Raw genomic sequence first — 72,089 nt, forward strand, 5'->3', positions numbered from 1 at the left:
CGGCTGGCCTCGCCAACAGAGAGGGGGCTCGCTCCACCGAGTCCGACAAACAACTTCCGCACGCCGCGAGGCCTACGCTCCGCGCGCGCAACTCGCAGACAGCCAGGCCTAATCAGCCCAGACGTAGCCGTCCGGCGGGTGCTGGGCGCAGACGCGGAGGATGAGTCAGTTACCGACGACAGGAGGTACGTGCCAGTCGCCCGACTCCGGCAGCCTACGTTCCGCCTCGGCCGCGCACTGTGCCGCGTCTCCATCTCGAGAGACGCCTGCGACGCGAGAGGGAAACCGTGCCACCACTGAACTGTCTCCGAACATTAAACTCGATAGTCGATCGAAGCAAGCACAACCATCGTGGCATATCGCGAGAGGAATCGATCTCGACAGAATGATCTAGGCAGAAACCTCCAACGCCGGCGAGGCTCATCGCCACCGACGCCAAGAATCGGCCAAGCGTGCGTGCGGGGTGCTGGCCAAGGGGAAGAGGCCGTGAGCATCGTGCCAGGGCACACTGTGGCCGCGTGACCGAAGTCTGACGAAGGAAAAACGACACTGAACTCTGAACTTAACTGAAGATGAACAGAAACAGTGCATGCAAGGTGTTCGACAGAATGATCTAGGCATGTAGGGATTTTTCCTTGAGTTGAAACTTGGTGGGGTGGCCTCTCATTGCACCAGGAGGCTGCCTGAATTTTGGTAGAATTTTTGGAGAATAGGAGATATGAGTTTCACCAAATTTGGCAAATCTGGTCCAAACTTGCAGAGAGTGAAATTTGAAAATTTTGAAAAGAAGAAGAGTGGATCAAGATGGTTCTAGGTTGTGGGTACTAAGGACTATCCAGGGGAGTTGGTTTGGGATAAAAACTCAAAGGCAATGAGGTACTTGCTTTGAAAATCACTCAGGCTTAAAATAATTGGCAGAAATGATTTGGGAGGTAAAAATAATTGAAATAAGATCCAAAACTTGTTTGGACTTGTTGAGACAGAGAATTTAGATTGTTCAAAGGTGGAGGGAGGGATTTTCAGAAGATTTACTATAGGAGACATGGTAAAACCATGGGTGGTTTTCAAGATAAGAAAAACCTCAAAATTCACAGAGTTCTTTTTATAAGAAAAAGAATAATTTCCAAAAATATACTTTGAGAAGGGAACCATCAAAGAAAGAGTTTTAAATGATCAAACACCATAGTTTGAAGAGGATACAAAAATAAAAATCCTTGCCAAAGAAGTTTTTAAGAGGAAGGTTTTCTGGAAAAAATTTAAATGGCCTCTTTTCAAAAACCAAAAAAGTTTTTGCTGAAAACCAAATAAAAATTTTGGAGTGTCACAATGGGATCACAAGAATCCCTACTACGGTTGCGGGGCGCGGGGTCGTGAGAAGAGCGGATCGAACAGATAGCCCACGGTTCGTTTATCCAGGTTCGGGCCGCGATGATGCGTAAAACCCTACTCCTGCTTTGGTGGATTGTATATTTGTGTTCTCGAGCTAGCTATGGGGCGTGAGGAGCTCCAAAAAGCCGAATCCTCCTCCTGGTTGCCTCGGGCCTCCTTTTATAGGAAAGGGGTTTCCACAGTGGCACACAGGACGTGGAAAGGGTACAGTGATGTGAGGTTATCCCTCGCATTGCATGACAAGGCACATTTAATGTGTCTTGCCCAGGTGTCCTTGCTTTATCGGGGATGGGGGAGAGCCTTGTCTCGTCCGTCGCCGCTCCCTCTCGTGTGGACAAGCGCCTTGGCCAGCGGAGCCCGCGGTGCCATGTAGGCAGGCAGACAACTGAGGTGGCGTAGTGGTGGGTCTCCACGAAGATCCGCATGCCGCCACGCAGGTGCCTGCCCAGCTGGTTGGGTCGGCAGCTGCGTGCGAACGGCGGTGGAGGTTTGACTGGTGTGGGCCTGATGGTGGCCCTATGGGTGTTCTTGGCATGGGCCTTGCCGGGGCCCCGGCAAGGGTCTTGCCGTGGCGCCTGCTGTCATCCCCGGCAAGGCTCTTGCCGGGGGCCTTGTGGTCCTCCTTGGCTGGGATCCCGCCAAGGATCATCATCTTCTAAAGGGTGTATCTGATCTTGAATGTCTTCAGAAAGATCCGCATGCCACCACGGGGATGTCTCCCGAATCCTTGCCCCATGGGGGAAGTGGACTCAAGGGTGACTCACTCCGTAGGTGTGGGGCGAGCTGCCATGGCAAGGGTCTTGCCGGGTTTGCTAAAACTGCCTCCCGGCAAGGATCTTGCCGGGGGGGTCCGCTTCATCCCCTTTGCTCTTTGTGGTCTTGGTCTTGGCATTGTTCTGCTTCTCCTAAGCTTCGGCCTTACCTTGGCTCACCTCCCTTGCCTTGCTCAGTGTGGTGGTGCCCGTGGCTCAGACTGCCCATGCACAGTTATAGGGGTACAAAAAGCGTACCCCTCTTTTTGTACACCGACAGCAAGCAACATGATACAAAACATGGCATGATATGCGGGATGTGATATGCAATGCATATGCAAGCTCCGGAAGGAAAAGATTGAACCAGGCCTCAACTTGGCAAACCAAGAGTGCCACTGGAAAGATGAGTTGATCTCGGTCGAAATCGATATAAGGATCACCGGAAACGGATGCACGGTTTGCAAATAGCAAGAAAAACAATAATGGCACTAATCTGCGATTAACAGCACGATGCCATCTAAAATGCAACAAGAAAATAAGCTACAACACTCTAACATAACAACAAAGCACATGACAGTGATCCACTCAAGATGCTTGACAAAATATGAACACTGAGCTATGGCTAAATCACACAATAGCAGGTTCAAACAAGCATGGCAAAAGTGCAAGAGATATCAGGTTCACAGACTTAGTGAAAATAACATGTCAGGATTTAACATCAGGAAGCAATGTTGAGAGCAAGAAAACAACATGCTACAGGAACATAACATGGCAAAGCAAGGGATGGCATGAAACTGCTCAAAGCATATAACAAAAGTCCTTTACTGACCATAAGCCAAAAAGGATCAGAAGAAACAATGGCAACCATGTGAACATAGCAAGTTTCGTTAACAGATTAAGACTTAGTAGAAAACTGGACATGGCATGAACAGAATTACATAGGCATGTTTGTGAGCTCGATGCACTCACCACAAGGCATTGCATGACAAGCTAAGCATACACCCAGCAAGAAGACATGTTCAAGAAGCTAACCATGGCAAGAACAACCTCATAGCATGCATGGATCAACTACAACAACCTTGGCACAATTGAATAACATGTAAACAATTTGCCACGAACATTTTATAGCAAAAGTAGAGCAAGATTGAGTCATGCTAGGGTGCTCCATAATGCAAACAAAGACATGGATGGATAGAGCATAAAAATATCTCAAAATCATCCTTACTGAACATGCCCAAAAGAGGCATGGATCACTCTGTAGCAACATGAATATATGGCATTAAAAATATCATCAGGGAAATGACTTGGAAGAATTCTAAGTCCCTGAAATCAGCAACATCACGAGAGCTACTTTGCATGCTATTGCTAGTCACCAGATTGATCACAAAAATACATGGCATACACCCCTGTAAAGATGGCATGGCATAGCCCAAAACACAAGTAGGGCTCAAGTTAATAGGAGGCACACATCAATCATGGCAAAAATGACAAATGTCCATAATCTGTTAAGGAACAGAAAGTAACATTACATAGCACTCTTGCAACAACATTTAGGGCATCAAGATGAAATCAAATGAACATGGTGCAATGGAATGAAATGAAGAGCACATACAGAAAAATAATTTGATATATCATGCGCACGAAACGGAGCCACGATGATGAAGTTATGATGCGATGAATAGAGCATGAAAATGTCACAGATCTGGGACTTAGCCAAAATATCACCTCCGCGAAAAGTCAACGTGGGACGGAGCGGTTCCGGGATGAGCTGATCCGGGCATGGGGGAGGACGTTTTGATCGGTGAGGTGGTGGATCTGATCCATTCATGGTGGATCCGGCCGGTGCGGGCTCCGGCTAGGAGGGCGGCGAACTCTGGCGATGTGAGGTGGCGGCTCCGGCGGCTGCGCCGGCGAGCCGAGGCCAGGAGGCGGCGGCGAAGGGAGCGGGTGGCGCGCACGGAAGAGGCGGCATGCTGCCGGCGTCGCATGGCGGACGGCGGCGCATGGTGCGGCGAGCGGCGAACGGGAGCGGCGGTTGGAGGTGGTGCGCAGCGAGCGGGCGCGTCGGGCGCGGGAGGCCAGGAGCCGGGCGGCGACGGAATGGGCCCCGCTGGCCCGATCCGGGCCGCGCGGGCCTGCGGCGGCGCGCGGTGACCAGGGACACGTGGTGCCATGCCACTGGCCAGGAGCGGCAGCGGGATTTCGTCCGGCGGGCGCGGACATGCCTGTTGGCGTGCGGGCGGGGGGAGGGGATTTTTAGGGTTTCATCTGCGGAAACTTCGGGGGTGAGGACATATATATAGGTAGAGGGAGCTAGGAGAGTCCAAATGAGTTGCGGTTTTCGGCCACGCGATCGTGATCGAACGACCAAGAGGATAGAGGGTGTTTGGATGGGTTTTGGGCCACTTTGGAGAGGTGTTGGGCTGCAACACACACGAGGCCTTTACGGTTCCTCGGTTAACCGTTGGAGTATCAAACGAAGTCCGAATGGCACGAAACTTGACAGGCGGTCTACCGGTAGTACACAAAAGCCGCTTGGCAAATCTTGGTCCAATCCGAGAACGTTTAAAACCCGCACATGAAAAGAGGCAAAAGGGGACACCGGATGACATAGGAGCGCCAGATTGCAAAACGGACAACGGGGAAAATGCTCGGATGCATGAGATGAACATGTATGCAAATGTGATGCACATGAGACATGATATGAAATGCATGACACGAAAACAAAATACAAGGCAACACACACGAATAACTGGAAGATACCTGGCACAATGATCTCGGGGCATTACAACACTCCACCACTACGAGAGCATCTCGTCCCGAGATCTAGCATGGCACCGGAGGGAAAAGGAAGAGGAAGATGAGAGGTAAAACTAAGTTGCTTCTTTGACAAATGAGTGAAACCAAAGAACCTTGAGATGTTGAACAAATAGAAAGGAAGAAAGCCTCGGAGATGAAAAAAGTTGTAAACACTTTGTTAGGAAAAAGGAACAAGGAAGAACAAATTTGGGCAGCACTCTGGTTAAAAAGTGATATGAAACTTGATAAGATGAAAAGAACTTGAGCAGAGGGAACAACACTCCGGTTAAATGGATAAGAAAAGGAAAAGAACATGATCTTGACAAAACAATATGATGGGTCGAAGAGAGCACCATCCTAGTGCCTCCGGAAGAAATGAGAGAATGGAAAGGAATGAACGGAGGAGAAAACAACATGTTCTACCTCAAATGAGCTTGAAAAGCATCTTTAGGAGAAAGGTCGAACGGAGTTGTTGAAAAACCAACAATGAAAGGATAAGCTTTATGTGGCCTTATGGAAGACATCTCAAAACTATGAGGTGAAATTCCGCCACTAACGGGAATGATATATTGTATTGATATGAACAAGGAGACGAGGAGTTTATTTCACCGGGAGGATAGATGAAGAACTTGGGTCATTTATGAGCACCATAAATAGCAACAATCCTTAGGGAAGGCTTTAGGTGAAACATGACACAAGATAACTCCAACGAAGAGGTTGATATATTTACAATACCTCATTCTTAACAACATGTGAATCATGAAACATGAACTCAAATTGTCAAGAATGACATAATACCACCTCCAATGATACGGAAGAAAGAATTGCACTCCGGATTGCAAGATGAAGAATGCTTGAGCTCCTCTGAAAATAATCTTGATGAACACTTCAAGAAGGAATTTAAGTCCTTGATGAACCAACATGTAGAGCCTACATGAAGAAACTCCAGTAACAAAAGGATAACAAAAAGAAAGAGAAGTTGAAAACACAAGGTGAAACCTTGTAATGATTTAGATGGATCTCCGTGATAATTAGAGCTTGGAACTCCAAGAAAGAAAAGATGAACAAAAGAAAATCAAGAATTTATTTATCATGAAGAAACTCGGAACGAAGGAATTTATCACTTGGATGAAACAAGAATAAGAATTATGTTATGCGTATCCTTCACCAATTTAAATTGATGACAAACAATGGATTTGACACACTACATATTCTCATAGAAAGGATTAAGAGAGATATAGCGCAAACTTGAGAAGGTCTTGCACGAATCACCGGTCGGATTGAAACAACAAATAAATTGATATGTCATCGAAGGAAGAAAAAAATCTTGGAAGAACCACCGTAAGAATTGAAAAATGAACGAAGTAAAGCGATGAATCATTGGTAAGAATTAGAGAACGAATGAAGATACTTGAGATAATTTAGATGCAAGTGAACAAAGAGATCCCAAACTGATTAGAGAAAACTTGAATGATGCACCGGTAAGATTTGGAGAATGATAGCTGAAGGCTGAGAATGAATAAACCCGAAATGATGATCTTCGGAGAATCAAACTGGAAAGACTACTGAATTGCTCCAGATGGTTGAAAAGAATTCTCATAATAAAAAACAATTATGCGAGGATGGCAACAAGCTACAATCACGAATCTTGAAGAGAATGGAGCAAGATTTAAGAGAATATCTTCTTCGGTCTTCAAATGTTGATAATGGCGATGAGAAACACCACTTTGAATTGTTGAGGCACTCCGGAATGAAGAATAGAAAGGTTGAGCCAACGGTGATAAGAATTTGACCGATCTTGGAGAAATACATTTGACTAATGATAATTCATTCTTATGTCAAACTTTGAAATGAATTTTCGAATAGCTCCGGAAAATTAGAAGAGTCAGGTAAGATCCTGGGAAAAGACCTGTGGGTTAGGGCCCACTCAAAATAAACACCGTTGCGGGATTGCTTGAAAACAGAGATTACACCGGTTCACTTAAATGGCTTGAATTTGATAACAACCTTGACATAGGTTGAACGGATCTTGGATGACAAGACGAGCCTTGTGAGATATCTTCAGCACTCCGGAACAATAGAATAGCAAGAGTGGATGATTAAGAGGCGCATCGGCATGAGAACACATTTGAAACGAGGAAAAAGGATAAGATTGACAAAGCTTGACTTGAATCCATCGGAGAAGAAAAAAAAGGAAGAATACAATACTTGAAGCTCAGTTAAAATCTTCCTGAGAATCACTGGATAAGAACATTGACGGAAACGGATGGAGAGACTTCACATCCATAAGATGGATACTTGAATAAGAAATCTGAGTCCTCGAGGAAAAAGGGTGGGAGGGCGGGAAAAACAAAGACAACTTGGAGACGGATGAAACAAACACCGTTGACGAAAACTGAGATTGGATCTTGCGAATGGGAAAAATGATAGGATCATCTTGAAGAGAAACACACCAGTTGAAAAGAAATTGAAGTGACAAACTAGATGATCGAGAAGGATTAGTATTCACATAGGAACATGGGAACACCGCTTAGGAAAAAGGTATCGAATCAACACTTGACATGGAAGCAAATCGAATACCACGACTGAAAACAAAACAAAGGATTGGCTTGCAAAATAAGCCGGAAACAAACATATGATAGAGATTTCGTCCGAAGTTTTCGTGGTGGGGCCCACACGGGCTCGATCGTACGACACCATCATGTACAAGGCAGTGCACATGACATACGAAGCGTCCCCGAGTCAACATAGCCAAGGACTCTTTAAGACACAATGAGACCACTGTAAAACCAACCATAGGAGCTACTTGAATTCCCACTTATAAACTCCCGAAACTTTCCGGTTATGCAATCAGGTGTTGGGGATAAAGGAGAAGCATAATATCTCACCCAAGGCTAGCAAATCCTACATCCAGCTGTATCCATCCTTCAACACATAACCAAGAAACCTTCGGAAATCATTTACCTCAACCTTCGAAAAGCATCCGTTATACGAGTTATGGCAATACTCCCGAACTCCCACCCCAGTACTGGGTGGTGTCGAGGTTATCTCACCAACAACTGCATAAAAGAGATTTTTGATGTCAGCGAAACTCAGGTATTCCAGAACTGCAACGATAAAATTGTGACGACAACACCTCGGAGCTCAACTCCCCGGGACACTGCCACAACCCCTAAATGTCAGGAGGCACCAAGAACAATGTTCTCGTCACAAAACCATCAGAACGGTTCCAAGATACCCGCGTGATCCTAAAAAAAGATTTAGTGAAATTTGAGGAGAGAAGAGTCAAAATTCTACGTCAGGATGCCTCAATAGAGCGACGAAGGGACTGAGGAGTACAAAGAATCCTACTCTCCAATATATATAATCCTAAAAGACTCAAAACATTTTTCTAGACTCAACAATGCCAGCGATTCGATCAAGCAGGGGGCTCCTAAGTCGGGGAAGGCTCTAATTACCAACTTGTAACACCCATGATGCGGCATAACCGCATTGTCGGCATGTCGCAAGAGGGGTAATCTTTACACATCCCATGTACTGAAATAGAAAGAGGTACATAGTTGGCTTACAATCGCCACTTCACACAATTCATAAATATAACATTACAATCATCCAGATACAATCAAGGTCCGACTACGGAACCAAAATAAAGACAACCCCAAATGCATAAGATCCCCGATCATCCCAACTAGGCTCCACTACTGATCGTCTGGAAAAGAAACATAGTATCGTCCTGAGTCCTCATCGAACTCCCACTTGAGCTCAGTCGTATCTCCTGGAATGGTATCATCGGCACCTGCATCTGGTTTTGGAAGTAGTCTATGAGTCACGGGGACTCAGCAATCTCACACCCTCGCGATCAAGACTATTTAAGCTTATTGGTAGGTAAAAGGTATGAGGTGGAGCTGCAGCAAGCACTAGCATATATAGTGGCTACCTTACGCAGATGAGAGCAAGAAGAGAAGGCAAAGCACGTTCGAGAATCTATGTTCAAGAAGTGATCCTAGACTACTTACGTTCAATCATAACCCGAGACCGTGTTCTCTTCCCGGAGTCCGCCGAAAATAGACCATCACGGCTACACACGCGGTTGATGCATTTTAATTAAGTTAAGTGTCAAGTTCTCTACAACCGGACATTAACAAATTCCCATCTACCCATAACCGCGGGCACAACTTTCGAAAGTTCAAAACCCTGCAGAGGTGTCCCAACTTAGCCCATCACAAGCTCTCACGGTCAACGAAGGATATTCCTTCTCCTAGGAAGACCCGATCAGGCTCGGAATCCCGGTTACAAGACATTTCTACAATGGTAAAACAAGACCAGCAAAACCACCCAAATGTGCCGGCAAATCCCGATAGGAGCTGCACATATCTCGTTCTCAGGGCACAATGGATGGGCAAGGCGTTGGGTTGGCATAGACCCTGGTTGCCCAGGGGGCGACGGACATCGCCCAGTTTGGACCAACACTTAGAGAAGCATTGGCCCAGGGGCGTTAAATTAAAGATGACCCTTTAGTCTGCGAAACCCAAGGGAAAAAGGCTAGGTGGCAAATGGTAAAACCAAGGTTGGGACTTGCTGGAGGAGTTTTATTCAAGGCGAACTGTCAAGGGTGTCGTGGAGTTGTCACGGCAGATGTCCTAGAGCAAGGACTTAGTCGTAGGGCCATCGCACTAGGAAGCTTAAAGGGGTTAATCGTGACAAAGGACGCGAAAGAGTTTTCATACTAGTTCGGCCCCTTACGGTGAAGCTAAAGCCTACGTCTAGTTGGGATTGGTATTGCTAAAGTTTCGATCTCCAAGGGACTCAACTCACCGGCTTGGTTATTGATTTGGTTGTTTCTTGCCCTAAGCCGCCACCGGGTCATCCCCTTACATACATGGGTTGACGCCTGGTGGCCTACATAGTCCCGGCCGGCTCATAATCGTGTCCGGCTCGGTGACTTCCTTTACATGCCTTTTTTTACAAGTCTTTCCTTATATACGACGGTTTACAATATCGGGCCTTAAGCCGGCCCCGGGCCTTTGGGCCTTCTATATGTTTAATAAACTATCATCTTGAATGTATATTGGGCTTCTTATGTAACCCGCCATTAGGGCTGACCCGGCCCCTCCTGGGCGGGTCATACTGGTAATAATATCCCCAACATTAGGCCCTAGTTTGACTTTGAACTTTGTTCTTTGTCAATCTTCAATACTTAGATGAAATCCATATTCTGTCTGAAAAACTCTGGAACCCGCCGTGATGTCATATTTTGAAAACACAAAAAACTTTCATGATGTCATCTTCCAACGGACCTTTTATCTTTAATGCTTCCTGAGAATAGAGGCGTCTATATAGCTGGATAACCATTATTTGGTTCCTCCTTGATTTTCGTAGCCGTCTATTCGCATCTGCCCTTATAAATAGGCACGCGGCCGGTTTTTCTCATTCTCCCCTCTTCTTCATCTTCTTCCTCTCAGAATCTCCGCTGCTTCTCGAGCTCCGCCGCCGCCGCGACGCTCATCATCGTCCTCGAGCTTGGTTGCTGCATCACCCTGAACTGTCCAGATAAACAGCGACGACCCTCCGCAACAAATCCGCATCCGTAAGTCTTGCCTTCTCAAACTTTTTAGATCTGCATTAGGGCTTGCGAGTTCATCGGTGTTCTTCACTGTTCCTCATGAACTTTTCTGGTAATTCTTCCTCCGCAGCCTCTCTTGATCCAAAAAGGAGCTATAACTCGCGCGGTAGTTGTTTTGCGTCCATTTTTGACAGCAGTAGATCCTTTTTTCCTGTATAGATGCTTCCTTATAGCTGACGAACTCATGTGTACTAGATTTTTAGGTCTAGAATATTTTCTTTTTGGGACAAGCATTTGATCCAAAATAATAATGATAGTTTGGTGAAACTTGTTTACGCCAAGACTTAGCTGGATTCACTTTTCTGAAAGAATCTGTCGTCATGGCGGCTGACCACTTCGGCTTTCTTTTCCTTATATGTCATTAGCCCTTAGTTAAGCCGTCGTTACTTGTTTTACGTCTTCAACCTTTAACTATTAATTTTGCCGTAAACTGAACCATAACTGAGGATCATTTAAAAGAGTTCTTTCTCATTGGGTTTCTTCCCTCAAAAAGCATCATGTCTTACCGTGCTCCTGACCTGGAAGAAGAACAACCCAATCCAAAAGATGGCGAAGTGATCGTCTTTACTGACCACATGAACCGTGGCTTCTCACTGCCCGGTTCAATGTTTTTTAGAGAAGTTCTTCACTTTTTCAAACTCCATCCTCAGGACATTGGGCCCAATTCCATATCCAATATTTGTAACTTCCAAGTGCTCTGTGAGGTATATCTTCAGCAAGAGCCGACTATGGAACTATTTAGAGAATACTTCTATCTGAACCGGCAGAACGAGTGCACCAATGGCCTTAGCTTAGAGCTTGGAGGCATCTCAATTCAGCGCCGGCAGGGTGCTGTCTTCCCTCTCATAGTTTTACCAAGTCACCCAAAGGACTGGAACCAAACTTGGTTTACTTTCAGGACATTTCACCCGCCAACGAGAAGCCACTGCCGGGTTACTGCCCCGATCGTCTTGACTCCAAGTTCGCACTGCCAGATAAACTTACCATTGCGGAACACAAGAAGATGCTTCCATCTATCAGAAGAATCAACGCTTTGTTGGGGAACGGTTTAACCGGAGTTGATCTGACCCGCTGCTGGATCTCATGGCGGGTTATTCCATTAAGTCATCGTTCAAAATTGATGTATGAATATGCTGGATGCCTAGACGACTCTCTTCGTCATACCCCGGTTCAACTAACCAAGGAAGACATTGTCTCAATGTCAAACCTTTTGGTGAATGGGAAGTATGAAGATTGCAGTATTGTTATGTTAAATCCCTTCTGTAAAATTAACCCGGTACCAGAAGTAAGGATATTCTGATCTTTTTTCCTTTGTATTTTGTCCAGCCGTATTGTTTATCACTGATCCTTCCTCTTGTCTTTGTAGGCCAATTATGATTTTTGGAAAGTTAAATATGATCACGAAGCTGCCAAGAAGGAGAAACTCGCCGCCATGAACGCCAAGAAAATGACCAGGAGATCAAAGAAGAAAAAGAAGACCACTGCTGAAGATTTAATGAAACTTGATGACACGTCTGACTCGGAGGTAGCCCTTGATTTCCTTGGCCAATTTTTTAACAATCTTATTGACACTAATCCTTACCAGGATGATACTGGGGCCAGTCAGGCTGGGGAAGCAGAGGTAACTATCATTTCCTCCGACTCAGAGCCCTTAGCAAGACATAAAGTTCAACGAGTGATCCATAAAGTAAGGTTTTCTAACCCCTTAGCTTACTTGGATCCCAACTTTCATTTGAAAAAGCAGCAACATGAAAGCCGTAGCGAAGTTGGGATTGAAGATGAACCGGTTGTCGTCCTTCAACAGACCCCCCGGAAACGCCCGAACGAGGTTTACTTATTGTTGTTTTTAACTCATTTTAATGAATCCTGCTCCTTGTATTTCTTTTAACTCTTTCTTTTATCCTTTCAGGAGCTGTCTCGTTCCTCAGGTGACTCATCACAAACACAATTTCCGGCTTTCAAGACTGCTCCTGGGTTATCAGAAATCCTCCTTTCTTCTGGGTTGCTCAATTGTCTCTTTATGCTGACAATCCTGCAATATTTTTCCTTAGCGGCCAGGCTAAATCCAAGAAGGCAAAAGCAGCAAAACCGGCAGGAGACCCGCCAGTGTTGGCATCTGACCCTGCTAGGCCGCCTGCTCCATTAACTGATGCTCCAGAAGACCCGCCTATTATCAATGAAGCAAATCCTCTGGACCGTCTTTTAATGAAGACACTATGAATCCTTCTACAGCTGGACCGTCAAGCTCAACCGACCCGCCGTCTCCACCTGCTCAAGATGTTCAAATTACTGGGAGACGCTTTGTTGAGCCGGGGAACCCAACGGTGCTAGCTCGGTGCACAACAAAGCAAGAGGCATTGGAGAGGCAGAAGGTTCGCTTTGACGTTGCCAACTATGATCGTCTCAATGCCAGTGACATTTTATCCGCCTATCTCAGTCATGTACACTCCAGTCGCGAGTCTGAGATCGAGATGGTTAAGCAGCTTCAGATGAAGTATGAGGTACATTGTTTCCGTTTTACTAGTATTCCTTCAGCCCCCAAGTCTTCAGATTACGAGAGAAACGGGATAACCTGTAGACTTAAAACATAGGCCAAGACTTTTACCTCTGAATCTTTGCCTGACATTGATAGAACAAAACTTCACCTATAGTCCCCAAGGACCGGTTCAGTTTGATCATTAATGAACCGGTACTTTAGAAATTAAAACCGTCTTCAAAGTACTTAACACTCGGCTTAACCTTGATAAACTCGCTGAACTGCATACATTAGCCCCCAAGGCCAAGTGTTGTTAGTTTGTAAGGGACTTGGGGACTTTAAATATGTTTGTAGAGTCGTAAAAATTTGATTTGGCATACATTAGCCCCCAAGTGTCAAGTGGTTTATTCGTAAAGTACTTGAGACTTGAATCTTGAATTTGGATATTTGAATTTGAAACCAAGTCTTGACTCATCTGAACATTTCACAGAATGCCTTGTCTAACTTGAACTCTCAATTTACTGACGCAAAGACCCGGCTAGCGAGTCAGGAGTCAGAAATCAAATCTTCCACCTTCAAACTGCAAATAAGCCTTTCTACAACGGAAAATTTGAAGACCAGCTTTGCTGCCAAGGAGAAGACTTGGGTAAATGAGAAAAACCTTCTGACCCAACGAGCTGAGATAGCCAAAACAGCTCTGAAAGAAATTTCAACAGAACTGTTTAAAGGGCCGGGTGTCTCAGATGGTCGCTGCTATCTTTGGTAAGCTGCCTGATTTGACCTTTCGTATATTTTTTGCCAAACTGGAGTATAATCCGCCAACTGACTCTGTAAAAAATTTATGCAGGTCCGCGGAGTAAGAATCTGAGCTAAGACCCGTCGATTAAGCTGAAGGCAGTATACACTTTGGTTGAACAATTGTATATCGGTGCACAACGGGCTCTCGCTGCCATCTCTCCTGCTAATCAAGGACCCAACCGGCTCAGCGACGTCCTGAAGAAGTTGTCCATCCTTCCTGCCAGGTTCCAACAAGTAAAATGCTCCTGTGCGCGAGCCAGAGCTTTGACTGCCCTAAGCCGCTCCAAGGCTTGGGTGCCAGACCTAGACCTGGCGGATGTAGCAAGGGGCTTTCCTACCGTGAAGGAGGACGGGTCTCCTTTTGATCAGGATGACTTCATAGCCTGCGTCCGCGAAGTCCGGCCTCAGGCGACTAGTCTTGGAGATGACACCAATGTGGACAAGTACCAGCTGGGTTTTGATAGTGAGAATAAGAAGATGGCCCCTCCCTCATATAAAGTAATAGACTGGATCCCACCAGTGAGAGAAGATACATTTGCCCCAGAGATTGACCCGGTCGGACGGATTGACGACGAAGCTGAATTTGTCACCGTGAACGGCTTTTATTGGTTAAAACCCAACTTCCAGCAGATTCAAGATGGTGAACCCGCGAGGGAGGGACAATGATCATCTTCATGGGCTTATAAAGCCTTGTAATAACTTAGTTGTTAAAACACCGCATGTTTTCTTATGCCATCGTGCATAAAATACTTATATGTGAATCTGTGTTTCCAGAGGCCAATGTTTAATGCTTGTTTATGCATCATTTAATGCTTGCCTCTGCAATGTTTGAACTCTGTTCCTGTAAATACAAAGAAAAGACTAGCATGACGGTTTAGAACCAAACGGGTTTAAACACCTAATGTAGAGCCAATATACTTACCTCGATAAGAGCAGAGACAAATATAAATAAAGGATAAGGGCTAATACGAACTCTTTTAGTTAACGCAGCAGGTAAGCGTGTATAAGTAATGATCATAACTTATCCCTTTTGATCCTTAGATCGCCGGTTTAAATAATCCGAGTGATTGAATTTGATAACTCAATATTTATGAAAAGTTAATGTTTCTTGAATACTCAATGATCATTATACCATAGTAGCTCATACCTTTTGATCCTTCAGCCGCCGGCTTGAATGACCCGGGCGGCTGTGTTGTCCAACAATTGAGCCGGTGAAGAAGACCAGGCTAATTTATTTGTAATATTGAAACAACAACAAACTAAAAGGCAAGCGACAGATAACAAGCATAATTTTAATCTTGTATTCAAAAGGTTAGGGGTTTCTGATTCGAATACGACCAGTAAACCGGACCAGAGGGGTTAAGCTAAGGTTTGAATACGACCATATAGCCCCCAGTGGCTTTGGCATTGCGCTGATCAAGAGGGTACCGACAACTATGTTCTCTTTGGTTCGAATACGACCTATGTTTGAACAGGAAACCCCCAAATGACCTTGAGAGGTTTTTAACGACCCTGATTTGAATACGATCCAAGTCGGACTCAAAGGGGTTAAGCTATGATTCGGATACGATCAAGAAGCACCCAGTGAGTTTTTTCCTTGAGCCGATCAAGAGGGTTACGACAGCTATGTTCTCTTTGGTTCGAATACGACCTATGTTTGAACAGGAAGCCCCCAAGTGACCATGAGATTTGTAGCTAGATTCGGATACGATCATAAGCTGGACCAAAAAGGTTAAACTTGATTCAAATATGATCAGCTCCTTAATATTCATTTGTAAATAAGAAATAATAAAGATGCATAGTCTTTGAAAAAAAGAGACCGACCGTCTTACTTTATTGCTTATCATAGTATATACAACGTGAACGTATGTACATGGTGAGAGCCGGTGGCTCAGGTGTAATATGGCCAAAGTTGAGCAATGTTCCATGGCCGGCGGGTCTCCTCTTCCGACATACGTGAGTCTGCATGCTCTCGAATGTCAATGAGGTAATATGACCCGTTGTTTAAATTTTTACTGACCACAAAGGGTCCTTCCCAAGGTGGGGATAACTTGTGTGCATCTGAGAGATCCAGGATGAGCCGGAGCACCAAGTCGCCTTCCTGAAAAGTCCTGGATTTAACCCGGCGGATGTAATAATGACGCAAGTCCTCTTGATAAATTGTTGACCGGGCCGCTGCTAAGTCTCTTTCTTCATCCAACAAGTCAAGTGCATCTTTTCTGGCTTTTTCATTGTTAGCCTCAATATAAGCCGCCACACGGGGCGAGTCATGACGGATGTCACTAGGCAACACTGCTTCTGCTCCATAAACCATGAAGAAAGGTGTGTAACCTGTAGACCTATTGGGTGTAGTATTAATACTCCATAACACTGAAGGTAATTCCTCTACCCAACAACCCGGCGTTCGTTGTAAAGGAACCATAAGCCGGGGTTTGAGCTCTTTCAAAATTTCCTGATTGGCTCTCTCAGCTTGACCATTGGATTGAGGGCGAGCTACAGAAGAAATATCGAGCCGGATGTGTTCTCGTTGACAAAATTCTTCCATAGCTCCTTGGGACAGATTAGTGCCATTGTCAGCGATAATACTGTGTGGAAAACTGAAACGGAAAATCACTTTTTTCATGAACTGAACCGCCGTGGCTGCATCACATTTACTCAGAGGCTCCGCCTCAACCCACTTGGTGAATTTATCAACTGCCACTAGGAGATGTGTCTTTTTAACCTTAGACCTTTTGAAAGGTCCTACCATGTCAAGTACCCAAACCGCAAACGGCCAAGTGATTGGAATCATCCGGAGCTCTTGAGCCGGCACATGCGCTCGTCATGCAAATTTCTGACATCCATCACATCTACTGACCAGATCTTCTTCATCAGCGTGAGCCGTCAACTAGTAAAAGCCGTGACGAAACGCCTTGGCCACTAAAGATTTTGACCCGGCGTGATGACCACAATAGCCTTCATGGATCTCACGAAGGATTTCTTGACCTTCTTCGGGGGAAACACACCGCTGAAATGCTCCGAAAACACTGCGATGATATAACTCTCCATCTGAAATCGTCATGGACTTGGATGGCCGGGTTATCTGTCGATCCAGGGTCTCATCCGCTGGCAACTCTCCCCGGGTCATGTAATCCAAGAATGGCACCGTCCAATCTGGGATGACATGAAGAGCTTCTACCAACTGCGCCTCCGGGTCAGGAACAGCTAAATCTTCTTCTGTGGGCAGCTTGACAGAAGGGTTATGCAAAACATCCAAAAAGTTGCTAGGTGGCACCGGCTTACGCTGAGACCCCAGTCGGCTTAAAGCATTAGCTGCTTCATTCTTTCGATGGTCAATGTGCTCCACCTGATAACCTTTAAAATGTCCTGCAACGACATCAACCTCTCGGCGATAAGCCACCATGAGAGGGTCCTTGGAATCCCACTTGCCAGACACCTGTTGAGCCACTAGATCCGAGTCGCCAAGACATCTGACCTGGCTCAAGCTCATCTCTTTTGCCACTCGAAGACCATGGAGCAAGGATTCATACTCTGCTGCGTTGTTAGTGCAAGGAAACATCAACCGTAACACATAACAAAATATGTCACCTCGTGGGGAAGTTAGCACGACTCCAGCCCCCGAGCCTTCCAACTGCCTGGAGCCATCAAAATGAATAGTCCAATATGTGTTGTCTGGCTTCTCTTCTGGCATCTGCATCTCTGTCCAGTCATTGATGAAGTCAACCAGGGCTTGAGACTTAATTGTAGTATGTGGAACATACATCAACCCATGAGACCCAAGCTCAATCGCCCACTTGGCGACTCGCCCAGTGGCTTCTCTGTTTTGAATAATGTCTCCCAAAGGAGCAGAGCTAACCACAGTGATTGGATGTCCCTGAAAGTAATGCTTAAGCTTCCGGCTCGCCATGAACACCCCATAAAAAAGCTTCTGCCAATGTGGATATCGTTGCTTAGACTCAATTAGCACTTCACTAACATAATAAACCGGCCATTGAACTGGATGCTCTTTGCCAGCCTCCTTGTGCTTGTCAGGACTCTGATTCCAAGTCACATCGATCTAGCATGTAACACCACATATCGCTTTGTGGCCTCACACACGGTATTCCCACGGGTGTCGCCTTACTATGGCCCGGGACCGTTTGCGTCTTTTGGCTCACGTATATGATAGTGTCGCTAGCATCCATATGACAGAGAAACCGGGCCGACATGGCTAGTCGTGAACCCAAAGCGGCACCAACCTATGGGGACAGGCATACATGTATCACATCGAGCATGTCGGTCAGCAGTGTGTGAATCCGGGCTATAGCACTGGGCTAACAGGACTCCGGGAATCTGGGCTGTAGCAGGCTAGGCAGGACTCCAGATGTCACCGCATGACATTTCCCCGAAGGGACAGACACAGGAACGAAGTGAAACACATGCCGGCCAGTCAAGTGTCCTGAGCAGTAGTGCTGGGCTAGCAGGACTCTGGTGAACCGGGCTGTAGCGGACTACTATGGCTCATGGAAGCACAAGACTACATTTCCCCATAAGAGAGGCTACCGAGGATAAACAACTAGGTTGTCGGATCCCACACATACCAAGCATTTCAATCATACACACAATATGCTCGATATGTGTAAATACAACATGGCATCACAACATAACTCTACAACTCAAGTATTTATTCATTAGGCTCCGAAGAGCGAGATATTACAAACATGGGTCTCATGACCCAACATTCAGAGCATACAAGTCAAAGCACATGCGGAAGCTTAACATGTCTGAGTACAGACATCTACAAATGAAAAAGGCTGAGAAGCCTGACTGTCTACAAGACCCTCCCAAGGTACAAGATCGTAGTTGAGGTAACAAGCTAAACGTCGAAGTCCAAGTGGAACTACAAGCGGGACTGAAGTCTCTCTGCAAAACATAAAATAAGAAAATGTGAGTACAAATGTACCCAGCAAGACTTACATCAGAACTAACTACATATGCATCGGTATCAACAAAGCGGGTGGTGGAATTTAACTGCAGCAGGCCAGCTTTGACCCAGTGGCTATCCTGAACTAAGACTGCAAGTAACTCTTTGAGGTGGCGCACACGAGTCCACAAATTCATCATACCAATACACCACTATGGATCCGCTCCCGTCTCCCTGCGAGAATGCCATCCATAGCACTCACACTTATCTTGCGCATTTTAGAGTATCCACTTTCTCTTGTCTATGAACTATGCAAGGGGTCCAAGTTTCCATATCCGAGGAATCCGGCTATTCGAATAGATAATGATAACCCTGCAGGGGTGTACTTCTTCACACACGCTCCCGCCACTTATCGCCCTGTACATGTCATGTACCTCGGCAACCTTCAAGCGGAAGCCGGGCGAGGGAGTCGGCCACGACCTGACTAACCAACAAGTCTCTAGTCCAGGTTTCTCGCCTATTCAAGTTCCATCCGCAAGGAGATCCTGCCGGGGTGTCGCTCACGGCCCCAAACGATGTGTGCAGGGTTGCCAAGCCCACCATCCGGGTGCCACTGCCACTGTGCCTAGTCTGTCCCAAGCCCACCTGTACCGGGTGCCACTTGGTAGACTACTAACACTACCTACAAACACCAGAAACTAGTTGCAACTCCTGGACAGAGATCAAGTTGATTAATACGCCGAGAGGGGCCGAGTTACCGGAACCCAATGTGTGGTAGTAACTATTCATGGATCACAAACACAGAACTCAGTTCTTGAGAACGGCTGCAATGACACAACCCACCATGTACTCCTACGTGGCCTCTCACTGCTACCTTTACCAAATCGTGTTCACACACTTAGCTCTCAACGGTAGGACATGTTCACCACGTTCCAATTCATTCCCGATGAATCAGACCGGACTCAACTCTAAGCAGTAGTAGGCATGACAACAAGCATGAATGAGTAGGCACATCAGGGCTCAAACAACTCCTACTCATGCTAGTGGGTTTCATCTATTTACTGTGGCAATGACAGGTCATGCAGAGGAAAGGGGTTCAGCTACCGCAACATGTAACAGTTGAAACGTTGTTGTCCTAATGCAGTAAAAGAGAGCAGGAGCGAGAGAGTGGGATTATATCGGGATGAACAAGGGGGTTTTGCTTTCCTGGCACTTCTGAAGATAGTAGCTCTTCATCGGTGTCATCAAACTCATCGTCGGAACATACGTCTACTGAGGGGGAACAACCACCGACTAGCAAAGAAGGAACAAAATCAATGAAATGCACATTCACATGAATGACATGTCATGTTAAGGTACTGAATTCACCTAATGCAATATCTAGCCAAGTTAATTGAAGTGGAGCTCAAACAAGATCAAATTCCAACTCCAAATGTTATTTCATAAATTGCCCTAATCATCATTTGTCCTATTCAGTGAGGTTAACTTGTTCAACCATGCATGAAAATGCCATATTCAGATTCTTTGGATTTTTTTGATCATTTTTCATATATAATTTGTTTAATTTGGAGTTACGGTTGAATTACTATGAATTTTAGAAGTTTTGGCTATTTTCTGAAATTTCCTGGATTATTTTAAAACTAGAAAATCAATATTGCGCCAGCATGACATCATGCCGACGTCAGCAGGTCAACAGAGTTGACCGGGGTCAAACCTGGCGTGTGGGGTCCACATGTCACTAACACAGGGGTTAACCGGGTCTAATCCCGCGTTGACTGGAGTTTGACTCGCCGCGGGGCCTGCTGTTAGTGGCTGTGGGGCGTCCAGCTGGCAGGGATTAGCACTAATGATAGTGCCACGTCGGCTCGCCGGAGTTTGGCTGGCGGCGACCATTTCGCGTGGCGGAGGGCGTCGGGTTTGAGCTACGGTCGACGGTTTCGAGCGCGGTTTGCGGCTATGGGTTGCTGGCGCACGCGCGCATCTAAAGGAGGCAGCGGGAGTTGCCGGGGTGCAGGGTAGCGGCAGCGGCGACGGGCGGAGCGGCGGCCGGAGTTCGGTCGGGTGCGGGGACGCGGCTGTGGTGCACTGGGAAAGGAACTGGCGGTGGCTTTGGCTTCCTGCGGAGCTGATGAGCATGGTGACGCGCGCGGTTGCGGGCTACGGTGGCTCAGACCACGGCGGCGCCATGGCCGGAGGCGAAGGGCTCTCGGGCTCGATGGGGACGACGACTACGCGGCGCAATCGAGCAAGGGGAGAGGGGGGTTCAGTACGTGAGCTCACAGCGGAGACGTAGGGAAGGTCAGCGTGCTCGGGGAAGGCCTAGGGGCGACGAGACGGAGGCTGCGATCTCGACCAGCAGTGGTTGGAGATGATGTTGCAGGCGTCGCTTCGGGGCTCTCCTCGTCGCGTGGCTCAGCAAGGAGGGACGAGGACGAAGTAGCAGAGCTTCCTAGTGCGTTGGCGAGGCGTGGGGTGGCCGGTGGCCGTGGCTATGGCGTGCAGCGACGATGGACGCGCTCGGGCGTGAGAGAGAGGGAAATCCAGGGGAACGGATGGGGATGAGAGAGTGTGAGAGAGAGCCGGGGAGGGTCGCGTGGCGCTCATCCAGACGTGTCGGGGAGGGGCAGGCAGGCAAGCTGTTGTCGGCGTGGCGCAGTCGCGCCGTGCGTTGCTTCCCCTCTGCCTTCTGGCGAGAGGAGGAAGACAACTGACAGGGGAGGTGGGCTGCTGGGCTGCACAGTAACGGCCGGCTAGGTGGGCTGCAGGTAAGTCAGGTGAGTTTCTACTCTGTTTTATAAGTCTGTTTTCTTTTCTTTTTATTTAATCATTTTGCCACTGATTCAAATTCAAAAGAATTTCCAAACAGTGACAAAACCATTTGAATATTTTTATGTTGCTAGATGGACTTTTCCAACAGCACATAAAACATTTCAAAGTTAATTGAAAATATATCCCATATATTATGAATATAATTCCAAATTCAAATACAATAATAATTTAAATTCAGTGCCAAAATAATTCCTTAAAAATGTTCAATATTTTTGGTTTGGATACAAACCCTTGCCAAAATTATCAAACATTAATGAAGGCCATTTTGGTTTCACTGAATGCAAGCTTAAGGGTTCTTGCCCCTTTTTTTATTTAAGTTTTTGAGGCTTCCACTTTCCTCAATTCAAGTTTCAGAAATTTAGACATGATGCAGGATGCTTATGAACCTAATTGCAATCAAATTCTAGGGCCGTGACAGCGCTCTACCACAATAGCCACACTAACAGCACGTGAGTTGGCAGCCACATATAACAATAGCGGCTCTTTCTCAATTGGAGCAGCCAGGACCGGCGGCTCAGCCAGCTGTGCCTTCAGATCCTCAAAAGCAGCGTTCGCAGCATCGCTCCAAACAAAAACAACTATTTTCTTCATCATCTGATACAGAGGCATTGCCTTTTCTCCTAACCGGCTTATGAAACGGCTCAAAGCAGCAACACGGCCTGCCAGCCGCTGAACGTCATTGATGCATGTTGGTTTAGCTAGGGATATAATTGCCTTGATCTTCTCCGGGTTAGCTTCAATACCTCGGTTGGACACCAAAAACCCCAAGAGTTTGCCAGCTGGAACTCCAAAAACACACTTGGCCGGGTTAAGCATCATTTTGTAGACCCCGGAGATTATCAAAAGTCTCTTTCAGTTCCGTGACCAAGGTTTCCTCCTTCCTGGATTTTACCACTATATCATCCACATAAGGATGAACATTACGCCCAATTTGATCGTGAAGACAATTCTGCACACACCGCTGGTAAGTCGCCTGGGCACTCTTAAGCCCAAAAGGCATAGACACATGGCAGAAAGCTCCAAAAGGAGTAATAAAAGTTGTCTTCTCCTGATCCTTGATCGCCATCTTAATATGATGATAACCGGAATAAGCATCCAAGAAACTCAAACGTGCGCAACCCGCTGTAGCATCAATGATCTGATCAATACGGGGGAGAGCAAAAGGATCAGTCGGACAAGCCTTGTTCAGATCGGTGTAATCCACACACATACGCCAGGTGCCATTCTTTTTAAGTACAAGCACCATGTTAGCTAACCATTCAGGGTGAAAGACCTCCACAATGAACCCGGCTGCCAAGAGCCAGGCCACCTCTTCTCCAATGGCCTTGCGCCTTTCTTCATTGAACCGTCGGAGAAACTGTCTGACAAGTTTGAACTTTGGATCGATATTAAGAGTGTGCTCAGCGAGTTCCCTCAGGACATCCAGCATGTCTGAAGGTTTCCATGCAAAGATGTCCCGGTTCTCACGGATGAACTCGATGAGCGCGCTTTCCTATTTCAGATCCAAGTTTGCGCTGATGATGAACTGTTTGGATGAGTCGCCAGGTACAAAGTCAACCATCTTAGTGTCATCAGCTGATTTGAATTTCAACTCTGGCTCATGCTCTGTTGCTGGTTTCTTTAATGATGTCATGTCTGCCGGGTCAACATGATCCTTGTAAAATTTTAACTCCTTTGTTGCACAAACAGATTCAGCACAGGCAGCATCACCTTCTTCACATTCCAAGGCTATCTTCCAGCTCCCATGTACTATAATGGTGCCTTTATGACCCGGCATCTTTAGCTGCAAATACACATAACACGGCCGAGCCATGAACTTGGCATAAGCCGGCTGCCCAAACAGAGCATGATATGGGCTCTTGATCTTAACCACCTCAAAGGTTAATTTTTCCGCTCTGGAGTCATACTCATCCCCAAAGGCTACTTCCAGCTCAATCTTACCAACTGGGTATGCCGATTTACCAGGTACCACACCATGAAAAACAGTGTTGGATTGTTTAAGATTTTTATCCGTCAATCCCATCCGGCGGAACGTCTCATAGTAGAGGATGTTGATGCTGCTGCCTCCATCCATGAGCACCTTAGTAAACTTGTAGCCACCAACCCGAGGTGCCACTACCAAAGCCAAGTGACTCGGATTATCAACCCGGGGTGGGTGATCCTCTCTGCTCCACACAATAGGCTTCTCTGACCAACGTAGATAACGTGGAATTGCCGGCTCAACGGCATTGACGGCCCTCTTGTGAAGTTTCTGGTCCCTCTTACATAAACTGGTAGTAAATACATGATACTGTCCACTACTCAACTGCTTCGGGTTGCTCTGATATCCGGATTGCTACTGCTGATTCCCTTGGCCGAGTTGCTGATTATATCCTCCTTGCTAACCAGGATAACCCTGACCGTGAAAACATCCTCCGCCTGAACCGGTGCCCAGGCCCTGGAAGCCGCCTCCACCTGAACCGCCACATACGCTGTGACCCCAGCAAATGCATTTGAATTTTTAAATGCTTTCATGATCGTGCAATCCTTCCACAAGTGGGTGCTTAGTTTCTCCCGGGTGCCGTGTTTTGGACAAGGTTCATTCAACAACTGCTCAAGGGTGGGGCCTGACCCGCCCGATCGAGGGGGTTGTCTGCCCTTGCGCCGCTGATTACCACCCTGCGCATTAGTATTAGCAACAAACTCATCAGCCTTACGTTTATTACCTCCCTGATTCACCGGGTTATGCTGGTGACCTTGCCCTTGCTGTTCTTCTTTCCCTTCGTTGCCTTTTCTTCGTCAGACACCGGGTCCTTGGTGGTATCAGAATCAGCATACTTGACAAGAGCCGCCATCAACGTTCCCATGTCATTACAGTCACACTTAAGCTGCCCCAGCTTCTCCTTCAGAGGTTCAAAATAGCAATTTTTCTCCAACATCAAAACTGTTGAGCCGGCATCCATCTTATCAGAAGAATGTATTATCTCCTTGACCTGGCGCAACCAATGGGTTGTAGATTCACCATCCTCTTGCTTGCAATTGGTCAGGTCCACAATCGACATTGGCTACTTACACATGTCCTTAAAGTTCTGGATGAACCGCGCTTTCAACTCTGCCCATGAGCCGATAGAATTGGGTGTCAATCCCTTCAGCCAAGTCCGAGCTGTTCCATCCAACATCATGGTAAAATACTTGGCCATTGCAGCATTGCTAACCTCCAACAGTTCCATAGCCATCTCATAACTCTCAATCCAAGCCCCGGCTGTAGGTCAGCCATGTAATTAGGCACCTTACGAGGCCCCTTGAAATCCTTTGGCAACCGCTCATTGCGTATGGACGGTACCAAGCAAGGCACGCCTCCGGTTCTTGTGGCCAATCCTGCCTCAACCGAGGTTGCTGGATAAGCTGGAAAGGTTTGATGAGCCACCTGCTCTGCCGCTATTTGAGCCGCTCGTTCCGCCTCTTGATGAATCCTCTCTTGATCCGCCAAGTTAAGGGCACCAGCCCGCACCAGCTCATGGCTATATGGCTGGTTGTGGCGTTGAGCATTACTTGACATCTCTGCGGACTCCATGTGCCTACTGTAACTCGGGCTCCGGCTTGGGCGAGGAGTTGAATGAATCCTGTCTCAACTGTAGGAGTATGCATCCTGCTGGGCCAGAGCTATCTGAAGTAGTTCTCTTACCCTCCGGGGTTCAATTGCTGCTGGCGAGTCGCCTTCCATTGGGAGAGCCGCCAAACTAGCCGACGCTGAGATGAGGTTTTCCAAGGGGTTGGAAAAGTGATCCGGAGGTGTTGACACATAACGAGGAGGAGTTGTATTTACACGAGGTGGATCCATGGCGTGTGGCTGAACTGGTGCACCGGGTGTTGTGACCTGGTTTGCCTCCGGCGGGTGGCTCCCCCCAGCCCCGGGTGTATGGAACAGGTTCCTCGGATCCAACGTTAGAGGCAGACGCAACTGAGTTTTCTGATGCCTCCTCCTCATGACCTCGTTTGATGCGTTTAGATCCACCGAGAGTCAGAAAGTTTCTGCTTGAAGTTGCTGAGCACAGGCATCTAGAGCTGCCCATTCTGCTGCCATCTGGGTTTCCTCCGCGACTAGATTTTCCTTAGCTTGCACCATCTCCTCCCGCACGCGTGCCACTTCTGCGCTGTGCTGGGCTTTATCTTCCGGCTCTACCACAGCGGTTAACAGAGTCGTCAGCCGATCCATGAGGTCCATTAGAATCTGAGCCGGGGGGCGAGCGGGGTCTCCTGACCCGGCTGCTGCCGACCCGGTAGCTGCTGCTGCCGATGCGGTAGAATTCTGCCTGGGCTGCGTCCCCACTATGAAGACTCTGGCCCAATTCTGCGGCTCAAGGGGGTCCAGAATACTGCTGCCATCGAAACAGCCCCCGAGCATGCCGTCTTGCAGCTGGTACAATGAGTCCGTCTCGCCGGTTGATGATGCAGTATCAGAGCAGATGGCCGTCTCCCCTCCTTCCACCGATCCATCGGAGTATTCACCGCCGTGGATGCAGCCTATGAAGGCATGCTTCACGACAGATTGAACAAGTGTGGTCCTGGCGCGCTGAGCCGTTTCGATGAGGTTGGTGTGGACGTCCTGCTCAGGGCCCGACTCGTCGATCCGGCCGATGAAGACGTGAATTCCGTCGAAGGGGACCCGGTACCCGTACTCGATTGAGCCGGCCTCGGGGCCCCAGCCTTCATCGTCGATGTAAACCTTGTCGCGACGACTCTTGGTCATCCGGCCCACAGCGTATCCCTTGAGCCATTCGAAGTTGCCCTTCAAGAACTCAAATCCACCATGCGCTGGCCCCATGGTGGGCGCCAACTATCGTGGAGTTGTCACGGCAGATGTCCTAGAGCAAGGACTTAGTCGTAGGGCCATCGCACTAGGAAACTTAAAGGGGTTAATTAGGACAAAGGACACGAGAGAGTTTTTATACTAGTTCGGCCCCTTACGATGAAGGTAAAATCCTACGTCTAGTTGGGATTGGTATTGCTGAAGTTTCGATCTCCAAGGGGCTACTCGCCGGCTTGGTTATTGATTTGGTTGTTTCTTGACCTAAGCCGCCACCGGGTAGTCCCCTTATATACATGGGTTGACGCCTAGTGGCCTATAGAGTCCCGGCCGGCTCATAATCGTATCCGTCTTGGTGACTTCCTTTACATGCCTTTTTTACAAGTCTTTCCTTATGTACTGCGGTTTACAATATCGGGACTTAAGCCGGCCCCAGGCCTTTGGGCCTTCTATATGTCTAATAAACTATCATCTTGAATGTATATTGGGCTTCTTATGTAACCCGCCATTAGGGCCGACCCGGCCCCTCCTAGGCGGGTCATACTAGTAGTAATATCCCCAACAAAGGGGTTCCCATTATAACCCGACCGAGTAAGGAACGCAAAATCGAGGAACATAACACCGGTATGACGGAAACTAGGGCGGCAAGAGTGGAATAGAACACCATGCATAAGGCCGAGCCTTACACCCTTTACCAAGTATATAGGTGCATTAATTAAATAAGAGATATTGTGATATCCCAACAAAAAAACTTGTTCCAACAAGGAACAAACTCCATCTTCACCTGCAACTAACAACGCTATAAGAGGGGCTAAGCAAAGCGGTAACATAGCCAAACAACGGTTTGCTAGGACAAGGTGGGTTAGAGGCTTGACATGGCAATATGGGAGGCATGGTAAAGCATGTGGTAGGTATTGTAGCATAGGCATAGCAATAGAGCGAGCAACTAGCAAGCAAAGATAGAAGTGATTTCGAGGGTATGGTTATCTTGCCCATAAAGTTCTCCGAGTAGATGAAAGCTTGATCCTCATAAGCATACTCAAAGGGTTCCTCGAACACAAACTCGACTCCCGGCTCTACCCAAAACAAGAACACGAGCAAAGGAAACCACAATCAACCACGGTGCAATGCGTAAGCAACATGATGCAAAACATAGCATGATATGCGGGATGTGATATGCAATGCATATGCAAGCTCCGGAAGGAAAAGATTGTACCAAGCCTCAACTTGGCAAACCAAGAGTGCTGCTGGAAAGATGAGTTGATTTTGGTCGAAATCGATATAAGGATCACCGTAAACGGATGCACGGTTTGCAAATGGCAAGCAAAATAATAATGGCACTAATCTGCAATTAACAGCACGATGCCATCTAAAATGCAACAAGAAAATAAGCTACAACACTCTAACATAACAACAAAGCACATGGCAGTGGTCCACTCAAGATGCTTGACAAAAGATGAACACTGAGCTATGGCTAAATCACACAATAGCAGGTTAAAACAAGCATGGCAAAAGTGCAAAATATATCAGGTTCACAGACTTAGTGAAAATAACATGTCAGGATTTAACATCAGGAAGCAATGTTTAGAGCAAGAAAACAACATGCTATAGGAACATAACATGGCAAAGCAAGGCATGGAATGAAACTACTCAAAGCATATAACAGAAGTCCTTTACTGACCATAATCCAAAAAGGATCAGAAGATACAATGGCAACCATGTGAACATAGCGAGTTTCGTTAACAGATTCAAACTTAGCAGAAAACTGGACATGGCATGAACAGAATTACGTAGGCATGTTTGCGAGCTCGATGCACTCACCACAAGGCATTGCATGAAAAGCTAAGCATACACCCAGCAAGAAGACATGTTCAATAAGCTAACCATGGCAAGAACAACCTCGTAGCATGCATGGATCAACTACAACAACGTTGGCAAAATTGAATAACATGTAAACAATCTACCAGGAACATTTTATAGCAAAAGTAGATCAAGATTGAGTCATGCTAGGGTGCTCCATAATGCAAACAAAGACATGGATGGATAGAGCACACCAATATCTCAAAATAATCCTTACTGAACATGCCCAAAATAGGCATGGATCACTCTGTAGCAACATGAATACATGGCATAAAAAATATCATCTGGGAAATGACTTAGAAGAATTCTAAGTCTCTGAAATCAGCGACATCACGAGAGCTACTTTGCGTGCTTGTGCTAGTCACCATATTGATCACAAAAATACATGGCATACACCCCTGTAAAGATTGCATGGCATAGCCCAAAACACAAGTAGGGCTCAAGTTCATAGGAGGCACACATCAATCATGGCAAAAATGACAAATGTCCATAATCTGTTAAGGAACAGAAACTAACATTACATAGCACTCTTGCAACAGCATTTAGGGCATCAAGATGAACACAAATGAACATGGTGCAATGGAATGAAATTAAGAGCACATCCAGAAGAACAATTTGATATATCATGCGCGTGAAACGGAGCTACGATGTTGAAGTTATGATGCGATGAACAGAGCATGAAAATATCACAGATCTGGGACTTGGCCAAAATATAACCTCCGCCAAAAGTCAACGTGGGACGGAGCGGTTCTGGGACAAGCAGATCCGGGCACAGGGGAGGCCGTTTGGATCGGTGAGGTGGTGGATCTGATCCATTCACGATGGATCCGACCGGTGCGGGCTCCAGCAAGGAGGGCGGCGAACTCCGGTGATGTGAGGTGGCTGATCCGGCGGCTGCGCCGACGAGCCGAGGCGAGGAGGCGGCGGCGAAGGGAGCGGGCGGCGTACAGGGAGGAGGCGGTGTGCGGGCGGCGTCACGTGGCGGACGACGGCGCATGGGGCGGTGAGCAGTGAACGGCGCTTGGCGCTGGCGGATGCGGCGCATGGTTGCCGGCGCATGGCGGCGATGCGAGGCGCGCGGCGGAGCGGCGGTTGGAGGCGGTGCGCAGTGAGCAGGCACCTCAGGCGCGGGAGGACAGGAGCCGGGCGGCGACGGGATGGGCCCTGCGGCGGCTCGTGGTGACCAGGGCCACCTGGCGCCATGCCACTGGCCAGGAGCGACGGCGGGATTTTGTCCGGTGGGCGCGGACATGTCCGGCGGCTTGTGGGGGGGGATTTTTTAGGGTTTCATCTACGGAAATTTCGGGGGAGAGGACATATATATATATAGGTACAGGGAGCTAGGAGAGTCCAAATGAGGTGCGGTTTTCGGTCACGCGATCGCGATCGAACGACCGAGAGGATGAAGGGGGTTTGGATGGGTTTTGGGCCAATTTGGAGAGGTGTTGGGCTGCAACACACACGAGGCCTTTACGGTTCCTCGGTTAACCGTTGGAGTATCAAACGAAGTCCAAATGGCACGAAACTTGACAGGAAGTCTACCGGTAGTATACCAACGCCGCTTGGCAAATCTCGGTCCAATCCGAGAACGTTTAACACCCGCACATGAAAAGAGGCAAAAGGGGACACCGGATGACATAGGAGCGCCGGATTGCAAAACGGACAACGGGGAAAATGCTCGGATGCATGAGATGAACATGTATGCAAAGGCGATGCACATAATGACATGATATGAAATGCATGACACGCAAACAAAAGACAAGGCAACACACACGAATAACTGGAAGACAGCTGGCGCAATGGTCTCGGGGCGTTACACCGGCTAGATGTCCTGTTCGGTGACAGCAACCACTTCCGGCGTGAACTGATCTGGTTCGAGGTGGTGGACCTGTCCAGCGCGTATCACGCGTTGCTGGGTCGGCACGCGCTCCCCAAGTTCATGGCGGTTCCCCACTACGCATACCTGAAGATGAAGATGCTGGGTCCCAAGGGCCTCATCACCATCACCGGCGAATACCGCAAGTCCCTGGAGTGCGCCCGAGACGGCGCCAAGTTGGCTGAGTCGCTGGTCATTGCCAAGGAGCAGCGCCAGCTCGATCGGATCGTCGCCCATGCAGGCGAGGCCTCCGCCGCGTCGATCCCGACCTCGGACCCGGCCGACGAGGCCGCCTTCAAGCCCTCCCACTACAAAAAAATACACTTCCGTGATGATACGTGTTTGTCACAGTAGGTCGCGTTTTTTGTCATGCATGTACATCCATGACACATTTATGACAGAATCAAGATAGTCATACATGTGCTGTCGTAGAAGTGTTCAATGACATTACCAAAATTATCATCACGGAAGTGTCCACTTCCAGGACGATAAATCGCGCGTCGCAGAAGTGCTTCCGTCAAGGGTGACCGACACATGGCATCCACCGTAACGGAATGATGTTAAGCTATCGGGTCGGGTTTTGGATCCGATAACCCGTTAACAGCCCCGATCAATGGGAAATTTCCACGTGTAAAATTCTTATTGGCCAGACGAAACACATGTCAGTTCGTCAGTGGATCAGATAGGCGCCTATGATATGTCTACATGTGGCACGGCCCAACAGTGGCCCATTTAGCTTACAAAGCTGGCTTGTTTGACTTGGTCAAAAGTTAACGGGCTGGCCCATGAAAAGCCTGTTAATGGTCTCTTCGCAAATAGCCCATTTTACGGCCCGTTAGGCCCTAAAGGAAATCGGCCCAACAATGTCATGTGGGCTGTTGAATATAATACCAACCCATTTCACTTTCGGCCCATGTATGGCCCACGACGTCTTTCGGCCCATATGAGGCCATCGTATCTTTCGGCCCATTACAGGCCCATGGTGACTCTAGCCCATAATGAACAGTAATTTTCTTTATACCCGTTAATGGCCCGTGATTTACATGGGCCGTTTCCAGCCCGTGTTAGCTTTTGGCCTATTGATGGCCCATACGTTCTTGGGCTCCTTTTCGTCCCTCGATTACTTCCGGCCCGTTACTGGCCTGTTCCCCTAATGGGCCAAATTCGGCCCATGGCAAGAGTCGGCCCGTTACTGGCCTGTTCCACTAATGGGCCAAATTCGGCCCATGGCAAGAGTTGGCCCGTTACTGGCCTGTTACCCTAATGGGCCAAATTCAGCCCATGGCAAGAGTCGGCCCGTTCCTGGCCTGTTAACCTGTTGCGCCGTTTCCAGCCTGTCCTATATTCTGGCCCATTAACGACCCATTATGCATGTGACAGAATTAAGCCTTTGCTGTCCTACAGTCTGTTAATGGCCTGTTACCGTGCTGGGCCGATACCAATTACGCCCGATAACGGCCCATGTAGACCCATTTATCCGACGGCCCGAGGCCCACCGATTACAGGCCCATTTATCGATGGCCCATAGGAGACCCATGGATCCTACGGCCCGTATATGGCCCATGGTAGTTGCGGCCTCTAGCAAATCAAGGAAAAAGAAGAGTAGGAAATAAATAAGGCCGAAACTAACGCTAGGCTATTAAGGCGATTGCACAGATTACATCCACTCGGCATCAAAGATCGCCACCAGTGCAAATATAGGGAGCACCCTACACTATACAAAAATGGCTTGCTGTTTTCTTCAGGCGGTGGCTGCACGTTAAGAATAAATTTTGTATCGCACCAAAACAAATTACAACTATATAAAAAAAGGAAGGTTGGCATAAAACTTAACAGTCTAGCAGTTGAATGCACCACCAGAAGTTCAGAAGCTTAGTTCATTTGACCTGACTGTTACGTTTTCATGCTATATTGTCCGATGGAGCACCATAACCCTCGCCTTCATTTCCCCTAGGCTCCTGAACAACATACCAAATGTCTGATAGTCTGGTTTCAAAACCATGCATATCTTGACGACATTGAGCAATGTTTGTCCTTGTTTCACAAAGGGTCTCTGTTAGGGAATGGACTTGTGGATAGATCACAAATACAACATTGCTTTGAGCTTGCATATCTTGATCATGAGGCAGTTTGGACGATATTGCCTTAACAACCAACCCAGTATTACGCAGGAACGTGCTTTTGGCACTGTTATTGGACAGGTACTGACCCACCGCAGCAAGAGCTGACATTGCGGTTATAGTTGCCTCGCCACCTTCAGAAGGTGGCGGTTCCACCATTATTTCCATAGCTCGCTGAAAAGTTGAGGTTTTACATTAGTAGTACCAGAATAGAAGATACTAAGGAGGCAGCAAAACCAAACAAAATAGCTTTGGTCTATATAAAGAACTTATTCTGGTGAACCCATGTAAAATACTAGTTGTATTTTATTGCAAAGTACATAATAACACCAGGTTCCAAACATATGACCATGTACCATCGCTAATGTATTGTCTATTTCTTCACATTGTATTGAGGGCTAAGGATAAAGAGACGAACTTTATAATACAGTAAGCATAGTATGACGCCATTCATATCACAAAACAACTGAGAACAGACAAACAGGCAATTGTAACGTCGTGTGGGCAAGTACAACACGGAACTAGATTACGGGTCAGGATCAAAGGAACATCACTCCTATCTTTTAAACCTTGTAAGGTGCAGTGATACACTAAGAAAATTGTGTATAAAATTGAAAAGAGTAATAGACATTGGCTGCAAACCATGCAGTTCAAGGAACAAGTCAGAGTAAGTAGTAGTTAAAAGGCATGAGGATTAAGGACTTACAACAGCAGCTTTGACTGGTGTAGTCATGCCCTTCTTCTTGCTGGTGTGACAGTCCTTGAAGATTTCCACATCATTTGGTTCAGGTACTTTTTGGTCCTTGCGGGCTTTCCTCTGCATTTGGAACAAGTCAATATAGATCTTATAATATGGTACAACGAAAAGAGTGAAACAACAGCTAATTACAAGAGCCTCGCGGTGTGCAATATACTACGAGATCTTGTCGTCTGTTGGAATTTCACTTTCGTATGGTTGGCCTTGTTCTTTGAACAGTTCACCTACAGGAAGATAGATTTGTGTGGCACATGCGTAAATAGGACTTCAACATATGATCTGATGACATATATATAATGTACCTAATACTTTGGATCAGACCAGTGTTTAACGAGGCCTCTCCATTCTTCATCAGATATATTTTCCACTGGAGATGTTTGGGCAAGCTCACTGTTAGCCTTGCCTTCAAAGTGAGTTTTCCTCAAGTTATACCGATAATGTCGCAGAGCATACTTGAAAACATGGGTGCAAGCTTGTCTGGTTGCATTATCTTGGCTATCCAACTTGAACTTCATCTGTTGAAAATTACGGGAGTCTCATTATCAGCAACCTAGAAAGTATTGGACAGAGCAAGACGATATTACTAGTTTCCATACATAACCATACTTACAGATAAATGGTCGAGGAAGATGTTGAACTGGGTTTCGTCTTTGTCATTCCTGTACTGAATCCATGTTGGGATGATACGTACATGACACCTAACAGCAACCATTGCCTCTGATACTAACTTGGTGACTCTGTAGCATAACGTGGCCTTTTTAAACCTGCCTCAAAACGGATCTCCATTCTTCCTCCTCTAGATTTAGTTAACCTATCGAGCATTATCCCTGATGTTTGTTTCCTCTTGCGCCTAGGTGCTAGCCAACAACAAACATAGGAAGTGTTAGTGTACATCAAACTGTGAGACTACATATAAAGAAGCATGCAACTGTAACTTGACTCCATCAACTACCTTCTTGCTGTTGAAGCTCACAAGGTTCATCTGATATTGCCAACTCGTCTTGTGTCAAGAGTGCTTGGGAAGTAGTGTCAGGTGGCAAGGGAGCTTGGGAACGTGCTGCTAGCTCAGTTGACACACGAGTACGTCGTGCAGCTGGTAGTACTGTGGTAGGTGTTGCAAGAACTAGGGCTGTCTCTGCTTGTTTGGTGGCAGCTATTTGTTTCTGTTTGTCTTTTTTTGCAACTCGTGGAGCATGGGATGCCGTGTTTGTAGAATTTTCTGCTGGACTTTGACCTTCTATTGCACCATCAGTACCAGCAGAATTTGTAGGATTCATCCGCTTCTCATTCCCTGCCATTCTATGTTTCTTCCTCTTTCTCTGTGCCATGTTAAGTCAAGCCAACAAGAAAAGCGAATAACAATTTAGTTCTTCAGAACAAATTGATGCGTGATGCAGACGAACTGAACTTTGATGTTAGACAACCACATGATAGGAGGATGTAATATGTATGAAAAACAGGATGGAAGGGATAACCAGAACTATGATGTGTAAACTAAGAAGAAGACATTTCACCAAATTAGAAGCAATGCAATGGAAGGTAGACACCATATGAAAGATGCTACAAATATCTAACAATATTGATTGGGCGTTGTTTAATGTTGATACCTTTTTTATCAAAGTAGATATACTTTGACTATACATAAAACTTATATGTAAACTAGAAAGGATAGGAGGGAGTATATTGTACGTTCAAAAACGAAACGAACATTGAATACCCATTATATATGATTTGCGGATGCTATGATCACCGGTTCAAAATTTTGAATCCGCCTTAGGTATCACGTGCCCCCACTCGTTCCCTCTCGATTTCATCTTGGGGTCTGGAGATCTATTGAAAGAGGACTAGGGTGGGTACATGCGAATGATACTCGGCGGAATGTTCAAATGAGGCATGCGGGAGGATGGACTCGACTGGAGGGCGACATGATCGATGGAGAAGAGGGTTGGAGAGGAATGAGAAATAAGCAAACACCACATGATTATACTTGAACAACTCAAATAAACAATAAGTTGTCTCTCTTGGCCTACATAGTGAAAGGCCCAATGCGCAACGCGGAGCATTGACGCTCGAATATGGCCGGGAAAACAGGGAAACATACATGTAGGGCACACCCGTCGGGACAACGTAGCGCAGACTAGTCCAATGGAGGAGCTGGCCCACGACCTCCTCGCCACCGACAACCGTTCATGTGGGTCGTTGGGGCCAACAATGGGGCGCAGCTCCAGCACCGCCTCTGGACACGGCGACCGCGGTGAGCGACACACTCATATCGTCGCTAGACACGGTCGGTTTCAGTTTGCCGAGGGTGGCATTACTGTTGTGACACAACCAACGGTATGTTTGGTTTGTTCCCAAGGTTTCCCCATCAAAGCATTGGGTAGCCAAAATTTTGGTTGAGGTATTGGTTGCCCATGATTTGGCCGACATTGGCAAGAAAAATGAACTTGAGTTGGCTAGAGTTCATTGGCATGCCAAAGAAATGGCAACCATCCAAACAAAGACCAATATTGGGGTCATGACCAAAATTTTGGTTGAGGTATTGGTTGCCCATGATTTGGCCGACATTCGCAAGAAAAATGAACTAGAGTTGGCTAGAGTTCATTGGCATGCCAAAAAAATGGCAACCATCCAAACAAAGACCAATCTTTTGGTCATGATCAAAATTTTGGCAAGGTGCACTTTGGCCACAATCCAAACACACCCCAACAGCCGGCTCGTCGAGGATGCACGGGGTGCCGCGACGCGTCCGCGGAGTGGTGTAGCGCGGCCAACTGCATCCTCCAGACCTAAGACCATGCCGGGTCATCTTGCTTTTTCAATGACATGCGGGGATCGCATGTGAGCAAAGGGCATCTCCACCATTGCCACGACCGCAACTGACTATCCTGACACACCAAAACCCTCGTCCCTCGTGCCGTCGCGCGGTGGGTTCCCAACCGGCGCCAGCTGCCTGCATTCATGTCGTCCGTTCGTATGTCGTCATTAAGAGGCTCGGTGCCCGCGGAACCAACTCCGGCGACTTAATGCCGCACCCGGACGCTTGGCCTCACCGGAATGCGCTACTTAAAGCGGCAACGCCCAGCTAACCTCAACACCTTAGCGCATCGTCCTCCTACCTGGAACCACATCCGCCATGATTGCAAGCGTGAATGCTCTGCGGGAGAGCTTGTCTTCGGGGATGGAGCTCGAGGTCGCCGCCCTCGCTGGAGTCGCCACACAAGCGGTGGCCACGCTGGCGGCCGACGACGGGAGCACCGTCAGCCACGCATCCTACTTGCCGCCGTCCAACGTCTGGCACCGCCGAGGTCGGGGACTCCTCCGAGGATGAGTAGGGCATAGGAGGCAGCAGGGCACGGTGTGCCAACTGGCCTGTCCGTCTCCCGTGTTCTACTTTTCCTGACCGGAGACCGCACCTTCACTTCACGGGTCTTGAACACCGCCCCCGTACATGGAGATCACAGATGGAGGACGTCGGTCACCGCCATAGAATAGGTTTAGGGTCGGGTTTCTTTTATTTTTTTTGTCCTAAAAAAGTTCGAAATGTAATGAAAATCTGCCGTGTTTGCATTAATCTCGGCCGGTGTATATGAACTTTCACAATAATATACATATAGTAGGAGTACTAGCAAGATACCCGTGCGTTGCATGAAAGATCAAGATCTTGTGGGAGAAAAGGATGAACGAGGGAAAGCCTTATCTGCAAATGTGGAGAGGAGTGCGGGTAAATTGTCATAGTTTCCTTCCGATCCATTAGATATAGATCGGACGGCCTATATTGCAGGATCGGACACATCTTTCTACATCTACGGGAACCTACGAAAGGGTTAACGTAAATTGCCTCTCTCTCTCTCCTCCCCTGATTTTCATGGTGGTGGGCCCCTCCCTCACCCCAATCTACAATCAAGAGCTCACACGTTTCACATTACGTTAATTACGTAACTAGCATTATGTAGGTGTAGCATTACTCGTCCTAAAAAACTGAACTACGCCAACCTCCCGGCATATCACGCGGGAAAAGACCCGGCCGCACCGTTTTAGTCGGGATTACCGGATTACTAGTAGTAGTATCGATGGATCGCGTGAAGCAACAATTTTTTTTTGAGGGGGCGAAGCACCTAGTTTAAAAGAAAAAAATGCGGTACACTCACAACACTCCTGTTGCGGTCACATTGCACCCCACACACGTTCGGTCATGCACACGGCTCACGCAAACGGAACGCGCTTTGGCTTGCCTCTTTACTGACATGTGGGACTGCACTTGGAGAAACCGACCATGCGCGAAACTCCCCCCGCCCACCGCGCGAAAATCCTCCCCCCCCCACACCCAAAAATTCCCCCCAAATCCGATTCAACCGCCCTTCGGCCAACTAGCCAATAATATTCCCCAAAGCCCCCTCCCCCTGTCCCCCTCCACTCCATTCGCTCTGCCAAAGCCGCCCTCCCCACCACGCCGATACATCGGCGCCGCGGTTCGGCGATCCTCTCGCTCCGATAGTACGCTCTCGTAGACTTCCGTCCTCTAGCCGCGCCGCCACCTCTGGCTACGTTCTTGTGGAGGCGCACGGCGGTCAACGCCGCCACCGCTGGCGACGTTGGTGAGGAGATGCACGGCGGTCAGCTTCTCCCATGGTACGCGCATTCTAGACTGAGGCCCCCGTTCATGTCGGTGTAGCGCTGAATGTTAGCTGATAGACGCTGTTAATCTCACTGTTTGCCGAAGTAGTTTACTGTCAATATGCTCTGCTTAAGAAGCTTCCTTGCCCTGTTCTGCACTCAATCTGCTTAGCTGAGATGGCATGCCAAGGCCGATCAGTTGCTAAAATATCCTGCCATATATTTATTGTGATGTAGATTGCCGTGGTCTAGTAGCCAATCTGTTAGCTGAAATAGCTCTACACTGTTTTATACTCGATCTTTGCTGCTGCGATGGCCTTCGATAGTTTGATGGATGTGTGCTCGGCCTCATTGACTGCTGAAACAGCCTGCCATAATTTGGCACTCAAATCTATTTGCTGAATTAGCTTTACATATATTTCGTTACCTAAATCTGCTCGTCCAAATATCTTGCCATAGCTTTAGACATCGACCTAGGTATTTTTTTTCTGGACTTCATAAAAAAGCATATATATTTTTCCTGTAATATCTAGTAGAAGAACCATTTTGTATGTCTAACAGATGGACATGACTTGGATAACTTCTGCTCGAAGATTCTCCGCTGCATATGTCGAGGGGGTTGAAAACTTCATGAACTTTATCAGAGCTGAGTACGGTGGTCCGAAATCAGATGTGCTCTACCCGTGTAGCAGTTGTATGAATTCAGTTACAAGACCCCAGTCAACTGTGCAAAATCATCTACACTTGTATGGGACATCGGTCACATATACTAGGTCGGTTCATCATGGTGAAGATGTGAACGTCAATGTTATTGACTATGTGGAAGCAGCAGATCACCATCTTGATCTGCCTGATGCTCAGGTGGAAGAGGAGGAGGAGGTGGTGGTGGCAGAGCCAGTGAGTTTGACCAACATTGAAACAATGCTACGAAATGCTCGTGCATTCCTTGAACTTTCACCTACAGAAGAAAATCGGTGGGCCTCCGTGTTGGAACAATGCAACGTTGCTGTCACCCCAGGAAATAAGCGGATGACCAACAAATCATTCGATGCAATGTTGGCTGCTTTCCGTGAATCTTTCCCAGATGCGTCTAAGCTGCCACACACCTACAGTAAAATGAAGAATTTCCTTCGTGAAGTTGGAATTGGATATGATATGATCCATTTTTGTAAGAATAATTGTGTTCTGTTCCGGAAGGATTATGCCAACTTAAGTGAATGCCCGAAATGCAAATCATCAAGATGGAAAGATGGCGATGCTGTGAAGAGGATTCCTCATAATGTTTTGAGACATTTTCAAATTACACCAAGATTGCAGAGGTTGTTTCATGATGCTAAAACAAGAGAGGATGTACTGTGGCATTCTAGGAACCAGGAGTACAGAGATCAGAATGTAATCAGCCATCCATCTCATGGTAGTGAGTGGAAAAGCTTCAATGATCAACACAAAGAGTTTGCTGCTGACCCGAGAAACATTAGACATGGCTTAGCTTCAGATGCATTTAATCCATTTGGCCACCAGAGCGCCACATATAGCATGTGGCCAGTGCTTGTTATCCCTTACAACATGCCTCCAAATGTCTCCACCAAAGAATCAAACTACATGATGGCCTTGCTCATCCCAGGTCCAAAAAGTCCTGGAAAGGATTTTGGTTTGTTCATGGAGCCTCTTGTGGAGGAACTTCAACAACTATGGAAGGGTGTTCTCACTCGAGACCTATATAGTAGCCCACCACCTGATTTATTTCCGCGTGCTGTTATAATTTGGTGCATCCATGATTACCCGGCTTTGGGCACTATGTCAGGGCAAACGACACATGGTTACAATGCATGTGTTCGCTGTGACAGGAATCCGCTATCATACGCAATACTTAGCAAGATCTGTTACATTGGACACCGCCGTTTCCTTGCCAAGGACAAGCCGTATCCTAGAAAATACCGAAGACATGTGTTCAATGCAAAGAACGAAAACCATGATGCGCCAAAGAGGCTCACTGCCGATGAGTTGCAAGTGGAATTAGAGAAGGTCAGGCATATTACACCAGGAAACCATCCTGGTAATGGTAGCGGGAAAAGGAAGCGTGGCAGGGTAGAAGAGAGATTATTGTTTACCCGTAGGTCCACTTTGTGGGACTTGGAGTATTGGAAAGATTTGGATCTGCGGCATAATCTTGATGTGATGCACATCGAGAAAAATATATGTGACAGCATTATCGGCATACTTCTTAATATTGAAGGCAAGATGAAAGATACCTTAAAATCTAGGATTGATTTGACACACCTAGGTATCAGAAAGGATTTGCAGGTGCAAGATGAAGGTAAACCACGGGATATGGCACCAGCTGTGTACGTCTTGGACAAGGTAAAAAGAAAAGAATTCTGCGAGGTCCTGTCACGTGTGAGAATCCCACATGGATTTGCTTCGAACCCCGAAACGAGAGTCAGTGCAGATGGAAACAAGGTACAAGGGTTGAAAACTCATGACTGCCACATCCTACTTCAAAGGGTTTTACCTGTTATCCTTACAGGACTGGGCCGCCCTGACTTATACAGGGCAGTTGCAGAGTTGGGACAATTCTTCAGGGAACTCTATAGTAGGAATATCAGGATAGATGCTTTGGAGCGTCTTAGAGACAAGATACCAACTATCCTATGTGACCTTGAGAAGATATATCCTCCAGCGTTCTTTGATGTGATGGTGCATTTGGCTGTTCATCTACCTGATGAGGCACTACTTAGAGGTCCAGTACAGTATGGCTGGATGTACCCTATTGAAAGGCGGCTAGGCACTTTCAAGGGCTATGTTAGGAACAGAGCTAGACCCGAGGGTTCCATTGTAGAGGCCTACATTTCTATAGAAGCGTTGACATTCTGCTCAAAATACATTGAAACAGCTGATCAGCTTAGCAAAAGAGGTGGGTGAAGACAATCCCGGGCTCAATGTTTTCGATTATTCTGTTCGAGTTACAGGGAAGAGTCGACAAGAGGACAAACCTAAAGATTTGGACAAAATGGTTTGGTATGTGTTGAATAACTGTCCTGAGATACTACCTTATATCAAGTAAGTGCAGTACTGCAGCTTATACATCGTAATCTACTAAACTTGTAGCACATTCTTATATATTTAGATGTTTGACGCGATCACTATGTTGTGCAGCATCTACAAAGAGGAGTTACTGCCGCAAAATCCAAGAAACATTGACAAACTGGTTATGGCAGGATTTGCGAAATGGTTCAAGAACCATATAAGCTTTTGAAGTGCACTGTCAGTTTTTTTAATATATTGAGTACATAAGATGACCAGCTTGTCTATTTTCTAACCATAGGTTAAGAAAATGCGGGAGGATGGGCAGGCAGTTGATGATGCCCTTTACTCACTAGCAATGGGTCCTGATACTCGGGTAAGACATTATGAATCTTGCGTTGTTGGAGATGTGCGCTACAACACCCTTGCACGAGACGAAGTCAGGAAGACACAAAACAGTGCCATCATGAGCACGGATACGTATGACAAAGAGACAACTGAAATGTATACTAACATAACAGACATTATTCAGTTACAGTATATCTCCAGTTTCGAGGATCATCGGTGTGTGGTTCTGTTGTGCTGTCGTTGGTATAACCTGTTTTCTAGGATCGCAAAACCCAGAGCTGATGATTATTTCAAATCCATCAATGTCAAGGCGGAGTTCCAGACCAATGAGCCTTTTATTTTGGGAAATCAAGCAACACAGATATTTTTTGGAAGACACATTTGCACGTAGCAATGACTGGAGAGTATTGCAAAGGTTTGAGTAGAGGAATTCGTTTAATGAAGTTGCACAACAAGATGATGCTTATACTGCTCCTGATGTACAAGATAACACAGATGTTCCTAATATCTTTGAGAACCATCACATCAATGACGCCGACAAAAAGATTGCCTGTCGTGCTGTGGACATACAAGAGTTGATCAAGAAGAAGCCAACGTTCGAGGACGTTGAGGACAAAGAAGAAGATGACACCGTGGGGAATTACAATTCAGACTGATACACATGGCGAAGATGTTGACGCTGCTGCTGCGGATGATGATTACATTGCTTTTGTCGTATTTGCCTGTCAGAAGACGTTTTTTTCTACTATGTGAAATTGTGTTTGCTATCACAACTGAAACCTGATGAACATGTTGTTTAGTATTTTGCTGTGAGAACATCACTTGTTATGTATGCTGATTTGTGTTTGGTGATTGTATGACAACTAAAACATGATGACATTGTTGTTTAGTTGTACTCATATTTGGCTGTGAAACTTGAATGTGATGACATAGTTTGCTGTTGGACTGCAATTTGCTCGACGTCTTCGAATGAGAACAAAGCTGACCCGATAGGGCCTCTGCTATTTATTTATTTATATGAGCAAAAGGGGATACCCCCTGATTTCCGTTAATAGAAATCATTAGATGTTCACAACACTACGCCCAGCCTGCTACACAGGTTTCATTCATTACTAGTTTCAGCAAAGTGCTCATGTCGTAGCCACTCAATACATCACGAGTGCTACATACACTGCAAATAAAGAGACAATCATCCTACAAAGCACATCGATTTTTCCCATTATCTTCACAAGCTTTTCATCTCCTCATTGCTATCAAGGTCGTTCAGCAGCTATTGCTTGGCCATGATCAAAGGAACTGCATCTTTAACCTTCTGCTCTGCATCTTCCTCTTCTGTCGTTCCTTCAGTTACTTGTCCAACACCCCAACCTGCTGGTATTGGGATTCCTCGGCTAACCAAATAATCAGCGTAGTTGCATTCCCCCACATCAGCAACTTCCAAGAAATACAAATCACGCGAATCTTCCCTTTTCTGCACGAATCAAATTGGTAGATCATCAACCAAACTATTAAAACAATCAGCAACTGAAAGTAGCAGAACAACACTTAAACATATTATTACCCCATGATTCGGGAATTTGTAGAAGACTCGGCCAGGGTTGCGGATTGTGATTGAAACGCGATGGATGACTCTGCGTGATTTGTAGCAGTGGCACCACACCAACGGCAGCGGGTTGCGATGAGCAATCGGCTGCGGTGCGCATGCCGGCGAGGGTGTGATGAGACCCACAGACGATGGTACGGGTTGCGACTTGGCGCATATCTGGTTGTTGCCTGCTGAAGAGCAGGTGGACGAGCAGCCAGCGGGCTGCGGCCAGAGCTTCTGATGCTAGGCAAAGTAAGTAGAAAAGAGTAGAAGTGAACGTTGGATATGTCAGATTCATTATTTGCAGAGTAGCATAGCACCATATATAGTCATAGTCTAGGTTTGGATTCGAACCAGCTACAGGAGCACGTCTTTCTTTTTTCTAAAACTCGGCAACGTCTAATTACTGGTACACTAGCTTGTTCTGTACGCCTTCCCAAGTCTTTAATTTTCTTTCCCTTTTTTGCGAGGAAGGAGGGAGGACAAAATTGAGAGTTCCTAGGACTCAAACCCAAGACCTCTCAGTTGAAAACCAAGGGTGCTAGTCACTTATGTGGCGAACGTTCCCCGTGAGGAGGACAGCAGACGAACGCATTTTCCTCGTAGTTTTCTTCCTATATATAAAAAAGTATGCTACTTGGTGTCCGCTTAGTCAACAAACGATTGTGCCAACCTTGATCGTTGGATTGACATTCAATGTCTGTCGCGTTTCTTAAGTATCTTCTTCCTCGAGCCGCCAAAGCCAAACCAGCGCCGGCGGGACAGCCTGCTCCCGCCTCCCACAGCTGGCTGTGATCTGCCCTGGCTCCTGTTCGTTCCCGTCGGAGGCCTCACCATCGTCCTCCGCCTTGGTTCGCTCGCTGCGGCGCCGCCCTCCGGTGTTGTCAACATGGTCAACAATCGAGAGGAATAAGGAGATGATTGTACGTGGTGAGGATGACAGTAGGGACCCAGCAGCGCGCAGTAATTTTGTTTTTTCGGGACGGAGAAGGGTATCATCTGGGTTGTGCGGGACCCGTGGCCCGTCTCGCCCAGGCTTTTATTTCATATGTTTAGCACATGACCAGCCCAGTTTGTTTTTTTCCTTTCTGAAAATTGCTAGCCAGCTATTTTGTTTTTTGCAGAATAACCAACATAGGCCTACTTGCTTTTCTACGCCCTGCTGGGCCGGAAATCTATCAAGACGAGGAGGGATGCATTTTGCCTAGAAAATGGGCTATAAGTAATAAGAAATGGGCTATAATTAATAATAAATGGGCTGTAAAATGAAAAAATACAGCAAACAGACAATTAGTTCCAAAATACTGTTTTGTTTCGGATTTTGATATTTTAAATTTCATTGTTTTTGTGCAGGTAAAATTTCATTGAATTTAAATTAAGTTATATTTAGATTTAAAATTAATTTGAATCTGGCTAGAAATTTCGGGCTGTATGGTGTTTGGGACAGATTTGGAGGCTGACTTGTGGATCTACTAGGTTGACGTGTACTTTGGCTTTGTCAACTTAGTCCACAAACGATTCTAGCAGAAGTGACCGTTGGTTGTTAATCCAACGGCCGTGCTGCTTCTTCAATATCTGATCTTCTTTCCCCAGCCGCCCAAACCAGCTCCGGTGGGACTACTTGCTCCCGCCTCCCGTGGCCGGCTGTGCTGCCGTACAGGCCGCACCGCCCGACCCTACTTCATTGCTGGCCAGGCCATTCCTCAACTCACCCACACCTCCTGTTATTTTCTGGCGATCGCAGGCGGACCAGTAACCCTCATACTCCCCACCGCATGGGCAACCATTGCCGAGTCTTCCCCGGCTCCGTGTCGTTCCCTTCCTAGGCCTTGCCGTCGTCCACCGCCATGGTGCTCTCGGCGCGGCCTGGTCAACTTGGTCAATGAAAGACATCCATCGGCCATGGACTGTACGCGCAAAATAATGATTCCTCCACCTGACAGCTGGGACCCACCGGAAGGGCCTCTGTATTTCGCGAAAAAACGTTCCCCCCACTGACATGTCGGAGCCACCAGCTATATCTTCGCACGCAAGGAAGTGCCTCATTATTACGCACAAAAAAATGAATACCCCCTGCTAGCTGGGACCCACCATAGTGGGAGGATGACTTGTGGGCCAACAAAGTTGACGGGGACGGAGGGCTTTGTCAACTTAGTCAATATGAACGATTCTAGCTCTAGTGACCGTACGATGTCCATCCAACGGCCGTAGTACTTCTTCAACCTATGGTCTTCTTGCTACAGCCGCCTAAAGCGGGCCGGTCGTGCAGCCTGCTCCTGCCTCCCGTGGCCGGCTGTGCTGCCGCGGAGGCCTCACCGCAACCTACTATTTCCACCGCTGGATAGGCCCTGTGGCGACGGCAGCCTCACACCGCAGCAGAACCAGTGAACCCTCGTACTCCTCTCGGCGCGGGCTTCCACTGCCGCGTCTTCCCCGGCTCCGCGTCGTCCCCTTCCTAGGCCTCGCCGTCGTCCACCGCCGTGGTGCTCTCCGTGCGACGTGGTCAACGTGGTCAAGGAACGACTTCCATCGGAAGAGTACTGTACGTGGAGAGGCTGACAGCTGGGTCCACGGCCATAGCCCAGTTTTTTTGTGATTTGCCAAGTAAGTCGCTTTGTCAGGCCTGTTGGGCTGCAAATCTTTCAAGACGAGGAGATCTTTCATTCGTCTGGCCGAGAAAATGGCCCATCAGTCATGAGAAATGGGTTGTACATTTTTAAAACACATCAAACCGTCAATTAGTTTCAAATATCTTTTTTCAATTTCAAGATTTTAAATTACATTCAATTTTATGCGTGGAGAATTTGTTGGATTTTATATTGATATACATTTATTTTTAAAATTAGTTTGAATGTGAGTCGAAAATTCAGGATTAAAAACAGTTCGGACCGCACCGAAATATGCAAAATTTCGTATATTTTTTTAACCGTGGCCATAATTTGGGCTGTAATGCTAAAAAAAAGAATATGGGCTCCAAAAAAACCTTAAGAATTAGCAAATGGGCTGAAAATTATTAGATGTAATGGCAGGTGTGTTGTATGCTGTTTTCCACAGATTTGAGGCTTTCCTAAAAAAAGGTTGACGCACAAGCAGTGACTGTTGGATGTCCATCCAACGGCCGTCGTGCTTCTTCAATCTCTCCTCTTCCTGCTCCAGCCGCTCAAACAAGCGCCGGCGGGACTGCCTGCTCCCTCCTCCCCGCGGCCGGCTGTGCTGCCGCGCAGGCCTCACCGCCCCACCGTACTCCCATCGCTGTCCTAGCCATCCCTCTACTCACCCACACCTGTTGTTATTCTCCGGGACGGCAGACGAACCAGTAAACCCTCGTACAGTCATAATCCACTCCGCGTGGGAAACAACTGCCGAGTCTTCCCTGCCTCCGTGTCGTTCCCTTCCTAGGCCTCGCCGTCGTCCACCACCCTGCTGGTCTCGGCGCGGCCTAGTCAACATGGTCAACGACCGACATGCATCTGAAGTGGACTGTACGTGGAGAGGCCGACAGTTGGGTCCACGGCCGCACGCAAGGAAATGCCTCCTTATTACACGCAAAATAATGATTCCTCCACCTGACATCAGGGGCCCACTGAAAGGGCCTCTGTATTTCACGAAAAAAACGTTACTGCCGCTGACAGCTCGGACCCACCAGCTATATCTTCGCACGCAAGGAAGTGCCTCCTTATTACGCACAAAAAAATGAATACTCCCCCTATTAGCTGGGATCCAGTATATTGGCAGGCTGACTTGTGGGCCTACTAAATTGACGGGGACGGAGGGCTTTGTCAACTTAGTCAATATGCACGATTCTAGCTGCAGTGACCGCACGATGTCCATCCAACGGCCGTAGTGCTTCTTCAACCTCTAGTCTTCTTGCTCCAGTGGCCCAAACCAGCGCCGGTCATGCCTCGTGCTCCTGCCTCCCGTGGCCGGCTGCGATGCGGCGGAGGCCTCACCGCCCCTACTACTCCCACCGCTGGCCAGGCCATTGCTCTACTCACCCACACCCCATGTTACTCTGCGGCGATGGCAACCTCAAACCACAGCGAAGCAGTGCCCTCGTACACCTCTACGCGTGGGCATCCACTGTCGCCATCCCCTTCCTAGGCCTCGCCATCATCCACTGCCCTGGTGCTCTCGGCACGGCGTGGTCAACATGGTCAAGGAACGGCTTCCATCGGACGTGGACTGTACATGGAGACGCTGACAACTGGGTCCACGGCCGCAGCAAGGAAGTGCCTCCTTATTACGTCCAAAATAATTATTCCTCCACCTGACAGCGGGGACCCATCGGACGGGCCACCGTATTTCGCCCCCCTGACTGCTGGGACCCACCAGCTACATCTTCACACCCAAGGAAGTGCCTGACAGTCAGGACCCACCTGGTCGAAGCATACGTAGCGTTGTCATTCTGGTCGTGAACGTGTACGTACATATATACTGGTGGATGTAGAGGCGCGCACATGTTGTAGTAGAGGCGGCCAGGGTGCAAGAAAGAAAATACGGCCACGTATGTGTGCATATGGGCGGGGTCTCGAACGCCTACTCGCGCATACATACGGCGAGGGCTCGTTGACATGGCTGGGTCGGAACGGAGAAACAGCGTCGTCGTCGTGTTCATGGGGAGGCAACGGAATGCGTCGTGTTCATGGGGAGGCAACGGAATGCGTCGTGTTCATCGGGAGGCAACGGAACGCGTGGGAGCCAACCGGCTGGGTCGGAACGGAATGTGTGGTTCTGTCCATCGGGAGGGCTTGGATGGAACAGGTGATGGAAACGAGGCCTGGCGTACCGCACAACGGAGGAAACAGACCTCCTACATTCGGAACGGGGTCCTGTTGATCGGGAGCGGTCTGGCGTACTGCAAAATGGAGGAAACGGACCTCCTACGGCCGAAACGGGGGTCCTGTTCATCGGGAGGGGTGTGGCGTACCGCAAAACGGATGAGACGGACCTCCTACGGTCGAAACGCGGGTCCTGTTCATCGGGAGGGGTGTGGCGTACCGCAAAACGGGACTCCACGGGATACTGTTCATCTCCACCGTCGACCCCCTCCAGCCTCCACGAGCTACTGTTCATCCATCATCGACCTCCTCCAGCCTCCACCTGTGACTGTTCATCCACGGGCTCCTATTCATCCAGCCACCACCGCGCGCTAGTCCACCGGCTACTGTTCAACCAGCCCTCTCCACGGGCTCCTGTTCAACCACTCCTCCATGGGCTACTATTCATCCTGCCCTCCACCGTCTAATGTTCATCCAGCCCTCCACGGGGTGGTCCTGTTCATCCAGCCCTCCACGGGGTGATCCTGTTCATCCAGCCCTCCACGGGGTCTTGTCATCCAGCCCCAACCGGCTTGATCGATTGGGGTCCTATTCATCTAGAGGCAACACCACGGGGTCCTGTTCATCCACCCCCCCGGGAACTGTTCATCCAACCCCCCCCCCCTGTAACACTCACTGTTCATCCTGAGGCAGCATCGATCGGCTTCAGTTAGCAGCAGTAGCAAAGGAATCACTCGATCGGGTTCAGTTAACAGCCATCGATCGGTCGCTCTGGTTCAGTAATGCGTAGCCTGCACTGCAATCGCTCGGGTTCAGTTACAGCCCAACGCCTCACTCGAGTTCAATTACAGCCAACGCCTCGCACACACGCGTGTACGTGTACGAGAGAAATGCGCATCGCTCGGCCCCCGACCTCCCACCGTAACCGGGAACTCCCCGAAATTTTCCTCGCCCTGCTTCTACCATGGTTTTTTCCGTCATGGACGGCCCAAAGAATGTCATGCAGCTGCGTCTCCGGCCCTCCCAGGATGAAAAACCAATTTTCTGTCATGATTTTTTGTCATAGAAGTAGGAGCCCACCACATCTATGATGATACCGGGTTTTGTCACAATTATCGTCATAGAAGTGTCATATGTATGATAGAATTTTTTTTCGTTCGGCCCAAAATGTCACAGATGTGTCTTTTTTTGTAGTGTCCAAGGAGATCAAGAAAGTGAAGCTCAACCCAGAAGACCACATGTCAGGACCGGTTTTCCAATAAAACATTTATTGAAAAACCGACCATTATATCAGACCAGTATAGAAGAATCCTCCTTACTGGTAGACAAATCCTTGATATAGAAATCCAGAAGTACTAAATATTATACAAGGTTGAGCTGAGGCTGCTCAACAATTTATTACAAGCACGCCGATATTATATGTAAAGGCGGATATGACACAAAGCATATGGTGGCATAACTACTGACTCGTAAAAAAAGTGGTGGTGGATATGTCACGGTGAAGCGGGTGACATGACTCCACAATCTTACAGCTCATCAACCACCGGAGTGAGGCTCGATGATTTTATATGGGTAGCGGAAGCGTATACAATATAAGTGACCAACTCTAGGATCGCACGGGACTGACTGGGACTCCTCTAGGCGTCAGACTCGCTATCGTACTCTTCATCCATAAGATCGCCTTCATCAACATCTGGCCAAATCAACAAGCCAGGTGAGTACTTTGAATGTACTCACAAGACAGTTTGGACATAAGATATAACAAATGCAAACATGATGCACATGAGCAGACTATGCACACTCAGATAATAAATTTGTACTGCATGTTAAATAAAAAGGAAGTCAGGCGGTAGTCCTCCCGAAATCCCAACAAAATAGTTGAAGACCGATCGGGTGTCTGGAGTGACGCCTCGAAAGGTAAAATAACTTAACATGCCGCAGTCGGGCGTCAGGGCGACACCACATAAAGGGCTTATATTGAAACGTAAATGATAGTATGTGCCACAGTCGGATGTCTAAGCGACATCTCGAAAAGGGCTTATAATGAAAGTAAATAACAAGGATGCCGCAGTCGGACGTCTGAGCGACATCACATAAAGGGCTTATATCAAAAGTAAATAACAAGAATGCCACAGTCGGACGTCTAAGCGAGATCACATAAAGGGCTTATATCAAAATAAATAACAAGAATGCCACAGTCGGACGTCTAAGCGACATCACATAAAGGGCTTATATCAAAGTAAATAATAAGAATGCCACAGTCGGACGTCTAAGAGATGTCACATAAAGGGCTTATATCAAAATAAATAACAAGAATGCCACAGTCGGACGTCTAAGCGACATCACATAAAGGGCTTATATCAAAGTAAATAATAAGAATGCCACAGTCGGACGTCTAAGAGATGTCACATAAAGGGCTTATATCAAAATAAATAACAAGAATGCCACAGTCGGACGTCTAAGCGACATCACATAAAGGGCTTATATCAAAGTAAATAATAAGAATGCCACAGTCGGACGTCTAAGAGATGTCACATAAAGGGCTTATATCAAAATAAATAACAAGAATGCCACAGTCGGACGTCTAAGCGACATCACATAAAGGGCTTATATCAAAGTAAATAACAAGAATGCCATAGTCGGATGCCAGAGAGACATCACATAAAGGGCTTATATCTCATCATTCGAATTCAAGTAGCTCATGAAGGTAACATCATTCCACGGAATACTCGGTACATGATAATAAACTGGTTAGTCCATCCACAGGAATAACATTCGGCCTGGTTTACCACTCTCAGTTTCATGCTTATTCTCCGGAGACTGTCACTGAGACTGACACTGAGACTGATACTGAGATTGACACTAATATGTTGACCAAAGTCCTTGACCATGGACATGGTTACTCGGATGGTTTTGACTATGCAGATTTTGTACTCTTTAACCACAGCCAACGGATTTCAGTAGTCACAAATGACTAGTTCCGTTTACGGTATTTTAGGAGAAACACATCTAACCAGTACACACCCATTCCACATTCCGCTTCCAGGAATCACCCTAGGCAACATTCAAGAAAAACTCTAAGACGGGGAGGCTACAACCTCGAATAGCATGGGATCAAATTTATATCATGCGCTCTAAGGGGTGCCCCCCTCTCGGTCCCAACCGGAAACACCCATGCCCCCTGACCGGATGATGGGCTTTAATCCAGGGCCATGGAACCCTCATCACGGCCCCTATATTTGGTGTGTACAAGGAAAGAGGTTTGCAACTTACTAAATTGTATTCTATGCAGAAAACATGTGGTAGCACGGAAGGGGACGAACGGGAACAAGACTTGATCCACGTTAATACTGGAGTTAAATAGTTGATATAAAACTGGCATGTTTCAACAATACCAGCTTGCGACCTATCATGCCACCAAATGATCAGGTTATCTCACCATCATATGAACACATCGAATTTCGAAGCTCACTTGCAGCTTGCTTGCATGAAATATAACATTCACAAATGCTTATATAAACATGTCATGAGAAAAACACTTAAGCAATAATGAAAAACACTCATCATATCAAAGGTTCAAACATGCTTGCCTGGTTCAGAGTAGTCGGAGTCTAGCTCGGCGAAGTTTGCAGCTCCGTCACCCCCTTTGGTATATATGTTATAAAAGAAATCGGATACTAACGTAAACACTGTGCGTGCATAAAAATTGTTCCAAATATTTTTCAAATAAATATGGTAAAAAAACTAGATAGAAAAATAAAGATGACAGAAAAAGAATCAACTCAAAATCATTTTCTGTTTAAAATTTATTAAGGTTTTAGTCCGGGGACTAATTTGTGATGAAACAGAAACTTTCCAGGGGCTAGTTTAAAAAAAATAGAAAACGTTTCGGTTGGAAAAATGCCAACCCAAAGGGAAAACGTACTTTGCCCGAAGGCGCCTTCAGAAAACATTTCAAATAAAAGAGGAGAGGCTGACGAGGGGTCCCGCATGTCAGGTTTAAAATCATACCACCGGCTGAAGCAAACGATGATCACCGGCAACGATCGACGGTGATCCAGAGGAGGGCAAGGGTATGGTTGCACTCACGGGACAATTCCGCGTCAGTGGGTGGTGGATTTGGTCATCGGCGAGCACCACGCCGACGGCGGCTTCCACTCCGGCGGACGGTTGTTCGATCGAGGATGGATCCCTCCGAAGAGAGCTGCAAACGCCAAATTGAAGCGCGGGATAGGGGAGTGGGTGCACTAGGAGGTTCCTCCCCAAGTTTGAGCTAGAGCTATGCAAGGAATCGAGTGAATCAAGCTGGCTACCAGAGCGGGTCGTGGCGGCCGGAGTTGGGGAAGAAGGCCTCCTCGAGGTCCTTCTAGCGGTTGGGCGTGGCTCTGGTGAGGTGGAGGAGTGGTGCTTGGTCGAAGGCGAGCTCGGGGCCTCTATTTATAGCCGGCCCAAGGCGGTTGCCAAGAATGGGATCACTCTGGCGGGCGATTACGGCGAGGCAGTGGTCGGGCTGGAGGTTTAGGTGCCTAGGCACCTTCGGATTGGTTCACTGGTTCCATTCAACAGCTAAGCTTGACCGGATTTGGCCTGCTCCCATGGCCTCGACGGAACGGAGCTCACGGGCTCGGCGGCGGCAGAGAGCGTTCTATAGCACGCACAAGGAAGAGGATGGCCACGCTGAGGCTCCTGGTGGTGTGGGCGGTGCTGGACGGCGCTGTACTGCAGGGATGGCCCCTGCTGGTTGCCACGGCGGTTCTGCCACCGCGGAAGACGCCGGAGTTGACGTGACACGTCGCCACCGACGCTCGCGACCGGCCAAACAACCATGCGGCGCATTGGATAAGAAGAAGGAGCAGTGAGCAATGATCGAAGGTAGCTACTGGTGAGATTGACGAAGAGCCCTGACGAAAACGACACTGACGACTAAACCCAACACTGAACTTCTAAAACTTGACAGGAACAGTGCATGCCACCTGTTCGACGAAAAGATTTGTGCACGTGGAAAATTTTCCTAGAGCTGAAACTTGGTGAAGTGATCTCTTGATGCATCTAGAGACTGCCTGAATTATCTCAGAATTTTTGGAAAGGAAAAAGAATTAAATTCACCAAAAAAGGCAAATCTGGTCCAAACTTGCAGCAAGCAAATTTTGAAAAATTTGTGCTGTGGACTAGCAGATCTTGATGGATCTAGGTTGAGGACACTAAGGACTAGCCAAAGGAATTTATTTGGAACCAAAACTCAAAGGAAATCTAGTAGTTCCTTTGTAAATCACTAAGGTCCAAATAAATGGCAGAAAAAGATTTTGAGTTTAAAATAAATAGAATTAAAATCTAGGGGAAGTTGAACTTTGTTGGACTTGATGCTTGACTTGACCCAAAGTGGGGAGGTGGGTTTTGGAAGAAAGTTTTCAACATAGGTCATGGAAAGAGAGTAATTTTTCAATGGGGAAGAATAAAATTCATAATTTATAGGAATTCTTTTTAATAAAAAGGAATTGTAAAAACCTTCCAAAAATTACTTGTGTTGAGCCAACACAAGATGACAAATCTTCAAGACCAAAAATCAATATTGTGAAGAACTCATGAAATATTTGTCATAAAAAGATTTGAGAAGATGAGCCCCTTTTTTAAAAAAATTGAAGTGACCTTCTTTAAATCAAATAAACAAGTTGATAGAAATCAAAACCAAAACTTTGGGGTGTTACACCCCAACTGCAGGAAGTACGTCGTCGTAGGTGCCCGCCTCGACGGCAAATAGGAAAGCGAGCTCATCGACTTCCTCCGTGAGAATCGGGATATCTTCGCATGGACCCCTAATTAAGGACATGCCGTGTATCCCGAGAAGTACGCCGAGCACAAACTTCACGTTCGCAAGGACGCCAAGTCTGTCCGTCAACCCCTACGACGATTTTCCGAAGAAAAGAGAAGAACCATTGGTGAAGAGGTCGCCATGCTTTTGGCGGTCGGCTTCATAATGAAAGTGTTTCACACCGAGTGGCTGGCCAATCCAGTCCTCGTCCTGAAGAAGAACAAGACCTGGCACATGTGTACAGACTACACCAGCCTCAACAAGGCATGTCCCAAGGATCCGTTCGCCCTCCCGCGGATCGACCAAGTCATCGACTCGACCGCCGGGTGCAAGCTCCTGTCCTTCCTGGACGCTTAGTCCGGCTACCACCAGATCAAGCTGGACCCGGCCGACGCCCTGAAGACGTCCTTCATCACGTCCTTTGGGGCGTATTGCTACATCACCATGTCGTTCGGCTTGAAGGACTCCAGCGCCACCTTCTAGCGCTGCATGCAGAAATGCCTGCTGCCGCCACTCGGCCGCAATATCCACGTGTACGTGGACGACATCGTGGTGAAGACCAAGCAGCACCTCACGCACCTCCACGATTTGAAGGAAACATTCGCCAACCTCCGTGAATACAAGGTCAAGCTCAACCCGGAAAAATGCGTCTTCGGCGTCTCGGCCGGAAAGCTACTCGGCTTCCTCGTCTCGGAACGCGGCATTGAGGCGAACCCGGAGAAAATCAAGGGCATCGAGCGCATGCGCAAGCCTGCTCGGCTGTGCGATTTCCAGAAGTTCACCGGATCACTACTAGGGAAAACCTTATACACAGAAATTTAGCAGTAGCGCGTGTCAAAAATGGGCGCTAGTGCTAAATAGCAGTAGCGTGCGTGCGGAAACCGCGCTACAGATACAACAGTAGCAGTAGCGTGTGCACATGAAAAAACGCTACCACTAATATTCCCATTGCTAAAACGGTAGGCTACGCATATCAGTAGCGGTCTTGGGAGAACCGCGCTACCGCTAGGACATAAGTAGCAGCGCGTTTCGCGCGGAGAGCGCTACTGCTAATAGAAATAAAATAAAATAAAAAACAAATGGAAAAGTAAATGAAAAAGAAAGAAATAGAAAAAGGAGAAAGGAAAAATAAAATGTAGAGGAAAATAAATGAAAAAGCGAAAAAAGGAGAAAGGCGTAGCAGTAGCGTATGTTCGTAGGAGGCGCTATAGCTAACATAGTTGCAGTGCGTTTCCTAGACCCCCGCTGTAGAAACCAAAACGGAAATAAGAAATATGAAGGAAATTACATAGCTATAGAAGTAGCGCGTTTTGTGAAAATCGCTATAGCTAACTTAGCTATAGCGCGTTTCGTGCAACGCGCTACCGCTAAGTTTGACTTAACCAACCCCCCCCCCCCCCCCCCCCCCCCCCCCCCCCCCCCCCCCCCCCCCCCCCCCCCCCCCCCCCCCCCCCCCCCCCCCCCCCCCCCCCGCCCGGCCACCACTTCTCCCCCAAATCCCTCGCCCCAACCCGCCGCCGTCTGCCCGATTCTCCCTCACCCCACTTCGCCGTCGTCTCCTGCCGACGTCGACGCCCCCGGAGCCACCAGAACCGCGCGCCGTCGATGCCACCGGAGTCGCCCCCAAGGCCACCGGAGCCGCAGTCGACGCCACTGGATCCTCCCTTGCCACAACTGCCTTCCTCGCCGTCACCAGAGACGCCCCTGCCTCCCTCGCAAACACTGCCTCCTGCGCCACCACCGGAGCCATCCTCTGTAAACCCCCACCCCTCCTCCCTCTCTCTAAATTAGTTAGGTTAATTTAGTTAGGAAAAGAATTTAGTTAGGAAAAGAATTTAGATAGGGCTTTGACAGAGACGCCCCTGACTCCCTCGCCACATCTGCCTCCCTCGCCGTAGGAAAAAATTGTATATGCTTAACTAGGGCTTTGATAGAGACGCCCCTGCCTTCCTCGCCACATCTTCCTCCATCTATATTTGGTCTTTGAATTGAGTTTCAGAGAGCATGAGATTTGTCTACATTTTCTTGAAGTGTCAAACACTAGGAGATACAAATTTGAAGTGGTCATGATATATTAAAAATCCTCAATTGTGTTTGCTCATTGATCATAATCGACATTGAAGTGGTTCGATTGTGCCCAAGTGGCCTTTTGTTGTTTCCAGGGAATGAAGCCGAGTGGCCTATGTTTTGCCGTAATGTTGATTCATTTCCGTTCCGGCAAAATTCAGGTTCTCGATTTGTCCACTTTTTAGCAAAGGTCATGCCGAAATTTTCCGTGAATTTCGGCATGACTTGTGCTACAAACTAGGACATATCGAGTGCCCGGGATTTGCTGCACCAGGAAGGAGTCAATGTTCCTGCAAAACAGTAGGCCTTTTTTATGTCATTATTCATTTTATTAGGTCTAGAATTAATTGACTAGATTTAATCGTAGGAAACATGGCTAGCAACGATGAAGGACAGAGTTCTGGTGATTGCGACAACGTTTACCGGGCGGTAGATGAATTTTTGAGCATTGCCGATGAGACTGAGACCGGCGCTGAGACTGAGACCGGTGCTGAGACAGAGACCGGCGCTGAGACTCAGACCGGCATCGAGACCGGCGCTGAGACTCAGACCGGCGCTGCCTCGGCGAGCGGAGCCGGTGTAGAACCGAAAGCAAAGAGGCAACGGCCTCCTAACAAACTCAGGACTACTAGACTGGTGGTCACGGAGGTGGACAATGGCAATTTTGAGCCAGAGGCGCCCGAGGAAGCGCGTCGATGCTACGGCAATCAAATAGGCTGCATCGTACAGACAACCGCCACCATCAACGATGAGAAACTACAGAAGATAGAAAAATGAGGAGCTCCCTCCGAAAGAAGTTTCACCAGATATTCTTGTTTCCGGGCCAGAATGAGAAGGATTATGAAGATCCAGATGAGGACCCGGCAATGAAGAAGGTAAACAAACATGCCATGACGAAGTTTAGCAACGCGTTGGCCGCCTGGAAAAATTGAGTCAAAGCAAAGGTCGTCGACAAGTAGGAACCCTACTCCGATATTGTAAAGGATAATCCGACAATCACGGAAGATCAGTTTCAAATATTCAAGGAGGCTTGTGAGGCCGAAGCTGCCAAAAAAAGTCTAAGTACATGAAGGGGCTTCAAGAGAGGAACATTGGGAGCCACCACCTCGGAAGCCGTGGTTACGGCGGAAAGAGGTCCAAATGGGCCAAGGAGGACGTGGAAGCCGCGAGTCCGGGTATCCCAGACCCCTTGGCGGATTTCACCGTCCCGCGGGAGCGTGACGTCCTTAGGGCCCGGCACCGTTGGGACCCAGTGAAGAAGGTTTACGAGACAAAACCGGTCATTACGGAGTTCATGAGACTGCTGGTAATTTTAGTTTCTGATCAATTCGACTGCACACGTTAGTCATATTTGTAAATGATCCTTGTGCCTTTTGCAGAGAGAGCAGCTACGGATTGCGGCTGAAAGCGACTCGCCGTCTAAGGCATTGGCGAGGCCCAAGTGGGACACTCCATTCAACCAGGCATTGAACATATTGAAACGACAACCGGTGGATACTCGATCGTCTATGGACGAGTGCACGGGGTCGGAGACGGCGCCACATGGAAGAAGTACTACCGTGAGACCATGGAGGAGAGAAAGGAAAGACGGAGGTTAACTGAAGAAAACATCGACAAGAAGGTTGAGATTGCGGTTGAGAAGAAATCATCTCAGACAGCCGCAACAGCGGTAGCTGCCGCAAAACAGGTGGTTGCAGACTTGTCTACTTCCTTGGTGACGGGCATTTTCACTTGGACAAGGCAAAATCCAGAAAAAAAAATGCAGAGGACTTTCCCCTTGCTGACTTCTTGGGGAGCAGCTCGACTAGCGTTGCACCAGCACATACTCCCGCACCGGCTCCCGCACCGGACGTGCTCGGTGGTGCTTCGTCTTTGGCTGAGCTCGACGCCCTTACGGTATCTGCCACACCGGCCCCCTTCAATATAAGTGTATAATCTCCCCTTTTCATTGCCTTTCGGATGTCTCACGTCGCAGTCTTTTCTTTGCAGGCCGACGAAACCCCGTGCACCATATTGTACGCCATCGGCGACCAGAAGGTGGACGTGGGGAAGGCGACGATAATGGAGCCGAAGGAACCATTGTTCCACTGTCGGCCGATCCCCCTGAACGTCTTCAAAGTTTCCGTGGCCAGTGTCAAACCGGGCCACGAGAATTTGCCTCCTCCAATACTAGTGGGGAATGACGACGAGACACCGCGGCGGCTTGGTGATTGTTGCAATGGGTGGGTCCTGTTGTGGCCAAAGAGTCTACTTCGTCTGGAGGCGGCCGGGAGCACACCCACGAGCACGCAGCCTCAGCAAGGTATGAACATCAACACCCCACCAACCCAATTAGCGTCAGGTGTCGGGTTGGGTGATAGCGGACGGGGTAAGGAGGAGGCTCCATTAGTCGCTGATGATGTTGCCATGGATGAGGATGAGGACGACGATGGCGCTGAAAAGTATGTCTATACTGGTGCCTCTTCAGGGTTTGAGCGTCATGAGTCGGTGCCTGAATTGCCATCTCAACGTATTATGGACGACTGTCGGTGTCAAAACCGGTGGATCTCGAGTAGGGGGTCCTGAACTGTGCGTCTAGGTTGGATGGTAACAGGAGGCAGGGGACACGATGTTTTACCCAGGTTTGGGCCCTCTTGATGGAGGTAAAACCCTACGTCCTGCTTGATTAATATCGATGATATGGGTTGTACAAGAGTAGATCTACCACGAGATCGGAGAGGCTAAACCCTAGAAGCTAGCCTATGGTATGATTGTATGTTTTTGTTGTTGTCCTACGGACTAAAATCCTTCGGTTTATATAGACACCGGAGAGGGTTAGGGTTACACAAGGTCGGTTACAAAGGACGAGATATTCATATCCGTATTTCCTAGCTTGCCTTCCACGCTAAGTAGAGTCCTATCCGGACACGAGATGAATTCTCCAATCTTGTATCTTCATTGTCTAATAGTCCGGCCAATGGAGACAATCCGGCTGTCCGGAGACCCCCTAATCCAGGACACCCTCAGTAGCCCCTGAACCAGGCTTCAATGACGATGAGTCCGGCATGCAGTATTGTCTTCGGCATTGCAAGGCGGGTTCCTTCTCCAATACATCACAGAAGAATTTGAATACGAGGATAGTGTCCGACCCTGCAAAATAAGTTCCACATACCACCGTAGAGAGAATAATATTTACGCAGATCTAATTTGCTGGCTTTTTTCGTAGCATGACGTTATGTGATGGCCCGGTGATTATTCGAACCGTTTTTCTTCAACCAGCTCCACACATAACGCGAGGCAGTTTCTTGACACGTCTTGTCAAAGCAGAGATCGTGTTCCCCCAATTACGGGATTCTCATTAATACGGTCGTGGGTAACCCAACCGTGTCTAGGACTCCTAGATTATAGGCAAGTCCCAAACGGCTACGGAGAGGACGCTTGATATTCATCCTCTTTATAAAGGGACAAGGTTTTCGCTTTTTCCCTCTCGTGCTCAATCGAACCCCTCCCCCGCCTCGAGTTCTAACACCCTAAGCCCAGGTCAGGTGCTCCGGATCTTCAATCATGTACGGATCCAGCCTTCAAGGACGATGGATGCCCTCCTCCGTTACGGAAGAGGATATCAAGAAGTTGAGGGAGGCCAGATACCTGACCGCCGTGGTTTCGCATCGGCTGCCTGCTCGAGACCAGGTCGTCCCTACTCCCGAACCCAACGAGAACGTCGTGTTCGTCTCCCACTTCCTCCGAGGCCTAGGCCTCACTCTGGATCCCTTCGTCAGGGGTTTGATGTTCTATTACGGGCTAGATTTCCACGATCTAGCTCTGGACTCCTTTCTCCACATCTCGACATTTATTGTTGTGTGTGAGGCCTTCCTCCGCATTACCCCTCACTTCGTCCTGTGGCTCAAGATCTTTGAAGTGAAGTCGAAGATGATCGAGGGGCAACATGCAGCGTGCAGAGGCGCATCAATAGGCAAGATGGCAGGAGCTCCATGGCCGAAAGGTTCCTTTCCAGAGGTGTCCGAATTATGGCAACGGGATTGGTTTTACGTGACGGCTCCCAGAAGTGCCAAGTGGGCGGCTGCCCCCGCCTTCCGCTCGGGCCCCCCACCACAACTAATGTCAAGGATTAGCAGAGGCCTGAGCTAGTGTCCAGCCAAGGATGTGCCTATACTGCAAAGCCGCATTCAAGATCTCTTGGAGGGAGATTTTAATTTGGTTGTGGTAATGCAAGTTATGCTGGTTCGTCAAGTCCAGCCTTGCAAACGCCGGCCCCTTCGCTTGTGGGAGTTCAACCCAGAAGGACCGCGTGCCATTCAATGTTTCCTCGGCCTGGCGCACGAGGAGATGTACAAGTCATTCTTCGGACCTCAAATAGAGTGTCTGGATACTACCGAGGACGTGGGCATGAGCAGTAACCGCGCCACCGAACAAGTAAGAAATCCTCTAGTCGAACACACCATATTTTATTCATCATGAAGTTATTTCTGAGAGTTCTCTCTTTGACCAGGACTGGCTAACAAAGGCGAAGATGATTCGGTGTTTGGGCCCCCTCCCTGAAGGTTTGGAAAATCCGGTATTGGAAAAGATGCTCGAGCTCGCACCTTGCCCGGAGCCCTCGAAGGAAGATACAGGGGGAAATAATACGGGAAGACGCGGGCCCCCATTGCTGCCAGTTCAAACCGAGGGAATGAGCACCTCCATGAAGGAGGATAACCGGGGGAGGAAAAGGACTGCTTCCGAGGATCCGGAGGCCGAGGCCTCCAAATGGGATAAGAAGTCTCCAACAGAGGGTCCTTCCTCGGGGGGTTCTCTTGCCGCACAAAGTCCGTGGGGGGATCAGCCCTCCAACGAGTCGTAAGTGATCCAAAAAAATACTTTAATAGTGAAGGTATACTATCTTTCTTCTGAGAAAATGACCGCCGCATATATCTTGTAGTTTGGGCCTTAGCCCCTCTCAGCTGAGCTCGTCTTCGGGGGATCTTCTTCCGGAGATGATGGAGAGCGAAACGCCTCCCCCGGACTCCTCCTCTCAAGAAGCTCGATGTCGGCGTCTCTGGATCCGGTGAGACCAGAAGATAATCACATAGACCCCCGAAGTGCCCAGCATCCAGCTCTCAAAGAGAGCAAACAAAAGAGTCCGACACCGTCTGGTGTGCGTTCGGACGTTCTGACAAAACTGGTGGAGCGAGCAGCCATCTCAGAAGAACACCGTACGCTGATGGGTACGGTGATGGAGAGAATTTCGTCCGCCGAAAGTGGATTACATGAAGCCTTTATGAGTCCACTGACAGGCTTTGAGGTACGTGAGATAATATGTGATAGTATCGCACATGTTAGGTGTGCCCTGTGTAGATCGTAGCCCCTGAGACTCTGGTTGTCGTCGAGAACGGCGGCGAACAGAGGATCATAGTCCCAGGCAATAACCAGACTGCCTTTATGTGCAGGTGGAAGCTCCGGTGGCTAGCCAGACTAGTGAGTTTGCCGAATTAAAATGGCAACTGGATGTGGCAGACACCGACATCGAGCTTGTTAACAAGAGGCTTGACGAGGCATAGGGTAAGTGTTATTTTCTGGTGAATGCCATGTAGTAAGAGCAGCATGATGCCAGTATCTTTAATATGTTGTGACTGCAGATGGAGCTGCCACCGTGTTAACCTTGCGGGCAGAACATGCCCGAGCCAAGGAACAAGCGAGGATTAGTAATGCGGCTGCTTTGAAGGCGGCCGAAGAGTTGAAAGCCGAGAAGGCCGCACATTGCGAGAGCAAAGAGAAGTTGGCCAAGACGGCCGTAGAGTTAAAAGACACTACCGACCATTGCCGGCTCCTTGAGAAAGAAAACCGAGCGAAGGCAACGGACCTTGAGAAGGCCACGATGGTGGACAAAGACACCCGCTCTGCTATGAGAGCGAAGAAGGAGGAGCTGCGGGAAGCCGGGGATATTGCGGCCGGGAAGCCCTTCATGCTACGAAGGAAGTTTGGAGATCCACGATATGCCCCTCTGGATCGGATGTGGAGTTCGGCAGATGCATATATGGACTTGGCGGCGAGCGCTGCTGATGCGGCCAAGTACTTCCAAGGTCAAACAGATCGTGAGGTGGACAAGCTGTTCTGGTCGCAATTCAATGTTCCAGAGTGTCTGCTTCCATTGACTAATCAGCTAGCCGAATGGGCCGAACTAAATAGGTTGTCCGGACTCGCCATGAGGTCTGTCGTGGACTCGCCATGAGGTCTGTCATGGATCAGCTATGGGCCGAACTAAATAGGTTGTCCGGATTCGCCAAAGCCAAACAGCTATTTCAGCTTAGTGTAGCAGTTCCTTGGTGCGGTGCCGCGCATTAATGCGATGAAGAGGTCGGCATGCATAGAAGGCTCGTGGATGGCCCTTGCCCGTGTTAAAGCATATTGGGCAGAGATGGACGCTACCACTGTTGCGGCGTAGGGTTCGGCCATAGGCCGAGTGGCTGCCGAGCACTATTTCGAGGAGGTTCTCGAGGGTGCTCGTTTGATAGAGGCCCAGTGCTCGAAGAATATTATGTTTGAGTGATATGTGTACCCATTGTAAACACAATGTTTTTACGAAATTTTATAAGGCTGTGTTTATACTTTTTCCTGAAAGTAATATGATGCCTCTTGTGCGGCCGTTTATGTATACATGTGTATAACCTGAAAGATTGCAGTCGCCGGCTTCAGCCCCCACGCATATAATGCGGAGGTGCTCGCAAAAAACGCGTGTTCACACTTAACCCAACGTCTTGGTCCTATTAAGGAGGTGATAGTGCAGCGAACGAAGCAACCGGACTATAATGATTTAACACTTTCACTTAGCCATAGGAGTTTGACAGGGCTACTAGATAGCCCCTGGTGGCTCCGCACTCTCCCGATCTCGGGGTGCATACATGCCTGGCCGAAAAACGGCCCTTCGTTAAAGCGGAGGAATTCTAACATTCCGATAGGTCATCAAGTGGTTGACCAGTCTCACGCTATATCATGACAGTCAGTTTTCGGCTTTCTCTACTGAGGTGCTCGTCCGGATGAACCATGGCACAATCGCAGTAGTTCTCCTAGTGCTGCCTAAGCCGATAAAGCGGAACGTAAGGCACCAAAACAAAGGAGCCGGGAAAACCCAACATTTGACCAAAGACAATGATTCGGAGCTGATGCATATAAGGCCAAACTCGCGACGCCGAACACTTCTTAAGGTATTCGGTCTTTATGGTATAAACCGGGCCTAAATAGTGCCCTTTGTAAGAATCCCCTTGTATCCAGGTACGTGCATTATTCTGACGTGGCCACATGCCAAGACGTCAGCATCCTTCTCAATTGTGCTGAGAATTCGGTGGATGTGTATCAATAAGAGACAGTAAAAAAGGTTTATGCAGGGTCTTAATCTAATAATAATCCTTGGAGCGGGTCCCTGCTGCACGTCTGCGCCTGTGTCTCTGTTGTGCCATATCCTGGATGGGTGTAGCACGATGGTTATCTGTAAAAGAGAGGAACTTAGGTGAAAATGTTGTCGTGTAAAAAGTTGGTTTTTTAAAGAAACCATGTATAACTAGAAATGAGTAGAAATTGCCACTTGTCTGCGCGCGTTCAACCCCTTGTATTTGTAATAGGGGTGTGGCCATCAATCCAGTACAAATTACATATACCAGCGCCGGGCTCGTCTAACCGTGTTCGTGGTCTTGACGACCTATCAACTGCTTTAGTTGGTGATGCCGTTTTTAGTGTGCGGCTGCCAAGGCAGTCGCATTCTCTTCGGCGCGCAAAGATCTCTTAATACTTCCATTCACTGTAATGATGCCACGTGGACTGGGCATCTTGAGCATGAGGGAAACGTAATGCGGTATTGCATTAAAGCAAGCAAAAGCTTCGCCTCCAAGTAGTGCTTGATAACCGCATTGGAACAGAGCAATGTGGAAGGTTAAATGTTCGCTACGGGAGTTATCGGGGAAGACGAATATAACCTTTAGTAGCAGGGAGCCCGCGCAGCGAGTCCCTGGGCATGGCGTTACTCCTTTAAAGGTAGTGTTGCTATGGAAAAATTTAGTTGGGTCTATCCCCATTTCGCGGATTGTATCCTGGTATATCAGGTTTAAACTGCTACCACCATCCATCAAGATTCGTGCAAAGTGGTATCCGTCAATTAATGGGTCGAATACCAGGGGAGCCCATCCTGCCCGCCGGATACTTGCTGAGTAATCACGATGGTCGAAAGTGACCGGTTGAGACGACCAGTGGCAGGGTTTCGTGGTGATAGGCCCTTGGGCATATTTATCTGGGAGGGCCGCTTTGCTTCCCTTGATCACGTGTAATACGTTGACTGTTTTGACTTCTGATGGGAACTTTTTTTGTTCCCAAGTGTCTTGCTTGAGAGGCTCATCCTCATCTTCGCTTGGTGTATCCTCCCCCTTGTGTATGGTGTTGACCTTGCCGGACTGCTTGAAGACCCAACATTCTCTGTGGGAATGATTAGCGGGTTTACCAGGGTGCTATGGATCTGACATACTTGGTCCAGAATTTTGTTCAAGCTGGACAGTTCATCTCTAGCGCCTTTAAAGGGCGGCTTTTGCTGACCTGGCCGAGAGCTTCGGAATCCGGCGTGTACCGCCGTGCTCTTCGGGCTGTTTTCTTTATTCCGACGCTTATTATTTTTGCTGCGTCAGGATTTCCCGTTTTCATCTCTAACTTCGGATGTGCTTGGGTCACTGGTGCTGCATCTGGCTAGCCAGCTGTCCTCACCCGCGCAAAAGCCGGTCATGAGGCTTGTTAATGCTGCCATTGTTCTCGGCTTTTCTTGGCCGAGGTGTCTGGAAAGCCATTCGTCGCGGACGCTATGCTTAAAAGCTGCCAAGGCTTCGGCGTCCGGGCACTCAACTGTTTGGTTCTTCTTAATAAGAAACCTGTTCCAAAGCTTTCGGGCTGACTCTCCGGGCTGTTGAGTTATATGACTCAAATCGTCCGCATCCACGGGTCGGACATAAGTCCCTTGAAAAGTTGCCCGAAAAGCGTCTTCAAGCTCTTCCCAGCTTCCAATGGAGTTTTCGTGGAGGCTTTTAAGCCAGTGCCGAGCTGGCCCTTTGAGCTTGAGGGGTAAGTACTTGATAGCGTGGAGATCATCTCCTCGAGCCATATGGATATGGAGGATGTAGTCCTCAATCCAGACCCCAGGGTCTGTTGTTCCATCGTATGCTTCTATGTTTACGGGTTTGAATCCCTCTGGGAATTCATGGTCCAGCACCTCATTGGTGAAATATAGGGGGTGTGCGGCACCCCTGTATCTGGGTGTACCGCGTTGTTCTGATGTTTGTTGTGTTACATCATATGCTGGGGCGTGCTAGCGTGGTCCATAGATGGATCTGGTTGCGCCGTCCTTTTGGTGCGAGCCCTCGTGTGGATCGCTTATTGGCTTGTGAGTGGAGTTGTTTGCCGCTCCATGTTGGCCGTGAGGTCATCTATCCGGCCAGGTGGCCGTTTTGATCACCTCGCGGTGGCAACAAGCCTTTGACGGGCATTCTGCTGCTCCGGCTGCCTGTCCGGCGTTATGTCATCCGGACTATTATCTTTGACAGAATTGGTTTGTTCGGTTTGATTCTCCGTATTGCCGTGGTCTGGCAGTGGTTCGCCCTGCTCCAACGCTGGGTCTGTATGATCATTATTTCTGCCGAGGCAGGATTTGGGGCGGCGCTTACGCCGCCGCTTTGACTGCTTCTCGAGGGGACAAGCCTTTGTTGCGTCCTTCCGTTCCTCGTCGTCGTCTTCTTTTCGTGTCTCCACCATGTATACGTCATATGATGAGGTGGACGTCTAGTGCCCTATGGGTGGTGGTTCCTCTTCGCCTCCTGCATCATCGTCCATACCGTCGATGTTTTCGGAGTCGAAGTCGAGCATGTCGGTTGAGTCATCGACAGTGGCTACCAGGTGGGTGGTGGGTGGGCCTCGAATTTGTTCGTCGTCCGCATCCCAGTCCTGCCGGACATAGTTTGGCAAGGATTCTCCTGACAAGGAGAGAGACCTTAATGAGTTCAGTATGTCGCCAAAGGGCGACTGCTGAAAAATATCCACGGAGGTAAACTCCATGATCGGTGCCCAATCGGATTCGATAGGAACGGGCGCAGGCGGTTCGGAGTCCGTGGCCGGAGAAGGATCCGGCAGTTTAACAACACAGCTCTCGTGCAAGGCAAGGTCGATGTTCAACTCGATCGCCGCTGAGGTTAAGGCCTCCGTGGCGGGGTCCATCCACCCGTCCGCGGAAGGCGCGACTAGCTCCGAATTGATGGTCGGAGCGGCTGCCGGTGTGATCTCCTTAACAATGTCCAATGGGAGAGCTAAGTGATGCTCATCGTGACCGCGTGGCGCATAAGGCAGAGGCTCGAATCCGTCGAAGATCAAATCTCCACGGATATCGGCCGTGTAGTTTAAGCTTCCAAACCTGACCAGGTGGCTAGGGGCGTAACTTTCCATCTGCTCCAGATGGACAAGCGAATTGGCCCGCGGTGCAAAGCCGCTGAGCACGAAGATCTGTCCGGGTAGAAAAGTCTCACCCTGGACCGCATCGCTATCGATGATAGTAGGAGGCATCAAGCCTAACAGCGACAACACAGAGGAACTCTCAATGAAAGCACCAATGTCAGTGTCAAAACCGGCGGATCTCGGGTAGGGGGTCCCAAACTGTTCGTCTAGGCCGGATGGTAACAGGAGGCAGGGGACACGATGTTTTACCCAGGTTCGGGCCCTCTTGATGGAGGTAAAACCCTATGTCCTACTTGATTAATATTGATGATATGGGTAGTACAAGAGTAGATCTACCATGAGATCGGAGAGACTAAACCCTAGAAGCTAGCCTATGGTATGATTGTATGTTGTCGTTGTTGTCCTATGGACTGAAATCCTTCGGATTATATAGACACTGGAGAGGGTTAGGGTTACACAAGGTCGGTTACAAAGGAGGAGATATCCATATCCGTATTGCCTAGCTTGCCTTCCACGCCAAGTAGAGTCCTATCCGGACACGAGACGAAGTCTTCAATCTTGTATCTTCATAGTCTAACAGTCTGGCCAATGGAGACAGTCCGGCTGTCCGGAGACCCCCTAATCCAGGACTCCCTCAATGACCTTCCGGTAGTAAAGAAGTCTAGGAAGAGAGCGAGGAAAGGAAAAAAAGTTGATTTTATGATCCAGTCGCCTCAGCAGCCTCGGCTTCAGGACCGTATAGATATCCCCGATGCGGATAAATGGCATATCTTCGGTCAACCAATCCTACCTGCAACAGTGCTACGGGTCAGATTCGGCGATCTAAGGAGACTTCATGACGATGTGCTGCAGGTAGAGAAAGGCATCATTGCCTCGAAAGATCCAGGATACCCACTCTACGTGGTTAACGTTCCGCGGCAAATGTCGTACGTTGACAGCTTCCTTGCGGATAAGTTCTTCCTCCGATTTGAATACATATTCGACATGCTTCATGTGAAGAAGGTGGATTTTACATTTGTCCGCCTTTATGCCTTGCACATGAACTACATCATCGGGGTTGAGCAGATATCTCATATCTGTGTCGCTGTCCCGTACTACATGCACGAGGGCTTCTTGGGAGTCTGCGCAAAGCACCATGAATACGCGAGGGATTACATCGTCAGTTTCATGCTCGCCAATAAGCACAAGGAGGCGATTCCCGTGCCTTATCATCCCGTGTAAGTCATCCGCGCTGCTATCCTTCCTTCGATTTCAATCATTCATTTGCACGGTGGAGGCTAATTAATTTGAGGTGTACTTATTTTCCGCAGCGGCGGGCGCACCGTCCTCATCATCCTCTACCACCGATTCTCCCACGCTCTTTACTTGGACTCGTCAAAGAACATTCACAAAAAGGATTACACCCACATCAAGGATGTTCTCGACAGTGCTATGTTTTACTACCAAGCAAGGGGTGGAGAGGTCAGGGACAAGAAGAGAAGGGGCGGCAGGGTCGCCTTCGGCCATAAGACCGACTTCTGCTGCATCCAGCAACCGAACGATTCTCTTAATGATGGATTCTATGTCCTACACCACATGCTGGAGTACAGACGGGATCACCAGAACCTTTGCATGTCACCTAGATCCGGCGATGCCCATATTCTGCAATGGGCAAAGGACATAGGAGATATCGAGGATCATCAACTTTGAGCTGAGTTCTATAACATCCAGCGTGAACTTGCCCAAATCATCATGAAGGAGGTCGTCGGAAAAAGAAGGATGTTCTACGGAGAAGGACAAATGTCGCGAGAAGACGTCCGAACATGGATAGCCTCTCAGCGTCTCGACATGAAGCCTTTCACTAAGCTCGAGGACAATCTCCCTGACTTGGATGGATGGAACGACATGTTGGAGTGATTGTCGATATATGACAATGTGTCAGTTTAGTCCATACTTTCTGTATGACAAAACTTTGAGTTATGCACGGTGAAACTTTATTTGTGATCTAATTAAACCGTCCTCCTCCTCGACTACCGAAAATCACTCTAGTTAGGGCATTTTGGGTACGATGAACTTTGTTATTTATGCTTATGATATGTTGTTTCTATTTTTGCCATGCCTGTCTCTTTCTGTTGCTCAACTATATATGTTGCCTATCATCGACTCATGTGATGATGCAGGTGCATAGATCATAGATGGCGAAGAAGTGCTATGCCAGGAGTATATATACGACAAGTGGCCGGAGTGTCAGGCCCAGGTGTACCGGCTTCCGATTTCCGAGCGACAGGCAGTAGTTAGTTTAGGTTCACGCTAATGCGAGAGAGGGATACGAACTCATGTACTCAAAGTGATAGCTCTTCTCGCGTATATCATTGTTTAGATGGATGACGATGTATTTGCAAGTAATCGAGACTTGTATCGCTATTTTCGAGATGATGATGAGAGACCACTTTGTGTTGGATGATGATTATGATGATGACATGATTTGATGAGACTAATTGTATGCATATGCTATGATTACATTTGTATGTGTATGATATGCTAAAGATTATTGTATAAATCCTATTCAAATACAAAACAAATATGCAGCGAAAAAAACTAATAAAACTAGTAGTAGCGAGGGGGGGAATTTAGCAGCAGCGCCGCCTTACTAGTAGCACTTCCCAGTAAATAGCGCTGCAGATAATATCAGCAGCGCCCTTTTCTAAAAAGCGCTACAGCTATTCATGTATAGCAGTAGCGTGGGACAACAGGCGCTACTGCTATGCGTTAGCTGTAGCACCTTATTAGTAGCGCCGGTCCCCGCGCTACTGAGAGGCCCAAAACCAGTGTTGCTGCTAGGCTTTTCCCTAGTAGTGGATGATTGGCCTTGGTCAGCCGGTTTCTTAGCCGGCTGGGCGAGATGGCGCTACCCCTATACCAGCTGATGAAGAAGACGAGCCCGTTCGAATGGAACGGCAAGGCAGACGAGGCCTTCCAAGACCTCAAGCGCATGCTCTCCACCGCACCAGTCCTGGCCGCGCCGACCGACAAGGAGCCGTTGTTGCTCTACATAGCCATGACCTCGCGGGCGGTCAGCACGATGCTGATGGTCGACCGACCAGAGAAGGGAAAGATCCAAGCCGTCCAGCGCCCAGTCTACTACCTGAGCGAGGTTCTCTCCAACTCCAAGCTGAACTACCCGCACTACCAGAAGATGTGTTACGGCGTGTACCACACCGCCAATAAGCTGAAGCAGTATTTCCAAGAGCACGTTGTTAGTCTGGTCAGCATGACGCCTATCGGAGAAATCATCGGGTGCCGGGATGCCTCTGGCCGGGTTCCTAAGTGGGCGATCCAGCTAGCCGGCCACACCATTCTCCACGAGCCCCACACCACGATCAAGTCTCAAGCCCTGGTCGACTTCCTCGTCGATAGGACCGAGACCTAGTACTTGCCGCCGCCTCCTGACTCGACGCATTGGCGCATGCACTTCGACGGGTCCAAGATGCGACTCAGTTTGGGGGCCGGCATCATACTGTCGTCCAACAACGTCACCACCTCCAATAACGTCGCCGAGTACGAAGCCCTTGTGCACGGCCTCCGGCTTGCCAAGGAACTCGGCATCCGGTGCATCCTGTGCTACGGCGACTCAGACCTAGTGGTGCAGCAGTGCTTTGGCGAATGGGACGCCCACGACTCCAACATGGCAAGCTACCGCTTCCTCGTACAGAAGCTGTCCGGATCCTTCGAGGGCTGTGAGTTCCTCCACGTCCCATGCACGGAGAACGAAGCAGCCGACACGCTTGCCAAGATCGCCTCGTCTCGACAAGCCATCCCGTCTGGCATCTCCCTCGAGCACCTGCGTAAGCCGTCCATCAAGCCATCGCCGGACTCCGAGTCCATCCATGTCCCAGACTACCCGACCGGACCTCAACCCGGCCCGGGGACTGCCGAACCTGGCCCGGGGACTGCTCAACCCGGCCCGGGGGCTGCTCAGCTCGACCCGACCACCATCGTCCTAGACCCGGCCGTCGCCATACCTGACCCGAGGGCTGTTCAACCCGGCTCGGGGGCTGCCGACTCGGAACCCAACCTGGTGGCCATCTTCTCTGTGGTTACGACTCCATCTTAGGCCCTCTCAATATCAGAATTTTTGGAGAACGGGGTTCTCCCCATGGACGAGACCGAAGCACGGCAAGTGCAACACCGGGCGTCTTCCTACAGTATCATCAACAACGAGCTCGTCAAGCGCAGCTCCACCAGCGTGTTCCAGCGCTACGTTGAGCAGGAACAGGGCATCGACATCCTCCGCGACATACACCAGGGCGAGTGCGGGCACCACGCCGCGTCACGATCCCTGGTGGCCAAGGAATTCCACCACGGTTTCTACTGGCCCACGGCCCTCCAAGATGCCGAGTCGCTCGTCCTCAAGTGTGAGGGATGCCAGCCCTTCAGCAAACGCAGCCACCAGCCGGCGTCAGCACTCCGCACCATACCGATCGCCTGGCCCTTTGCGGTCTAGGGACTCGACATGGTGGGACCCTTCAAAACCGCTCGAGGCGGCATGACGCACTTGCTGGTGGAAGTGGACAAATTCAACAAGTGGATCGAGGCAAGACCAATAAAGAAACTGGACCGGCCAACAGCCGTCTAGTTCACCAAGGACATAGCGGTGCGCTACAGCATGCCGAACAGCATCATCACCGACAATGGCACCAACTTCGCCAAGGGCGCACTCGAACAATATTGCTCTGTCTCCGGCATCCCCCTCGACCTGGCCTCCGTTGCGCATCCGCAGTCCAACGGGAAGGTCGAGCGGGCCAATGGACTCATCCTGTATGGCATCAAGCCGCGACTCGTCGAGCCACTCATCCGCTCACCCGGTAGCTAGCTTGACGAGTTGCCAGCCGTTCTCTGAAGTCTACGCACCACGTCAAATCGATCGACCTGGTTCACCCCGTTCTTCCTCGTCTACGGAGCCAAAGCCGTCATCCCGACCGACGACGAGTTTGACTTGCCGCGCATCGCGATGTACACCGAAGTCGAAGCCAGAGAAGCTCGCGAAGATGGCGTCAACCTGCTCGAAAGAAACACGCCTCCTGGCACTCAGTCGCTCAGCCATCTACCAGCAAGGCATGAGGCATTACCACAGCAAGAAGCTCAAACCCCTCGCATTCCGCGAGGCCGACCTTGTCCTCCGACTCGTCCAAGAGTAGGCAGGCCAGCACAAGCTGTCCCCTCCATGGGAGGGCCCATTTCATCGTGAGCAGGGCCTTGCGCGACCGCAACACCTACTACCTCATCGACGCACGCAAGTCAAGGAAGCGCAAGAAGGACACCGTTGATGAAGAAACGACCCGGCCGTGTAACGTAGAACTCCTTCGCCCATTTTACAGTTAGCCGCACGAGCGTATGTATCGTTGCCTTTTGTAAACGCATGATACTACGGGGTCCTCGAACAAGACTCGGGGGCTGCCTTTGGTCGACCAATTTATTGTGTCCTATTTTCTTTGCATCACTATACCACTTAACCCGGCAACCGGTCCGACTCGCTCGACCCGGGGGCTCGGGGGCTGGCCGGCTCGGTCGCCACCCCGCCGCCTTACTTGGTGATTCCTGATATAGTTAGGATGTCGCGGTCCCCCACTTCGCCATAAAGCCATAGATCTAGCTTTGGCAGTCGGCTGGCAAGCACAACGGGCCAAAGCTCCTTTACGCTTCATACACTAAGTCAAAGGCTACCGGGTCAATCAACCCGGCCCGCCATTCATCGAATGAACAGCCGCACGACCGGCTTCGTCGGATTGCCCCCAGCCGACCTAGTGGGTGTTTCGCTCGCGCTCAACATTTCGAGGGACCCAAGTCCTACGCGCTCCTCTGAAAGAACCGAACTCCTTGTCACGGGCCGGAGCCTCCGCCGTCTGACTTGCGGGGGGGGAGAGGTTTGAGAAAGGAAAAAACGCATGAAATTGGTCCAAACGACATTTACACAAATATTTAAGGAAAGGCCCACGGACCGCGTTCATTACACCCTAAAAACCCCTAGTGGGTGTGTGCACCTGCTATTTAACAAATTTTACAAAGTGTGTCAGGCATCTCCAGCGCCACGTCGCGACGTCGATGGCTCTCCCCTGGCAGCCTCCGGGTCCAGCGAGGCGCCGGTGTCCTCCTCAGCACCAGCGTCGCGGTAGACGACCGTCTCCTCCGAGCTCCCCTCCGGATCGTGGAGGAGCAAGCCGTAGTCTTCACCATCCACGGCCCTGCCATCTTCCGTCCTCTCTGGATGGAAATCATCGTGGGAGGCGAACTCGGCGATGTAGCTGGCCCGGGAGGCAATCCGCCCGGCTTGCTCCTGCAAGTGCTGCTCCGAACCGGCCCGCTGGCCCATCAACGCGTCCAGCTATAGGTCCGGATGCCAGGACAACGCGAACCGAAGCGTCATCTCAGGACCAGCACGAGCGGCGGAGACGCGCCACTCGC

The sequence above is a fragment of the Triticum urartu genome, chromosome 7 (genome assembly GCF_003073215.2).
Source record: "Triticum urartu cultivar G1812 chromosome 7, Tu2.1, whole genome shotgun sequence".
Classification (NCBI taxonomy): domain Eukaryota; kingdom Viridiplantae; phylum Streptophyta; class Magnoliopsida; order Poales; family Poaceae; genus Triticum; species Triticum urartu.